The 72,089-nt window shown below is 35.9% G+C and overlaps 4 protein-coding genes across 9 annotated transcripts in view; 3 read left to right on the forward strand and 1 right to left on the reverse strand.

Annotated features, from left to right (window-relative positions):
* Positions 1–3,067: 3,067 nt before the first annotated feature.
* On the reverse strand, positions 3,068–28,075 carry LOC113111701 (kinesin-like protein KIF20B). Of its 4 annotated transcripts, XM_026276712.1 has the most exons (31): positions 27,964–28,075; positions 27,618–27,724; positions 27,437–27,526; positions 27,128–27,247; positions 26,878–27,016; positions 26,505–26,689; positions 26,321–26,378; positions 22,598–22,795; positions 21,264–21,375; positions 21,107–21,178; positions 20,884–21,033; positions 20,596–20,758; positions 20,242–20,502; positions 20,014–20,150; positions 19,696–19,825; positions 18,589–18,793; positions 18,451–18,512; positions 18,230–18,349; positions 14,574–15,610; positions 13,582–13,720; positions 13,370–13,492; positions 13,224–13,281; positions 12,997–13,119; positions 12,079–12,182; positions 7,071–7,241; positions 6,747–6,941; positions 6,334–6,408; positions 6,089–6,227; positions 5,840–5,976; positions 5,187–5,303; positions 3,068–3,543 (listed from the first exon to the last, which is right to left on the reverse strand). In XM_026276712.1, the coding sequence occupies exons 2-30, from the start codon at positions 27,717–27,719 to the stop codon at positions 5,199–5,201; spliced, it is 4,710 nt and encodes a 1,569-aa protein (XP_026132497.1). In that variant the 5' UTR covers positions 27,720–27,724; positions 27,964–28,075; the 3' UTR covers positions 3,068–3,543; positions 5,187–5,198. The 4 variants fall into 4 exon arrangements, with proteins under 4 accessions (XP_026132497.1, XP_026132499.1, XP_026132496.1 ...); XM_026276714.1 differs by lacking the exon at positions 3,068–3,543 and having other exon boundaries at positions 4,962–5,303; positions 6,747–6,938; XM_026276711.1 differs by lacking the exon at positions 3,068–3,543 and having other exon boundaries at positions 4,962–5,303.
* Positions 28,076–28,189: 114 nt separating this feature from the next.
* On the forward strand, positions 28,190–39,229 carry LOC113111702 (ribonuclease P protein subunit p30-like). 2 transcript variants are annotated; one of them, XM_026276715.1, is made up of 13 exons: positions 28,190–28,441; positions 29,420–29,475; positions 29,555–29,611; positions 29,692–29,757; positions 29,853–29,921; positions 30,044–30,133; positions 30,506–30,622; positions 30,701–30,730; positions 30,822–30,859; positions 30,956–31,035; positions 31,242–31,350; positions 32,496–32,594; positions 38,121–39,229. In XM_026276715.1, coding segments are annotated over exons 1-12 (783 nt in total). In that variant the 5' UTR covers positions 28,190–28,371; the 3' UTR covers positions 32,497–32,594; positions 38,121–39,229. The 2 variants fall into 2 exon arrangements, with proteins under 2 accessions (XP_026132500.1, XP_026132501.1); XM_026276716.1 differs by lacking the exon at positions 30,044–30,133.
* Positions 39,230–40,929: 1,700 nt separating this feature from the next.
* On the forward strand, positions 40,930–56,061 carry LOC113111703 (polycomb group RING finger protein 5-B-like). 2 transcript variants are annotated; one of them, XM_026276718.1, is made up of 9 exons: positions 40,930–41,094; positions 44,615–44,891; positions 47,489–47,585; positions 48,101–48,156; positions 48,248–48,307; positions 50,785–50,930; positions 51,465–51,563; positions 51,878–51,967; positions 54,274–56,061. In XM_026276718.1, the coding sequence occupies exons 2-9, from the start codon at positions 44,780–44,782 to the stop codon at positions 54,319–54,321; spliced, it is 708 nt and encodes a 235-aa protein (XP_026132503.1). In that variant the 5' UTR covers positions 40,930–41,094; positions 44,615–44,779; the 3' UTR covers positions 54,322–56,061. The 2 variants fall into 2 exon arrangements, with proteins under 2 accessions (XP_026132503.1, XP_026132502.1); XM_026276717.1 differs by lacking the exon at positions 54,274–56,061 and having other exon boundaries at positions 51,878–52,409.
* A 13,925-nt stretch (positions 56,062–69,986) lies between these two features.
* LOC113111704 (probable E3 ubiquitin-protein ligase HECTD2) overlaps positions 69,987–72,089 on the forward strand; it is a 3,615-nt gene continuing 1,512 nt past the window's right edge. The window contains exons 1-2 of the mRNA XM_026276719.1: positions 69,987–70,593; positions 71,710–71,798. Of these exons, the coding sequence (XP_026132504.1) occupies positions 70,530–70,593; positions 71,710–71,798 (153 nt within the window). The 5' untranslated portion in view covers positions 69,987–70,529. The remainder of the gene's footprint in view (positions 70,594–71,709; positions 71,799–72,089) is intronic.

A 72,089-nucleotide genomic window follows, 5' to 3' on the forward strand; every position in this document is an offset into this window, starting at 1 on the left:
GGTCGTCTGATCTGTGTGTGTTCATGCGTTCAGGGGGTGTGGCTTTGGACGGTGATTTGCAGGAAGGGTGGGACGTTCACTTTCAGTGCTATCAATCAAAAGGTAGAATTTTACAAGATCTCCTATTGCACCTTTAAAAATGAACGTTAATTTTGTTTTACTGACTGATTACCATTTTTTTTTATCTCTTTATTGAATAACTATAAGTAAATATTGTGATTTCAGAGAGATTGGACATGTCTAATTGAAGAAAACATGATATTAGCACATCACTGCTGAATGTAATGTTATCTTAGTTAAAGTCAAATAAATGTTATCCATTTTTAATGTCTGGAAAAGTAAAATTCACAATTTTAAAACCCAGTATTTGTTTTTAAGTGATTAAAAACAAATACTGTCATTGTTTTTAAGTGATTATAAGCGTAAATGCACATGCAGTTATAAAATGTATAATTCAATTTCATTTAATGTTCCTTATGGTGGTTAGATGTGCTCTGATTATATTTAATGATTAAACAATAGTTTAAAACAAGACATGGTTTGTAAAATTGATTATTGAGGTACACATTCGTCCATCTTCCATGCCGCTTACTCGACGGGACACAGGAGTGTTGGATGATTAATGACACACAGCAGCGGTATTCAGAGTAAAGAGGTTAGGAGAACATTCTGGGAACCTTCAGGGGAACTTTCTGGGAACCTTCTAGAAATGTAAATGGAACGTTCCCCTTAGGTTAGAGGAATGTTCTCCAATAATTGTTGTTCTATAGGTCTTCACGCCTGCACCTGGGGACCCAGTGTCCTGCAGAGTTCAATCATAATCAAACACCCAATCAAAGTCTTCAGGATCACCTGAAAAGTCAGGAAAAGTTTTGCAGGACAGTGGATTCCCAGGAGTAGGGTTGAAGACCTATGAGATAACTCACCTGTTTTTCCAACATTGCTTTTTTTCTTTCTCATAAGGCAGTTGCTGTTGTGATTTTACTGAAGCTGTGATCCAATTGGTCCTCTCTGCTGTGGTGGGCGTGGCCGGAGAGGTCATTCTGGTTTATGAATTCAGAACCAGAACAAGATCGTTGGGACAGTAGCGACAAACACAGATCCTTCAGATGTAGATTTCCTAAATTGACCTGCAGCCCTGCACATTCAAGTTACAAAGCATCTACACTTATGTTAAAAAAACAAAAAAAAAAACTTCTTCTGTTTTTTTTTTTTTGCTTTTCAGAGAATAATGCCTTGCAAAACCACTGCCATTAATCGGTCAATCTGTAAGCAGTATTAGAGTAAAATGTCATATGTCAAATTGTTTTAGAATTGTATGCATCTTTCTTTATTCATATGAAATAAACATGCTTTCATATAATTTAAAATTATTTGGACTCATTTCTGACCAATGAAAAAATAATATTTGCAAACAACACCATCATTCAGTTCGGTTCATTGTTAAAATTAGTTTAAAATATTTTGTCTGTTAGTCTCAATCATTGAAATTTGTTACATGAGTAATTATATAATATATAAAAAAAAAACAAATGGATATGGGCACAGATGGAACTAGACATAATGTGCGAGTGCTGGCTAATAAAGACCCACTGATGAGGCTGATGCTTAAATGAGATGAGGCTTAAATGCATCATGGATGTGGGTTTTCTGGTAAAAACACATCCTTCCTGATAAGATTCAGAATGAGACATGAGACCTGAGCAGTGCAATCATCAAAATAACTAAAAACTGCTGGGTTGAAAACAACCCAATTTGGGTTATTTTTGCAACCCAGCGCTGGGTCAAAAAGGGACGAACCCAACGCTGGGTTATTTTAACACAGAATACACATAAAAACCATTTAACATTGTTTTTACAAATTATACACTTACAGTTTGTTTCATAGTCCATGAATCCAGATCATGCTTCAATGTTAACTTTAATGATCTCTTTAGCATAACTGATATGTGGAGCTGTTAGGCTGGTGCAGTGACCCTTCTGATAAGAGGGTAATGAAGCTCAATATGGCACTCCTGAAAAGGCTAAGAAGGCTACTGGAAGAAGTATGGGATTTTCACTCTGAAACAAATGAAGCAGAAAATGAAAGCTGACATGCTTGCACCAATTTCAATATTTAATGGCACATTTCATAAGTCATTTTGCCTGCTGCTGTCTCTAAAATCGAGCACCCTGACAGTGTTTACATTAGGGCACCAATGTGCCTTGTACATGAAGGCACTGCGAGTCCAAAATACTGTTTACTACTGTCAGACTTAAAGATGTAGATGAGCTTTTAGTCCTAATAGTCAAAGCAATTTCTCTGAATGAATGTTTCCCCCTAATATTTATCACCCACAAAAAAAGATATAACACAACACCCAATGTTGCCTAAAATGACTGTCTTTGACTCAAATCCCCAGCAGTTACAAGGAGATCCACAATGACATTTTATCATTTAAATTAAATTAAATTAGGTCAGACTAGATTGAAATGAGCCAGCAGGCACTAAATGTATCCCTCAACCTTCAAACGACCATATTAGCACATGGCACCATGCTGCGTTGCCCCCTCTCGGTTCAGTAATACAGACAAAGAGTGGTCAAAAACATAAGCACATTCCCTTAACGGACCACTGCCTAGAGAGTAAGCTGATGAACTGCGATGACACAGTGAAGATGTCAATCAATTCATCACACTGTAGCAGGCGCAGAGACCAAAGCAAAGCCTGACCAATCAAAATCCATTTCTTGTGTGTGACAGTGTTAAACTTAATATACCATAGAGCATTGAAATGCATTTACACACACTAAAACTCATGTTGCAATGTAACTGAATTAAAGTTGCCGTGAAGGTTATTTTGTCAGATTTTTGCAGGTTATTGTAGTCATCCTATAAAATGGAGACATTTTTAAGAGATGGGACACCAAAAACCACGACCGTGCGGAAAATGGGAACAACTCAGAGGACATTTACTGAATGTGTGCTTGAGTACATTAAGGACACCATACTTTTACAACCCAGTTCCACAAATGAACTCGCAAATGCAAGCAACCATATTCCGCTATGATGATGACATGCAAACACACTCACTTAAAAAAGGTTTTTTCAATGTCACATTTATTTCACCTTGCAAAGTGAAGAGTGTATTAGTGCAGGTGTAACCTTTGTTTGTGTAGACTATGCAATGCTAGAGATCAAGAGGTGCAGGTAAAATGTATTACTTACTCTTCTCTGATGACAGCCACCCTCCATTTACTGACAGAGGAAATAAATGACTATCATACAATAAATTGACCCCAAACATTAATCTGGAACATTCTCTTCATACCATTCACCTTGATTGTTTGGAAATGCTTTCCTCACCAGAGGCTTTTTTTTAAGGATATAATAATGGCAAATTCAACATCAATGGAGACAGTAGTGCTTTGAGCCTATATTTCTAAGTATAAGAAATAGTGGTGGGCCGTTATCTGCGTTAACGTGCTGGGTTAACGGGAGACTCTTATCGGACACTGAACCGAGCTCTCTTCTGTGAAGTTCTCCTCGAAGTCCCTCCTGCACCTTAACGAACAAATACAAAACGCAGTTTGAACAAACAAAAAGATGTGAAAGAGCCCAATTCAGTACTCGCGGTGCTCTGGTGTTCAGGGCTCAAGCAGAGAGAGGCGTCTCAAAACGCTTGAACACCCAATTTGCTTATTTTTGCTTTTGTCCCAAGAAATATATACAAAATATGTCAAAATATCCACCTTGGAAATTATGCTCGAAAAAAACCTGTCAGTTATTTCTTAAGTGAATGTAAACAGTTGAGGAAAAAAATGGGATGTGCATTATATTGGATGTGTTCATCGTCTCTTAAAGTGACCTCGCCTAATTTAGCTACTGGCTGCTGTAATGTTAATCCAAGAAAATGAAAATGAAAAATCACTCACTGCTCTTGACTGAATTACTTTGTAGTTTTAACAGTTAAACTAAAAATTATTCAGACACCAGTTATAATTTTTGATATAGCAAAACTGTAATAATGTGAGAAATGTTGAAGGTGTCGGAATAAATGTAAGTTTGATTGTATATTTCATTTTTATATTGAAGACAATTCAGTGCTATTTTACATTTTATTATTTGGTTTCTGTACTTTGACACATACAAACTTGAAAAAAACTTAAACATTGTGTAAATATTGTGTGTTCCTGTAGCTCAATTGGTAGAGCATTGCACTATCACGCGCAAGGTTGGGGGTTCAATTCCCCAGGAACACACGATAGGTAAAAATTGATAGCCTGAATACAATGTAAGTCGCTTTGGATAAAAGCGTCTGTTAAATGCATACATTTTTAATTTAATTTTGTAAATTTTAAATAGCACAAATAAAGAAAAATAAACGAACATACAAATTAAACAATTTCAAACAAGGCCCACTGGTAAAAACCTTCTTCAGGCCCTGCTCACGCTTGTTTCACACATACTCCGTCTGCAGTGCGTATGCAGTCCGTGTGCGTTACGTATGTGGTGCAGCACGGACTCGATGTGCTTTCACACAGGACGCGTTTGCAGTCCGCTACTCGTACGTTAACGATCACTGCACTGCTGCAGACGCAACGGTCCTGGAATCCGTTAACATGGGTGCGTAAAAAAATATGCAACGCATACGCACTGCAAATAGAGTATGTGTGAAACAGGCGTAAGGTTGTTTGCACCTTGTGCAATGTGGAATTATTTTACAGCTTTTTCAAGCACTTTGTGATGCATTTTGGAAACAGGAGATGAGCCCCTTTTCTAATACACCACCTAGCTTGATAACCCCCTTCTCAAAGACTTACTATTTGTCAATATTATTTGGGTAGCATACATATTCTGAATGCCTTCGGCAGAATTCGAATGAGCCATTTTAATCTAGATTAATTTCAAGATCACAGTGAGATTAATCTAGATAAAAAAAATTAATCTATGTCCACCACTAAGAAATGCAACCCGAATAATGTTTTTAAGTTTTTTTTTTTTAATGAACAGCATTTTGTCACATTCTGTCATATAGTCACAGGAAATCAAAAGCCGAATTTAAAAAAGTGAATTTTTTAAAAATGGTTTTGAGTTACACAAAATATTTACAAACATTTCCAGTGTTGATGAAAAAAATACAAACACTTTAACAACATACAGATATTTAACAATTTATATTGAGAAAAAAAGAAAAACAATTATACTTGGCCATCAAATTAATGTTTGGACCATCTCTGGACAGTTCTTGTTCTGAGTTTTCTCTTGATTATGAGATGATCGCTCTCTTTATCAACATCATCATCATCACTGCCTCCAATGACCTGTAAAATGATTTAATTTAATACACATTCACCAGGCAGCATTGCTGCATCAATTTGTAGTCCTGAACAAAATACATTTTAAACTGTATCGCCGTACCACAATAAAACAAACACACACATCTCAAAATAAATAATGTATCACTGATTTATTTTACTCACATTCGACAAGGCTTTAGAACTTCAATTATTTCTAAAATATATTTCATAAATACATATTTATGGACTTTTTTTTCTCCAAAGTGTGACGATCTATTTCCTAGGTGTTCAGGTTACTCAAACAACAGATACCAATCAAATGTAATAGCTTACTGCTTAATTTACTCTGCATATTATGTTGGGATTGGAAACAAGTATTAAAAGTAACACTGAAATTAAAACAATCTTAAAAGCAGATTGACTATTAACCTTGTCTTTTTGAGGCTTAAATGTTATGTAAATAGTTGTCATGGTTACATTATCCTCTAACATATGATATGCTTTTCAATCATGCTTCTGATTCACTCTTATGTGTCTAACGCACAGGAAACACTACTTACAGGATGAGAGGGTATGTCCAGCGGGGAAGAAACCTGAGTCTTGAAGAGTTTTCGTTTGGATTTCTTGGGTTTGTTGTTTTCAGAAGGATTCAGCGGTTCGGGAGATTTAACATTCACCATGCTCATGATCTTTTTGGCTGAGGAGGGAGTTAAAAGTTGGGTCATGCTGAGATACAGTATGAAAGACTTTTGGCAGAGAGCTCCAATAAATGCCATTGACTGTGTGTAAAATTAAGAGGCAGAGCTGACCTTTGCTCCCAAAGAGGGTTGGAGAGCTCTGGATAAAGTCACCAATCTTCTGCAGGGCTCCGTCTTTTTTACCTTTCAGGCTGGCAGGAGAGTCTTTCTGCTTTAATTGACTTCTCTTTTTCCCCTGCACGGTGGGAGTCTGGTAAGGTGCAAAAATACAAAATTCAATTAGCTCAGTGTATTGTCGAATAAACATTACAGAGAAAGATGTGAGGTGTCACAGGTGTATTAATAAACAAAGTCACCTCAAGAGATTGTATGTTTTCCTTATTGTTCACCTTCAGCCGTAGTTTTTTTCGATTTTCTGACTCCACAGAGTTCTAGAATAGCAAACACATATAACAAAAGTTAGCATTATATGCATGTACGTTTACTGTGTGGAGACGAGCTGATATCGCGTTTGGTCTCATTCTGTATCACGTATCTTGTCGTTGTCTGCCCTTGTTTGGCCGTTTGTTGTGGAGAAAATAATGAAAGTGTGTTCAAGCACTAGCAGCAGCAGCAAATCTAAATAATTCAAATTGTGTACAGACCATAGAAATTTCCCTGACATTTCCAGATGTAAAAATGCACACTTTTGAAATTTCCTGACCTAGAAACTGGATTATTTTAAATTGTTTAGAAACCACAACAAAATGTTTAAATAGTGTCTGTTTACCTTCATCTCTGGGCTCTTTCTCTTTCTGGCTGTACGTCGGAGTTTTATTGTGACAGACTCTTCTTCTCCTGGTTTCCTGACATTCACTCGGTCAGGTTTAAGTGGTGTAAAGCTGATTTCTACCTCTGGTTTGGGGAAGCGCTCTTCTTGGAGACTCTTTGTGGACAGGATGGAGGAGTTGAGTACTGCCAACTGCTATGAGTGACAACCAACACATATTATATAACTACAGCAACCAATTATCATACAGACCAGAGCTATTTCCATCTTTGTACTGCTTTAAGGCTTCTTATTAGCTCTATACATTAACATCACTCTACTGACCTCTTGTGTTGGACTGAAAGGGTCGCCTTTATTCTCTGTCTTCACATTTGATGTCTGTTTGGAACTGCCAACTCTCTGGGTATCAGATTTATGAGAAGCAGCCAAATCTTTTCCCCTTTGCAAGTTCACAGTGGTATCCTTCTTCTCAGCCAGCTGATGCTTTAATATTCCCTGTAATCAGAATGCAGGGAAGTGAAAAAGAAAAAAAAAAAATTTAATTGTATTAAAATGTTTTAACATTATATTAACACCATAAAATAATATTACTAATGTAAAACATTTTAAAATCCTTTAGTTTCATCTCATTCGCAATGGCCTTATAATTCTACATCTTAACCACTAATAGGCTGCTACACTGATTAGGATGATCTATGAGGCTATATTTAGTTATTGTTTAGGCTATATTAGGTTTTGGGCAATAACATTTCTCAACTTGCTAAATAAAAATGTTTATTCCATTTAGTGTCAGTTCTAAAATACAAAATCTGGGTAGTGCAAATTGACAATTTTTGGTGGATTTTTAGCAAATACTGTATAAGAAGTATAATGAATTAATGATTGTCAAAAGAATTAAGAGGTTTGCACATTCTACATTTCTGCAGTGATATTAATGTCATTCCTCATGTTGGCAGGTCACTTGGACCACCCAAAGATATTAACTTGGAAACCTGCAGCGTAAATAAATTACTACTCAAGAGCTAAATCTTGCCCTAAAGCCAGTGAAAAAGAAAATAATGAGGCAGCGAGAGAGAGATGGAAAGACTGATCCTATTAAAAGCTGCAGTCTGTCCTGTTGGTAACCCTCTAGTCACCTTGCTACCTGAGCCACTTTCCATAAGGTATATCTCTCTTTACCTGATATATCTACTTGCTCCTCATTAGGTTGCTGAAACATCAAAATAAATCATTTTCTACTGCTCAGGGTTTCTGCAGGATTTTTAAGCTCAAATGTAAGACTTTAAGACCTTTTTTAAAGTAATGAATGAAGTTCATGAATTTAATGAACACATAAAATTAATACCATATGAGCGTAACAGGGCAATGTCTGTAGGACCATATAAAGTACCATAAAATTACTGTAAAAAGCATAATTTACAGTTCAGATACAAGTTTTATAAAATAATATACTTTACATTTCAGCCTTTAAAGTCAAAAATATTATTATATTAAACAATTATCAATAAATTATTATATCATTTAAATTAGATAAATTCGGTTTGTGTGATATTGATAAAAAACTAAAATTACAAATGCATGAATATTATTTTGATATTTTAAAAATAAAATATTGAAAATTGATGTTTGATATTATAAAACAAAAAATGAAAAGATACCTTAAATGTGAAATTAAAACTGCCAGTAGACAGCAGTAAGTCACTGTTAATAAGGGAGTCATTATGATTGAACCAAATCATTTAAAACAGTTGATTCCTTCGGGAACAAAACATTCTGTTGCTCAAAGATGCAAAACAGCACTGTGGCTATGTTTGAAATGATTTTACTTTGTTGGAGAAATGGAGCAAAAACAGGAAATATTGTGTCTAAAATGTAAGTCTCCTAATATTAACTACTTGTTTATTGAACTATTGTATAAAATAATTCTAAATGCATTTTAATAGACTGATTAATGCATGCAGTGAAAGAACGGACTCTAATCTTAACGTTAGCCTTTTGAAGTTTAATCTTCACATTGAGCAATATTGCAATTCAGGTCTTTCCGTCCCTAAACTTAAGACCTTTTTAGGGCTGGGACAACGTGTTGAGGTCATCGATAACGTCGACGCAAAAAAGACATAGATGCAAAATATGCGCATCGATTCGTCGACCTGTTTTTATTTCTCTAAAAAACGTTTGCAAAACGTTTACCTTATGTGCGCTGAATATACGTGATGGCCGGATAAACATTCTGTCCAACGTTATATAACCAATCCAGGGATTTTTCTGCATTGATCTTTTTTTCTGGCGGCTGTCAAAGCCTTATTTGATCGGTGAGTGATGTAGAATAGAATGACTGCTGAAACCGTCAGTATTTCGGGAGAAGTGGATGAATTCACGTGTTGTAAACATAGAGGTTGTAAATCCAACAGATCTGATTGTCTGTACTGCGTCTACGGCACAAACTAACACGGCGGCGCCCATCACGCATACAGCTCAACTAACGCGGTCGTTATAAAGGTGTTTAACCCCTTACTAGTAACCCCCCTTTTTTGGCATGGAGACCGAAATTACATACCCAAAATAAAAAGGTTTCTGCTCATGATTCTTTCTGACTAGATACATAATCAACCTTAGTTCACAAAGCTGACACTTTAAAGTTTACTGTACAGGAATCAGAATCACTCAGACTGTTATGATAATAGAGATATATAAGCTCAAACAAAAAAACAAAAATAAAAATATTAAAAACATATGTTTTAAATGTATTAAAAAAAATGTTGATGTAGGAAATGAGTTTGAAAACACAGTGTAGCTAAGGCCACAAGTCTTCCAAGACTTCATAAAACATTTCATAATCGAATCTGTAAAACTGTGAATTTTATGAAATATTTTCTAAGGCCATGTCATGTGTGTTTTTAGAGAAGGCTAATCAGATTGATTTATGGCCCTTGTCATCTCTGTAAGATCTCACATGTAAACATTCTTGTGCTCTTTGTGTATGTTTCACTGTTGAAAACTGCCCGAATCATGATTGTATTGTTCTCACCAAACGGTTCTTTCACACCTCCGCCAAGTATGACACATTATCCGCATTATTCTTTTATCATTATTCTTTTGTTTTTATTCCACCTTTATTAGCCTTGATTGTGGTTTTTCAGGCTTTACAAAGCAACAAAGCAGCGATCTCACTTCAGTCTCTCTTTGCATTTAGCCCTTATTTATCAAAAGTCTTACTATAAAAATACAACAAAACATTTTCTTACGACCTTACGTGAATTATTGAGACAAAAATGCATTATGAAGAAGAAAAGCACCTGCTATTAGTAGCATTGGTGCTAACGTTAGCATCAAGCTACATCTGACAATTTATGAAATTATTAGTACACTTTTACTCAAAACTCACTTTAAACCCCGATCGAGTGTTTATAATAACTTCCTTTAGCGATCATGGGTGGAATTTGGTCGTTTACTGTTGTAAAAATATGTTATTTGTAGCCTTTTTCATCGCTGCACAAGTTAGCATTTCCGATGTACATTTTCGATTTTTTTTATAAAAACGCCCCAGATCTCAAGAAATTCTCATACCAAGCTTTACTATCGTAATCGCGGGTTTATTATTCGGATATTTTGTGTGTACAGTGGTGTTTCAGTGTTGTTTTGGCCAGATAACTACCAGGAAGTGTGCAGGAAGCATGTGACACGATGGGGCGGTGTCCAGATATGAAACTCTAAGATTGATGTTTGAAAGACCCAATCAGAGTCTGAGTCACACACCGCACGAGCTGTGACTACTGCACGCACACACAGATCGCTGGGAGAGGCTGTTTATCATCTGATCGCGTAAATCCGTGGAAAATGAATAGAAATGACGATTCTGTCTGAAGAAATATGAAGTAAACATCAGTAAATATATCCATATATCTCCGCAGATATGCATCTTTGGTCTGTAAATCCTTATTGACGCTGTTCAGTGAGTCTATGTGAACACAAATAAACCGCTCTTGACGTGACTGAATATGAGTGAGTTGTGAATTTCTATTCAAAATGTGGCATAATACGGATTTATTATTTTGCACTCCTGACATAAATCACTAAATATCTGTCACTGCAACAATGTTTTATCAAAATATTGGTCAAATATCGAAGCTTGAGTCTTTAAACTTTCCATTGATGCACAGTTTGTCCAGATGAAGTAAGACAGTGATGTTTAATGTGCTGTGAAAGTGAAACAATAATAAACTGGGGCCGTCAGCGATGTTTGCACGCAAAGGGGTTAAACAACAATATACTTCCACTTGCATGTATTTGACAATCGGAATATCAGATATATCATGCCATAACTAACACATTTGTGAATATTCTGAATAAAAAAGGAAAAATGATATAAAAGCAGATCATCATTCATTCAGCGCTGTTGCTGCTGCGGTGTGTCACGTGACAAGCAATGACACGTCACCATGGAAACGCCGCCCCCCGCTCACAATATAGTTCCCACTTCCCTAGTGTGTGCGCGCTGGCTTTACCGATGCATTCAAGGGCACTCGTAAAACTGATGTTTGTTGTGACTGCCAGAGTTGTATGCAGGGCGAGCGCAGAGAAGGGAAATCTATATCATCTATTTCGTTGCTTTTTTCGATATTAATATCTTGAAAGTTCATATCTAGATATTGATACGATAACGATATATCGTTCAGCCCTACTTAAAACCCTCAAGTTTACATTGGTTTCTGTATTCTTTCAATTGCTCAAAACAAGTATTTTGGGTGACCTTTTTTATTGAATGCTACATATCAAGTTGTTGTTATTTTCATCTGAAAGAAGAACTTTTTTTCAGTAAGCTAGGCCCTATGTGTTCAGTAAGCTTGTTTCAGTAAGCTATGTTTTCAAGGCTTCAAGGTTTTATTGAATGCTATCTCTATACAAGTGCAAAGTAAAGCATTCTTAGTCAGTCTTTTACTCTCTAATTTTAAGAGCAATAAACATATATTGCAATGTTAAGGAATTCATGTTTTTTCATTCAGATATGTAAATCAACATGTATAAATTGTTAGTAGACAATTAATGGGGAGATAATCGAAATCGAATCTGTCTGGGAAAATTAATCGTTAGATTAATCGATGCGTCGAAAAAAAAAAAATTGCTAGATTAATCGTTTAAAAAAATAATCGTTTATCCCAGCCCTAGACCTTTTGGAATCATAATTAAGAGTTTCTTGTACAATTTAATACTTTCTAAGGCCTTAAATTTGATACAACTAAATGTAAGACTTTTTAAGATCCCACAGGACCCTGCTGCTGGAAAAACCCATTCATGGAAAAGTCGGAAGGATCAAAGATTTCCAACTTCTTACTTTTGTGTTTTCTGCAGGTCTGCAACCTCTCCGTTCTTCCTGCTGAGGTTCATCAGAGACACCAACACTTATTTTCTGATACATCTCCTGGAGTTTTGTATGATCTGAGAAGAAAATATGTCTGAGGTTAGCTTCAGTTACAGGTGAACAGTGTGACCTGGTACAGAAATTTTGTTAGATGACACCAATACCAGTAAAATTTTAGTCTTCAGTATCACATAACACTTCAGAAATCATTCTTATATGCTGATTTGGTGCTCAAGCAACATTTCTTATTATCAGTGTTGACAAATGTGTGTCACATTAATAATTTTGAGTATATTCAATTCTGTTACTTTTTTTCTTAGATGAATAGAAAGTTTTAAAGAACAGCATTTATCCGAAAATGAAATCTTTTGTACCATTATAAATGCATTTACTGTAACTTTATATCAATTTAATGCATCCTTGAGGAAAAGAAGTCTTATTTTCATCCAAATAAATAAATTAATAAATAAACAGAAAATAGTGGTCTATATTCAAAAATGTATATCAGGTACTTTAAGTAAACAGTAAGTGAAGAACAAAGAAATAATTTAAAAGCAGTTTATTTATTTTGCTTGTAAATACTGCTGTTTGATTAGCATTACATTTAGAAATAGAAGGTGTTCATATAATACATATAATAATGCATAATAAAAGAATTGAAATAGAAGACTAAAAAGTCAATATTGTTGTTCAATTAATATTAACACAGTAGAATAATGACTAATAAATGAATACTGCTAATATTGGAAAAAGCATATTTTCATTCTTGTATGTACTTGGTATTGAAGTAACTTCATGCTTTGAATTCCCTAAACTGAATCTTGCTGACTTCTCACAGTATGTTGTCTAGCAGAGATTTATATAAATTACAATTAGAATAGACTCAGCCACCTTCAGTTACAGATTCAATCTCATTCGGTCTGGCCTCCAGCAATTCCTCCTTGCCTGTCTGTTTGAAGTCTTTATTTAAGTTCACACACGTCTTCTCAATCAGCTTCTGTTCTGCCAAAAGATCTGCAAACCAAATCAATCTTACTGAGCCCATAACGTAAGCCGATTTTGTTAACACCAACTGGTACTGCAGAAAAAATGTTTAAATGAAAAGACATATAGGTTACCCTGACAGGTAGTTTGGAAAGCCTGAGTGCTTTCTTCTGTGGTATGGTTAGACTCCACCTGTGAGTGAAAAGATGTGGATTAATCCATCATTTAAGACCTGATAACATCACAAACTGAACAAAGCTGAGAGAAATACAGCACTCACAGTCTGCGGTGGCTCAATATTTTGCTCTGTACAGCTTAAACTGTGTCCAGCCTGATCCCTCATCTCATTTGCTTCACATAGCTTCTGCTGAAACATTTTCTTTTCCTCAATTAAGATCAAAATCTGAAGGAATAAATCATAAAAAAAAAAACACACACGTTCAAATCACTTTTACAACACTTACGAAAGATAAAGGCAGTAATTTTTCCAACCTGTTTCTCTAACTGTTCTTTCTGCATGTTAGCCTCCGATAACTGATCTCTGACATCAGATCGCTCTTTGTCCACCTTCTGCAAATCACAACTCATGGTCTTGATTTTATTAAGTCCATCGTTCACAAGTTCTCTCAACCTATAAAGAGACCAAAAGATCGGACCAGCTGTTCATCAAATCATTTTTCTCTGTTCCATGCTTATGCAACAATAAATAAATAGTTGAAGAGAATGAGGCCATCCTTAAAAATATTTTGGTTTGCAGTAACAGTAATAATAATAAAAAAAAAAAGGGTCGGTAGGTCGGTCTATATTTTTTTTTTCAAGTTTCAATGTAAAACAAAAAAAAAAGAAAATTTTTGTGATGGTGATGACGTAGGTATGAATTTAAACAAATAGCATATCCGTGCCTTCGGGCGCATCATTGCAAACCTAATTTTGATGCAGGCTTAATAGACCCGTATGACTTTGAACAGTGACCGTTAACATTTTGTTTACTGCAGCCGCAGCCATCATTACCAAGCGCGAACCGTTGACTCTGACAGTGAATGAGACGAAGCGAACGCACATGGCCATAATGTGACATCCGTTAACCAATAGTGTAAACATATATGACGTCACTGTTTTTTTTTATTAAAGAAGATAGCCTTCATTTGTATGTAGGCCTAGGCAATTTCTATATTTACAATCCTTACTTAAATATAATAGTATTTTATTGATTTTGTATTAGTTGTTTGAAGAGTAAAAAAAAAAAAATTGGTCGGTCTTAACTCAAATTTACAATCGGCAAGTCGGTCAGACTAAAAGCAAAATAAATAAATAAATTGAGTCGGTCCTAAATTGACAGGGTCGGTCGGTTTATGGCAAACAAGAATATTTTTAGGATGGCCTGAGGAGTACAATTTAGTGCATCCAAAAAAAGACTTACTCAACAGAAAAGAGGATGTACTCCTCAACTTATCAAAAAGTTTGGATGAGAAATAAGAACTTACTTTGAAATCTCTTGGGCCTTAGTCTCTAGTTTTGCATCTTTATGAGCCAGAGCTTCCTCAATCGCAGTTATTCTCCTCTTGGCCTCATCTCTTGCCTTAGAGATCTCATTCTCTACAATCGTTCTCACTATGTTCAGAACTTCCTCGTGCTGGTTCAGTTTGCTCAGCATTTGAATGAGTTTTTCCTGCAAAGTTTTCCAGCAATCATCTCTGGAGTCTTGCTCTTGTTCTTCTATCCTCCCCTGCTGCTGATTCAGAGCAGTCAGTTCTTCCAGGAGCTCAGAGCTGCTTTTTATCTGGGCCACAACAAACTTTTGAGCTTCATAATGGCGCAGTAGTCTCTGGTGCTCTTGTGCCTGGGCATCATGCTCATATTTAAGCTGACTGTAGAGCTCCTCAAGCTGGCACATGTTTGCTCTGGTCTGACTGGCCTCCTGCTCCAGGTCATTGATCTGTCGGCTCTTCTCATGCAATAACTCCACCAGCTTCTCACATTCAGCCTCCTTTTTGTCATGCGAGAGCTGACAGGCACCGAATTCCTGATGTAAATGATCTGCCTCTGTCATTAAGGATTCAACGGTTTTGGACTGACTGCTAGACTCTGCTTTGGCTGCATCAAGTTCTTCTGAAAGCTCATTGGCAATCTTTGTCTGAGTGTTCAATTCTGTCTGCAGAGTTTTGAGCTTTGAGCTCATCTCATTGACTGTCTGCTGAAGTTCATTTAGCTCACTGGCAAGAGTCTTGTTCTCATTTGTGACTTTGTTGACCTCTGCTCTCTCCATCACCACAATGGCTTCATGTGCATGAGTCAGCTCTGCCAGTCTATCAGAGAGATCACACACTTTTTTCTCAAGTGAACAACGCTCAAGTTTAAGTTCATTCAGCTGCTCCTCTTTCATTTTCAGTTTTTGCAAAAGCTGCTCACTTTCCCAACTTGTCATTTCCTCCCCTCTAGGTTCACCATCTTCTTTCAGCATACACTTACAGTTGTTTCTGAAATGTAGGATTTCTTCTTTGATATTATTAATTAAGGCCCTCTGTACATCGGGAATGAAAGAAAAAAAAAACATTACAGTCATTACAGTCCAAATGTATAACTAAATAAATGTGTACCACCTCATAAAAGTAAACTATTTATGTTCCCTCGAACACAAAGAACAATTCAAAAATTTTCAAAAGCTCCTTTGAATATAGTGATAGTTTATAGCAACAGACAGTTTCAATGGAGGGACTGAGAGCTCTCTGACTAAATCTAAAATATCTTAAACTGTGTTCCGAAGATAAATGGAGGTCTTACTGGTTTGGAACCACATGAGATTGAGTTATTAATAATTAATAACTGCATTAATAATTTTTGGGTGAACTATCCCTTTAATAACACATTGTTAAAATGTTAAGTTGCAACTATTATTTAATGAGTTAACATGAACTATGACTTGTATTTTTTTTTTTTTTTTTACAAAGACCAATAACTTCTGTAGCAAATGTAGCTATTGTGAATGTTAAAGGTTAACTAATGAGATTGTAAAGAGATACCTATGGGTCTTTATAGTTCTTTTGCACTTTAATCTGTGCAAAACTTTTAACTTTATATATTTTTCTTTATGGTTTTATTTAAATGTTCAGTTATTTTTGTATTTGTATTTTTATATTATACTATATTTTGAGCACTTTTTAAAACTAAATTTCAATAGCATGATAATATCGTTTACGGTGATAAAAGCATGAGCAAGCAGGAAAATTTGATACACTAAAATTAAGACACTAAAATAAACCTACTATGAGCTACTTTTATTGTGTTAAACTCTAGTTGGTTGTAAAGAGTTATGACAAGATACCTAAATTCACCATTTTAAATTAAGTAAAAGACAGAATGTTCATTTTCAGTCAGTCATACTTGTAGATCACCACTCAGATTCAGATTATTCCATAAAAACAAACCCTAACTGAACTGGAATCTGTCAACATGCACTACCACTCAAATATCTGGGGTTAGTATGAAATGTTACTTTTGAAAGAAATGTAATTTTTATTCATCAAGGATGGATTAACTTGACCAAAAGTGGCAGTAAAAACATTTGTCTCACAAAACATTAATTCAAATAAATTATATGATTGAGATCTATTTATTAAACAATGTGGAAAACAACATGATTTCTACAAAAATATTAAGTAAAACAACGGTTGTAAATAATGTTTTTGAGCAAAATCTCACCATATTAAAATTATTTCTGAAGTATCAGTTGAAACACAAATCTGGAATAATGGCTGCTGAAAATTCAGCTTAGCAATCACAAGAGTAAAATACATTTGATTATACAATAAAATGGAGAATAGTTATTTAAAATTTTAAAGGGGGGGGGTGAAATGCTATTTCATGCATACTGAGTTTTTTACACTGTTAAAGAGTTGGATTCCCATGCTAAACATGGACAAAGTTTCAAAAATTAAGTTGTACGTTTGAAGGAGTATTTCTGTTCCAAAAATACTCCTTCCGGTTTGTCACAAGTTTCGGAAAGTTTTTTTCGAGTATGGCTGTGTGTGACGTTAGATGGAGCGGAATTTCCTTATATGGGTGCTAAGGGCGCGTCTGCCGGAAGAGCGCGCGCTCCCGTATAGCAGAGCAGAGAGAGGCTGTGCACAGACAATCACTCATCACAGCGAGAGCGTCGCGAAATGTCACAAAAGGAGTGTGTTTTTGGTTGCCAGGGCAAGACAACCCTGCACAGATTACCAAAAGAGAAACAGCATTAAGGGACCAGTGGATGGAGTTTATTTTTACAGAGCATCAACGGAGTTGTGCAAGTGTTTGTGTTTGTTCCCCTGCATTTCGAAGATGCTTGTTTTACAAACAAAGCCCAGGTTGACGCTGGATTTGCACATCGTTTATTTCTTAAGGATAATGCAATCCCAATGAAAAAGGGTCACGATTGTGTGTTGGAACCGCAGGCGGTGAGTAAAACTGCTTCAAATATCTCTGTGTTGTTAACTTAGCTATCGGCGTGTGAGCACATCAAGTAAACAACATGCGATGTTGTCATCAAACTGCACGAGTAAAACTACTTCAAATATCTCTGTGTTGTTTACTTAGCTATCAGCGCGTAAGCACATCAAGTAAACAACATGCGATGTTGTTATCAAACTGCACTTTCCACATGTACAGCTTTAAAAAAAAAAAAAATAGACGACAAAGTGGAACTTAGTCATTTTCCAAAACCGCTAAGCAAATATATACAGTTTCAGTACATACCACATAGAGAAGCCTTTGCTGATGCTGCTCTTGTTAAATTTCAGCCTCTGGATCTGTGTCACAGCTTCCAGACGCGCTCAACACAAAATCCTACTGGCGCTCGTGATTCTTTAGCTCCGCCCACACGTCACGCCTCTAGGCGCTCGTGTTTTTCCGGGAAAAATCGGTACAGACTATCTTTCTCTTATGAATATAATAAAACTAAAGACTTTTTGGAGTTATGAAGGATGCAGTACTACTCTATAGGTACTCAAGATTAACAGGATATTGAGTGAAAACGAGCATTTCACCCCCCCTTTAATAACATTTTACAATATCCCTGTTTTACTGCTTTTTTTTATCATGAAAATAAAGCCTTGGTGAGCATAGGAAACTACTTTTGAACAGTAGTGTATTATAAACTTACATCTTTAGTAGCTGCCTCTACATTTTGGTCCAAAGCAGTCTGTAATTTAGAGACCATGTCATCTTTCTCCTGGCAGATTGACATAAGTTCCTGACATCTCAGTTTCTGGTTTTCATAATTCTAAAAAAGACAAACAAACATCAACACAACACAATAGTCCATGTAAACAATCTATTAACAATAATCTTAGATGTTTAAAAGAAAACTTTAGTTCAAATTACTCTATTTGCTTGGTGAAGCTGGTCATTTGATTCCTGCATTTGAACACACATTGCTTCAAACTCTGAAATTAGAAAATATAATTAGACTTATGTCATAAAACACAGAGCTTTCCCGCCTTCATGGTAACAGAAACAAACCTTTAGTTTTAAGACTGAGATGTTGTTGGCTTTTGAACAGCTCCTCTCTCATCTCCTCCAGCTGTGTCCTAAGATGAATAATTGTTCTGGGTGATTCAGGGACTTTTGTCAAGCAATTTTGTACTGCCTCTGCATCCCCTTTTATCTTAGCTAAATCATCTCGCATTGCCTCGATCATACTGTCCAAAAGCTCGATCTTAGCCTCCTAGAATGATAGAGAAAAAAATACAAAATTTCCAGTGACATTTCAATGTCAAATTTGCGCCATGATACAGATACAGATTATAGAATTACCATATTTTCCAGACTACAAGTCACACTTTTTTTCATAGTGTGGCTGGTCCTGCGACTTATTTATCAAAATTAATTTGACATGAACCGAGAGACAACATTACCGTCTACAGCCGTGAGAGGGCAGTCTATGCTGCTCATTGCTCCTGTAGCCTATACTGAGCAGCATTAAGCGCTCTCTCCCTGCTGTAGACGGTAATGTTTTCTCTTGGTTCTTGGTTCTAAATACCGTATTTTCCGGACTATAACTCGCACTTTTTTTTCATAGTTTGGCTGGTCCTGCGATTTATAGTCAGGTGCGACTTATTTATCAAAATTAATTTTAAATGAACCAAGAGAAAACATTACCATCTACAGCCGAGAGAGGGCGCTCTATACTGCTCATTGCTCCTGTAGCCTACACTGAGCAGCATAGAGCGCCCCCTTGCGGCTGTAGAAGGTAATGTTTTCTCTTGGTTCTTGGTTCTAAATAAATGCAACAATGTGACATATGTTTTTTTCTTGACGTATTTTTGGACTGATGCGACTTATAGTCCAGTGCCACTTACATATGGTTTTTTTCCCTCGTCATGACGTATTTTTGGACTGATGCGACTTATACTTAGGTGCAACATATAGTCCGAAAAATACGGTAGCTATTTTTCCGTTGTGCCTACAAAATGCATCAATATTTATATAGATCAGTCTAAAGTCATAAAATCATTATGAATACAATAAAATTAAAATTGTCACTGAACCAAAAAAGCAGAAATAACAGCTATATTCACATAGGTTTTTACAGTGGACATAAATGCCTCCACCCCCCTCTGCAATTACCTTTGCCGCATTCTCATCACTGCTAACAGCGGCAATTTCACCAACAGTTCTGTTGACCAGATTCTTCAGTATCTCAAGCCTCCTTTCTGCTCTTTCCTCAACAATTTCTTTCTCTCTTTGAAGACGTTCACTGAAACATTGAAAAAAAGCAACATACATTAATGCATCTTCAGAGAAATTCATAAAAATGAATTGCACCCACTGACTACGGTGCTAGTGTCAGATTCACTAAAAGAATTAAAAGAGTGTCACAAAAACGGTCCAAAACAAATCTGTGCTGAACACAGTTTAAATTAATAAATGTAATGTTTGACTTACTTGTAGTCTTTTTCCATGTTAGAAAACAGCTCCATAAACTCTGCAGTGACTTCCTCACGAATACGAGATTCCATAGTTAATTTTTCAGACTCTTCTTTGGACAGCTTCTCTTGGAGCTCTTCAATTTTCAACTGAAGCTGTGTCATATTAGCATATCATATAGTCTAAAATAACATTGAAAACTGAAACACGAGTATTGAAACTGAAAAAAAAAAACACCTTGAATACCTCACACAGCTCTTGACTTTCTGTAACCTCTAAGACAGTGTTGTCCTCCATGCTCTCAATGTCACTCTCCTCATCGTCATCCTCACCCATTTCTTCATCATCCTCATCCTCCTGCACATCCTCTAGGCTCATTTCCCAGCCCATGAGGGAGCTTCTCCTGGTCCAATCCTTCTTGTCAGCATTATTGATTATCATGGATACATCTCTGGCAGATCTCTTGAGTGCAAAGCTAGGAGCTGGTTTAGGGTTGAGGACCACCACCTATGAGGGCAAAAAGTAAAACAACAAAATGAATAAATAGCAAGAGAGTAAAAATGCAGTATAATTCAATGTCAAATTAAGGTTCCTGCAAACCTTCTGAGCCACTGCGGAGAACTTGAGGACATTCAGGGTTTCATCATATACTGAGGCACACTGGTTTATGTTGATGATCATGCAGGCTTTTCCACGGCCACAGAAAAAACCCTGCAAATAATGTGTGAGTTTGCTCTCTCTGAAGGGGATGTGCTGATGAAACCTGTGCAAAAAGACATATTAGTTGAGTTTCTAAGCCCAGGAAATTCAAAAGACTAATGAAACAGAATACAAATGCATCTAATGCAGCCTTCAAATTAGCTGTTTTAAAAGTAGCCATTTTCTCACTTGGTTTGTGTTTGGTTGAGCCTCAGAGCACTGATGCATTTCCCTAGCGTTAGCAAGGAAGTATTGATGTTTCCAGCTTCTTTTAAACGTTCTCCTCTGTTCTGAGTCTTTGCACATCGCTCAGATCCAGCCAAATCACATAATGACAGCCTTTAAAAAGAAGCTAATTAATGAATAAATCAATGATTCCATGTTAAAGCATTTTGCTATTGAGGTCACCTACTCGCTAATTGTCTGAACCCGGGGAACACCAACATCTTCAATACGCAAGATCCGAATGGAAAAAATACTGTGGCTATGGAGAAAATGTTATATCATTTCAAAACATAATACAATGATCAAGTTAAATATGAATACTATTGCAATTCAAAATGAAGCACCTTCTGCTAGAGACATTGTTGAGTTTGGTGGATGAAAAACTTTGATTTTTTCTTCCGATTTTCACAACTTTTAATGCTTCCTCTGCACTATTAACTTGAACCCATTTTAGATCTGGAGGAAAAACAAATTATTCAGACGAAATCAAATAATCAAAAACATCAAAAATGTACTTATAAAATTTATAAAATATTTAAACCCCTTAACTGTCACCCGAATACGGGACGCCTACGTTGACTATACTATATCAGACATCCCAAGTCTCCCGGAAGTTCCGGGAGTCTCCCGCATATTGAAAGCGGCTCCCTGAGACCCGCAAGTTTGTTAAAATCTCTCGGAATCTAGACAGAGCGAGCAAAAGCACGCATGCGAAACAGATACTGTGTTTCAAACCGTGTAGCGCGCACGGCAGAGAGGGAAAGGGAGCAAGAGACCTTGCGTGTGTGTGCTAATGTGCGTGTGTGCGAAACGCATGTAAGACAGAGAGCATCCTGATTGGCCTGTTTCTGCAAATCAACCAATCAATTGTCAGTGTGGGCGGGCTTTTATCTCTTCTCCCGAACAAAATTAATCAGTTATGTCTATCTAGAAACAGGAGCACCATGGCAGAGGGAGAGTGCCAAAAAAACAACACATTTTACGGCAGACTACACCAAAGTGTGTGTACCCCTGTCTTATAGATGTAAAACATAATGACAGTCTTGCTCAAGCATTGCCCATGGCGGGTTAAATGATTGCAAAAGGCATGTTGAGGTGAGTTGACAAGTTTCACTTCATCTGCATATTATTCCTGCATATCTTCGGGATACCTCCCTGAAATGACTTTTTGCAGGTCGGGATGTCTGCTATATTACAATCAAATCTAATCTTGACAAACTACATATCGTTGGAAAGGTCTAAGACTCCCAAATATATATTTTACCAATATTTAAATAATAGGAAAAGTAATAGATTAATTTATGACAAGAGTGCACCCTCAGAAATCTACATTACAAAATGAGTTTTGACCTTTGTTTAAAAAAAAAAAAAAAAAGACTTCCTCGTTGCCTTTTTCTCTATCACATTTTGGAAATCATCAGAAGTTATATATCACTTGAAAACATAAAATCTCCAAATTCATCCTTTTAAAACCCATTTTAAAATCAGACATTGCATTACCATGTAAATGGCACATCAACATCATGTTACAAAATGTTTTCAGTCATGAATTATAAAAATTTTGGTTTGTATCATGCACATTCAAGTCTATCTTCAAAAACGTGAGTGACAGTTAACAGGTTAAATGCAAACATTTATTTAATTATAATTATTTTCAAGCCAGAAAACTGTTGGTTACCTTTGACAAAAGCATTGCCTTTAACATCTTGGGCTAGCCGCAAAACATTCCTTCTGTGAGAGCCATTTGGAACAACATCAAGCAGATCGTGGATGTTTTCATTGTAGATTTCACAAAAGGAGACCCACACAGAGAATTTAACATAAGAGGTCTCATCCAAACAGACACTGTCCCCATTCGAGTCACTAGAGGTGGAGCCTGAAAATAAAAAAATAAGAAACATATCCAATGTAAAGTGTTTGTCAGTGGTTAAAGCAAAACAAATAAAAATAAATAAAAATAATATTAATAATAATAATAAAAAATTCCTCAGCCTGAACTTTTTTTCGGGGGCAGGGGACGGTGCAGCATATGCAAAGCATACATGACTGTGGCACCTTTAACATTTGAAAGGATACTATGGCAAAGTTAATCCTTTCCTTTTTTTTCCTCATGAATATATATAAGACCTGAAAGATCAGGTCATAGGGTATTTTAAAGTGTCTTAATATTGTGTTGGAGTTCCCTACAACAGGTTTAAATGCATCTAAGGTCAGAAAACATTGTCATTTTCCTAGAATATACATTTAATATTAGAGTCATTTGCCAATGATCCCAAAATGATTCATTCGCAGCAAGTTCTGAGCAAACCCCTCCCTTCCATAAGCCTACTCTGCTCTCATTGGTCAGCTTGCCAAGCCTGTTGTGGTTGTGAGAAGTCCTTGAGCCAGTTTGCCAGCGCTACCATTGAAAAAGCACCTTTACATAAAACAATAATACAGTGTGCCAATCCATTCTTATAATAATGACAAAATACAAAAACACTTACGCAAGTGAATCAATAATGGTGGGTACGTTACATGCACACAACAAAAGGTTTGAATTGCATTTCTGTGGTATCTTTGAACACAGCGTCTTCACAGACTTATAGTGTAAAATGTTTGTTGGCAGGTCAGACTCTATTTTGCGGGCAGGCATGGATTATGCAAATGTGTTACCCAGTGACATACAATGGTAGCAGGCAAAAGATTCTAAAATATATTGACTTGTTAAGGCGACTGATTCGACTCTCTCTTTTGAGAGACAATAGCTTTATTTATCATGCACTTTTTTGATTAACAACTTTGCAGATTGTTTTTAGTTAAGGATAGCTATGTTATAAACTGCAAAATAGATATTTTTTCAAAAACCCATATGACCTGCTCTTGAAGAATGAAAGCAATATCAAACACTTCGAAACTAGGGGTGTGATAATAAACTTAGCTCACAAGATGAGACAAAAAACAGATACTAAGTTCACTAGAATGAGACAGTATTTTAATAGAATATTTAAGAGATTTTCAATAACTACATACTTGTTTTTAAATTACAAAAAGTAAACTATGTCGTTGTATTTTGAAATATTTTAACTAACCTAGGGCTGTAACTAATGATTAATTTGTTAATTAATTATTCTACTGATTATTCTGACAACAGAGTAATTTAATAATTTTTTGTAACACAAATAGACCCAAGTGAAAACCAGCCTTTAGTATGAATATTTTTTTATATAAACCAACGATGAGACAATAATAATTGGTTCAAATACAATATCAAAACCAAGTAATTATATGGTTTTATTGAATAACACTTTTAGAATACATAATGTAATATGCCTCTGTATAATATGGACATAAATACCTGCAGAGGGCGCCAACGGCCTGGAGAAGTTACACTTTACAGCGTGAATAAATGATCCATTAAATTGTAATATTTGGCCTTAAACTTTTATTTTGAAATTGCAAAATACAATAAATGGCATATTTAAAAATAGGTTGATGTATTCTCCTGTGTTGGAAAAAGTGTATAAATTATTTATGTTGCAAATCTAGTGAGATAATGCACACTGTTTTCCCAGATAAATGTTAAGAAACACCCCTTTCACACATACAGTATTTACTGGTAAATTACCGGTAATTTATCATTAAGATATCACGTGTGAACAGGACCTTTTCAAAAATCCCCATAAATTTGTTCTGGCAATTGTGTCATTCTTATAAGGGTTGACATGACTACACTGAGCTGTTTACAAAGCTCTACTGCTTTTTAATTTGTTTTTCTATGTAAATATGCACTAGATGTACATCTTTAACCATTGCACCTTGCAGCTTTTTCAACGAGTCGCACTTCTCCATTCATCAGGGCTACACCGCTTGCACGTCTTTTTTTATAAGAGTAAAAAATTCTGATTGGCTAGTAATTTTAGTTTGGTTTGGTTGAGAGTGAAGCTGTGCTCCTCTCATACCATCGGTATGCAAACTCATGCACTCAAAAGTGATATCAAAACACAGATCTGTAACAGAGAACTGGATTGCTCATGTCATGAAAGTGAAGCCGCCGCACCGCCATATCGGTAATCCCTAGTGTAAACGTTCTATTGAATTAATAGGAAACGATATGATTTTAATGAGAAAACATAACATTACAAGTAACCTTTTCTAAATCTGAAGTATCTATATACATTCTTATAATGAAACCACCCTAGGCATGTAAACTGTTATTTTGTTTAATGTCTGGAATTTCCCCTTCTTATTAAAAAGCTAGTTTCAATACAGCAGTGAACATCATTGACATGATAAACATCAGACAGAAATGACCTCAACATATATAACAAATGACAAAGTGCTCATCCTGAAATCTGAAGAAAGATTTATGATATGTATAGCTTTATTTGCCTTGTACAGTTATTCATTATTTATATAATTTTGTTTTTATTCGTATAATTTTGTTTTTATTCATAATTCAGCGCTAAGTGCAAATGTTTCAACAATGATTTCATTAACAGGATTCATATGGAAGCAGGTAATGATTTAAACAGTGGTTAAATTAATTATTAATTTAGCTTACAACATTTTACATGGAAACATTAATACTAGTAAACATATCTGTGCGATCTTGGAGAGTCTGAAATAGATGTTTCTCAATCAGGACATTAAAAATATACACATCATAATTTATTCAGAGAAATAACTGACTTGGCTACTTACAGTACGGGTTTAAAGACTCTTTATTTCCAAGATAGTAAGTTAAGCTTTTCGTTGTAGTATAAAAGCAATATAGTAACTGAGGCTATTGTATTATTCATTGTAATATATTCATATCCATTTCTGATACCAATAGGTTCATGTTTAATAATTCCTGAAAAATTATGTTACGTACATAATATATATATATATATATATATATATATATATATATATATATATATATATATATATATATATTAACTGTGTTGGATCTGTTACCTGTGTCAGCAGTGAGCAACAGGCACACCCACCTAAACGGTTTAAATATATCGCTTATCCAGCACAAAAAGACTATAAACCTTGCAGATAACATCTGAAGTAAAAATGAATTTACATACACATAACATAAAAAAATAATTCTGCTTGACTGATCGGTTCAAATCGGGGTATTTTAGGTCAGGAGTTTGCATGTGACTCAATGGTGCTCTCTGCCGGTAGGTAATAGTAAGATGGCGGATTAAACACTTCCAGTGGATTCACTGCCTGTTGGCAGTTTAGAACGCGATGAGCGATCCAGTCATATATAGATCAGTGTATCAACAAGTATTTTTTTTTTTTTTGTTAAATGTAGTTTTTTTTTTTTTTTTCTGGTTTATGCTCCTATTTATTGACAGAATGCTGAAAACTATTTTTTTTTCAAATGCAGAGTAAAAGACATAAAACATTCAATAATACTTACTTTCAAATGATGAACAGCTGGAGCTGGACATGCTAGACAGGGTTTTCTGGGGGTCAATCTGATAAACAAAGAAACAGTCAAGAGGCAAGTATTAGTATTTACTTTTCTGTGCTAAAAAAACTGTACAATAAAAAATATATATAATAAATAAATAAAAGGTAATATATATATAAAAATAATTCACATCTTTAAATCGGCGAAGAAGGTTTCTCTTATTTGTAGCTTCCTCATCCTGCTGCTCTTTGGTGAGTCTTATAAAGTCGACACATCTGTGAGGCTTGATGTTATTTTGAAAATAATTTCTGCCTTCTATGCTGTTAAAGATCACATTTAATGACCTGGGCAGAATTCCACCATCTGAATCAGGGCCTAAAACATAAAATAGACTTAAATGTATGCATGTTTAGACAGCTGAGAGTAAAGTGACATCCGGAAAGTAACGTACAATCCCTGCCAGACCTGAAACTCGAACTCACAACTTTCGGGTTACAAGTCTGACCCTCTAACCATTAGGCCATGACTGCCTCACAAACAAACAGCTCATACAAAATTCTTACCAAAAAAAGTAAACGTCTTCCCAGCATTAGTAACTCCATATGTAAAGATCAAGGAATTCCCTCCATCCAAGACATCTTTCACAAGGCTTTTGGTTGTTCCATCAAATATATCTCTTTGTGTCGCTTCTGGACCGTAAACCTAAAACATGAATTCATCGAACATATTACAGCAGAAACATGCTTGATAACATCACTGAAGACTGTTTGCAATAAATGGCAATGCCAAAGGTGACTGTGGATGCCCTCATACCTGTGAGAACTGAAATCGTTGTGCCAGCTGTGACCCAAATCTCTCACTGTGTCTGGCTGTCAGAGATGCTCTAGGTGCCTTCAGAATCACGGAATCTGGAGGCTCAATTGAGATGCACTCCTGTTTGTAGAGAATACAATAACAACACTTTTTTTTATTGCATTAAGCACATTAAAAGTTCACCTCAAAATGAAAATTCATCATTCACTTTTCATCCTCATGTTGTTTCAAACCCATATCCACATAATATGGGTTTGAAAATTGTTTTTTTATAAAAATCTATGAAAATTGTCAGAATTTTGCTGGCACCTGTGATTCTCCTTCTGTTCTCTCTGCAGTAGTGAATGGGCGGACACGGAGAAAGACCTGCAGATGCTCTTTTTCCAGCAATACTGAATCCTGTTGAAAACAAATATGAAATACTACTTTACAGCCTTAATTCGAGGGCTTTAAAACATGAAATATGATTGATAAAAATAAGTAAAGTTACCCTTGATAATTTAGAAAACTCGACGAAAAGATCTTTCCTGAGGTCCTCAGCCGTTATAGAGCCAACTCTCCCGGGCTTATGACTTAAACACGATTCCATCATCAAGCCTATCAATACGTTTAGCTAAAAATGTTATCATGAGATAATGCAATTTATGTGGCTAAGAACAAACAACAACAACAAAAAAAAAAAAACAATAACGCATCGTGAAACAACAATAACGCATCGACTATTGAACGAGCTAACGTTTATTGCCTGAGATTGTTTCCAATTCGATAAAGCAACAGCTTTGGACACTATGTAAAAATATCAACAGTGTGTTTTCATTCTCGCCGATTTCACTTACTTTTCGCTCTATTGATATATAACTGTATCCGTTTACATCGAGAACATGCTTCTTTTCTGCCTGCCGTTCTTTCTGTTCAAATCGCCGTTCCCTCTGTTCAAATCGGACCAATCGGAGAGTTCGCTACGACGTAGCTTCGCACTCAAAGCGGAAGTAAATTGTACTGTAGTTCTAGTTGACTGACACGATAGGCGAAACCAACGCAAAAATGGCAGATGCGAACTACATTACCCATAAAACACAACTAACTCACGTGGACCATGCTTCTAGTTGAAACTTTAAAGTGGAATGTGTTTGTGTGCATGTGGGTCTCAGTACAATCGTTGAATTGGTTTAGATTTATGTGATAAGAAATAAATTTTATATAGATTTGCGTTTGTAAAAACAGTTGAAAAAATAACTGTGTTTATGGATCTAAACATCATCAGCAATAATGATAAAAACAGACTCAAAAGCATCATAGAGACAGCGGCTCACCGTAAGTAGCAGTAATAGTAGTTATATTTGCTGAAATTATGGTTAAAACCAGTAGGTTAACTATCTACTATTGGTCCGATTTTCACCAAAATTGAATGGTATCATCTTCAGACTGAGCCACCTAAAAGATATGGATTTCGTGTCGACATACAAAACGATTTTCATTTAGCGCATCAACGAATTTGCTGGAAGGATGCCAACATGCATTTGAGTCTGTATCTCAGCAAAGCTTTGACATTTTTGCAATAGTATGTGTCATTGTCACCTCACACTGACCATTCCAAACTAATTTGGTAACAGCGCCACCTATTGGTTACACGTGATAAGCCAATAAATCGTTTTGTTGTGTTTATTGTTTTCAAGCCATTTTGCCTAAAATAATCTTAAAACGGTTTTAATTACTCATTCCTGCCATTCGTCTGAAGCTTGCTTCTGTAGTGCTTGGCCCCGTTATTGCTGCTTGCAGCTATATTTTTTATTCTATCTGTTTTCTTTTTATTTATTATATTATTTAAAATCCCATGCTACGTGTACTGTGTTAACCTAACTGAGACTTGTTATAGCACTTATATATCATTGCTCTTTTTGTTGTTTTTGATTGCTTCCACTGTCTTCATCTGTAAGTCGCTTTGGATAAAAGCGTCTGCTAAATGAATAAATGTAAATGTAAGATGTTCTTTAATATTGCATTTTGATTGTGAAGGCTTAATCCATACCTTGCCAAACTAGTTAATGTTTTTGGAAATTCTGTAATTCTGTTTTGGCTGGGGTCTAAGATGGTAATTAGCTGGTTGTTAGTTTGTGTGAGCTTGCACTGGCAACAAAACAGCTACCAGTCCAGTTGGTCAAACCAGGTCTGCTACCTCATGACCAGCTTGGCCCAACTTTGATCAACTAGAAGCAGGGTAAACCAATGCATATATCTGATGTACTATTGACAAACAGTTAATTTAGTTAACTTTCACTCTTTATATTTTAGTTGGCTACTCAACAGTCGCAATAAACTATGTGGTTGAACCACAACAGAAGAAACAGGTATGATATAAAGTAGTTAGACTAGCCTGTGCACTTTAAGAAGTTCATTTGATGATGCTCTTCTTTTCTTGTATTATAGGAAATTCCTAAGCCACAGAGTGTGTCAGACATATTTGATAAATTCCCAATAGTACAGGTAAATTACTTTAGCATGTTTCTAGATCATACTTAACCATAATGGATACTGTTAATGAATATTGTGTGCTTTTTTTATAGGGCAAATCTTCTTCCATCAAAGTACTGAATCGATTGACCATCATAGCCTCTGATGCTTCTCATTTTGTAAGTTGCAAGTTTATAATGAAAAAACTGTAAGACATTTGCTAATGTTTTGTTTATATAATTATTGTTATTTTTTTAAATGTAATTTTCTTCAGAGACCAACCAATGAATACAAAAGCTTCGACCTTGTTGCAGTGTACCCCAAGACAGAAAAACTATTTCATGTAAGTGAAATTAAAATTCTGAATTAGCTTAATTTTATTCTATTTAGTATTATTTATTTTCTGATGAAAACCAACTGCTGTGATGATAACGTTTCTGTATATATTTTTTTTGTCTGTGTCAGGCAGCCTGCATGACTTTTGATGTGGACATTATCTGCATTGCAGTTGCTGAAAAACAGCCCTTCCATTTTAAAAAGGCTCCAGTTAATGGGGTGAGTTATGGTATTTTATATTCATACCTAACAGCATACAAGGTGAATTTAAGCGGCACTGCTGCATTTATAGAACTTGGTAATAAAATAAGTAAAATTACAAAGTTTTGAATTTAAGTTCCTAAAGGAATATAAAATTAATGTCCTTGCAAAATGTTGAGTTGCATGGACCACTTTAATGATACTTTCATGGTGTTTTACATAATTTCCTAATCTTGACAGAACAAGTATTCCACTTTTTACTATATATTTAAAATGTCACTTTTTAATACAGGTTTGAAACAACATGATGGTTGATAAATGATGGTAATTTAAGGATGAATTATCCCTTTAAATTATGTATCATCACTGTTATATTGTTGGTCACTTCAGGCTATTGACAGGGGGGGTTTCTTTGAGACCTGTTATGCAGCAGCCATTAGAGACACCACTATGAGGAGATACACCATCGCCAATGCCATCAGCCTTATGGAAGTCTGTAAAGGAAAAGTGTGTTGTCCCTTTTTTACAAATAAACACCTTTAAAATGTTTTAAGCTATTTCTGAAATATTTTTTTTTTCTCACAGAATATCATAGTGTCCAGTGGAGCAGAAAAGGTAAAAAGTATTTTGTAAATTGATATATAATTTTAGTGTTACTGTATTGTGTAGTCAGTATGACATTGTTGTCTTTTGTTTTTTTCCTTAGCCTCTTGAATTGAGGGGTCCGTATGACATTGCCAATTTGTATCCTTTTGTGTATGAATAAATCATATTAACATATCATGTTACTTCTAAAAGGCACTGTATCTATGTTGATATGTTCCTTCATTGAGATTTCAGAGGGCTTGTGTTCAGCCTGTCTGAAGGAGATGCCAAAGCTGCTGTTTCTACTAATTGTCGAGCTGTCTTGCTTCATGGAGGTAAATAACTGGAAAGAGCTCAACTATTTCCCATTTGTCCAGTACAGGCTTAATTCTATGCCACGTGGTCTTGTTGGTTGTAAGATTGCTAGTTGACTTGCTGAGTATGCATTTATACTGATGGGCATTTCCGTCCGTCTCTTTGATATTAGTTGTAAAGTGTTATGTGAATGTTCATTGTTAATTTTCATGATTCTTTATAACAGAGACGAGAGCCACTGCATCTGGTGTTGTTTACACCATGAAGAAACCAAAAACTCCCCAGAAACAAGAAGAATCTCCAGTATCTAAAAAGGCCAAAACTGAATTTTCATAGTCAGTATTTCAGAATTCATGTGTATTAATTTTTTTTAATTGAAGATTAGTATTCCTTGAATCCTTTTTTCTCAAAATATTGCAATACACTTTAAATTGAAATATATTTAAAAAATTACCTTTTAATCAAGCTTTAAAAGAATTGCAAACAAAATGTACAGATAAATTTAACTAGTACAAAATTGCTAATTTCACATTAAGTGCATTCTGTTATAAAATCAGATTTTTAATATCAGAAGTCCATCAATCATGCTCAAATCTTATCTTAGCAGTAGATCTATTTCACGCAATGCATTTCCATGTGAAGAGGAAGCTCTATGTTCCATTAAGTTTCTCATTCCTTTCTGCCTTATCCATGTGCTTCAATTTCCAAAACACTTGTGTGCTTCAATTTCCAAAACTCTTGTCAAACGTTGGATAACTTTTCCTTTTGCAAAACCCAATAATCTCATGCAGTGCTCAATAATATACTTTCCTTTGATATCAGATTGTAATATGCAGGCAATTTAAAAATGCAGGTTTTTGAGTGCATTATGCCCAAAGCACACCTAAGGTGGTCAAGTATTGCATCTACTTTTTTTAATCCTTAAAGTTGTCAAATATGTTTTTAGCTCCATTCTGCCACTCAGAAACATTGTCCATTGGTGCCTTTCCATCCTGGTGAAGACAAAGCAATGATAACCAAGCAATATTGATCCTAAGCCTTTACAAAAAACATCTTGGCTGCTAAAAATAATTTTAGAGGGCTGTTTCCACACTAGCAAAAGTGATAAGCATTGCAAGTACCAGAACATTGAACTGTGCACAGCTTAAATAAGCATCTTAGTGAATTGATTTCCTACATGTTACCATTTATTAGTATCTGATAGCATTCCAATTAATAATCAACAAGATAAAAGCATATATAGGATAAGCATTACATTTAAGAATACTTACACGATTCTTGAGTTTTAAGTCACCTCCGTGCAACAGAAGAAGCTGGATAAGCTTGAAGCGATTCAGTCTGACCGCATCATGTAGTGGTGTGTCACCCTCCTGATGCAGAATAACATTTAAAGTTACCATTAAAGTGTTAATTAACTTTATTTACTGACTGTGTTGCCATATTTCTTACTATGTCTTTTGCATTGATGTCTGCGCCACAGAGTATGAGATGTTCAGCACATTCATGGTGTCCTGTCCTGACTGCTACATGAAGGGGGGTGCTGCGAAGCTGAGGACGTCAAGTGTAACCGATAGAGACAGTATGTCAGACCACACCAGCTGTATTATTAAAATAGAATTGCTGTTAAATAACTTCTTTTACCTTGTCCCTGGAATCCAGTTTTGCCCCATGATTAAGTAGTGCTTCCAGCACAGGCAAACTGCCACCACGACAAGCCCAGTGAACTTCAGTTGCTTGAAGCTAATTAAGTACATCCAAAATAATAAGATGATCCATTCATATTATGCAAATTAGAGGAATAGAATAGATGTACAGAATCAATCACGGAACTGCTCATTTTGCTTATTTAAATATACATCCAAAGTAAAAATAACACCTAAAATATCACCTCTTCCATAAAAACTAATAGGTTTAGTATAATCTTTTATCATCCATTTTGTTAAAATATAAAAACAAAGCAAAACTGAGGTGCAACCAACATGTGATAGTAAGATCGATAAGGGTAAAAAATATATATTTATGAATTAATTCATAATATTGTTGAAATAATTTTAAATGTATTTTTAAACAGTATGAAATTATAATGTTAATTAAAGATGTATATATTCACTTGTACTCAAGGATTAAGAACATTTTCACTACTTTTTGCTTAATGGTTACACCAGTTGCAGTTTTAGTCATTAAATTGTAACTTTTCTTGAAGATTTTATAAAATTGTATATTACTGTATTAGATATTTGCACATGAATTTGAAGTTTAGGTTTAACATATTTTCTAATTCTTGATCTTGTACACTCAAGTATTAATGTGTGTTTGTATTCATAGAAATAAGTAGTTCATAGTCAACGAAATGCACAATTATACTTAAGTATTAAGTAAATTATTCAATACCTTGTCTTTATTTTCAATTGAAGCACCGGCCTCCAGCAGTGTTTGCACAATCTCCACATTTCCTTGTGAGCAAGCTCTGTGCAAAGCTGTTCGGTTGAACTAGTTAAAAAAATGTATTTAAAATAGTCAAAGGGTGGGACAATTTTACCTGCTCTCATAACCGAAGTAACGCATGTGATGAAACCTAGGAAAGAAAATAGCCTAATAAACCAAGACAACTCCCTTAATATCTTAATAGAGACAGTCAAAGCTGATTATAATGTTATACGTCTTCATATCACTTCATAAACAATTCCTGTATATTTGTGTGTGATGTGGAGTGATGCTGTGTTTTGTGTCTTGGGCTTCATAGCTGTAAGTCATCCTTGGATAGACGGGGCTCTATGCCAGCACATGAACTTGCCCAGGGTTTAATTTATATATATATATTTAGATTAAAGTGCTGTCAGGCGCCTTTTATTCAATGTGTTGGGTAAACACTTACATTATCACAGGCGTTTGGGTCTGCACCTCTGGCGAGGTAACTTTTGATCATTGGCAATTTGTTATCCAGTGCTGCCTTCAGAAATTCATCCTCATCAACAAAATCATTCTGTTGGACAATGAGATGATTACTTGAGTAGCTGAAATCTCAATAATATTTGCTTTGAAGTATGCTTACCACTATCTCTTGTTTAGGCTGTGTTTTGTAGACCGGTGTACTTGTTTTTATCTTCTGACTTTCTTTAATCTCGTGGAGGTCATTAGTACTGTTGTCAGTCTGCAAAATCATTCAGATATGGCAAAGAAAATGCACTTCTAATAACATATGCTACATGAGGTATACAAATGAATGCTTAAGAAACCTATATCTTACATTAAAACCATTTAAAATGACTTCACTGTCACACTGAAGATTACTGGCTTTCAGATTATGTTCAACAGAGCTTTTGGATTCTTCAGAAGGATGCTGTGCCAGAGTGTCATCCTGCTCTTTGTTTCCACTTGTGATATCTGGATCCTAAAATAACAAATTTAGATCAAAGAAATAACCACTCGAAGGGATAGTTCACCTAAAAATCATATTCATCTTCATGCCATTCCAACCCTTTATGACTGACTTTCTTTTATGGTACACAAAAGAACAAATTCATTGAATGATCATCAGAAAAAAGCAGGTTTGGAATGACATGAGATTTTTGGGCGAATTATCCCTAAAACAGCAAACATTTTGTATAAATAGCCCAAACAGGTTATCTATGTATATACAGTCTATCTCTATTCAAATTTATTTAGCAATTGAAGTAGTTTGAAGAGGATGTTGTTTTTAAATATTTCAAATAATACAAGTATAAGTATCATAAGTAAGGCCTGCTATTATCAGTTTTTAAAGTTAAGGAGCCCAGTACCTAAAATTCCAAGATGCACAAAATAAACTGAAGTCTTGAGACAAAATAATTAAATGAAACTATTTAAAATGCTTAACGGAAATCACTAAAACTGCTTTTTAAAATAGACATTTAGAAATAGACATATAAGCCATTACCAGCTCATCGTCCTGTAGGATTCCCATGACTTTCCTTGAAAATTTCTTGTGACAAATGTAAAGCATCCAAGCCAAGCATCACTTATATATGCATTGGTGACAGTTGGAGGACATCATGCTACTGTTGTTCAACTGACTCCTCCCACCTGAGAAGTTTCCACGTCACTGTGATGTCAGATGCATTTCGAAGGGGGCTGAGGGTGAAAAAAACATTTTCAGAAGTCAGATGCTTTGGGAACATTTTAAGGAATGGAAATTAAACCTGGGACAGCTTGATGCGCCGCCATAGAGCCTCGTCTATCCAAGGATGACTTACAGCAGACCACGAAGCCTAAGACACAGAACACCACTCCACATCCCACACAAAGATACAGGAATTAGTTATGAAGTGAAATGAAGACTTATAACATCATAATCAGCTTTGACTGTCTCATATATTAAGGTAGTTGTCTTGGTTTATGAGGCTATTTTCCTCTTAGGTTTCATCACTTGCTTTACTTCTGTTACGAGAGCAGGTAACACTTTCGCACCCTGTCACTATTTTTAATTGAGCAGCCCATGAATCACTTACAGTAATAAGTCACATGTGTGGTTGTCTTGCATGGCAGCTGCTATTTTACTAGTTTCCCACATGTCCAGGGCCTATAAAACTATGATATAAGGCAGTAAAGATGTGAAGAATTTATCTATTAAAAATTAATATTGGTAGCATTGTATCATGTCTAATTGAGTGTCATTTTCAAGGTTTTCTTAAGTGCTATGAGAGGTTACATACAACATATTTTAACAAGCAGAATGTTAAAATGGTGTTAGACAGAGAGATATTTCCTTCTATAAAAAATAATATTTGTTTGAACCAAAGATGAAAAAATATTGCCAGTGGTATAACATGCAACATTAGGGTGTATTTGTTAATGCATTATTTGGAACTTCAAGAAATCAAGACACTGGAAGAAGTTAGCAGTGTTGCATATGGATTACAAAAATAAACATTCTCTCATTAGCATTTCAAATTTAAAAAAAAAAAAAAAAAAAAATTGAGATATATACACATCAAAATGTTTGTGAGATGGCTTTCAATCTGGGGGCATCAGTAGGGTTCTTAAGAAAATTTGAAAAAATAAAATAAAATTATAATGAGCATTATAATTGCTGTCAATTATATTGCTGCCAAAGGCTGTAAAACTGCTCTGAAATTTTGGATTTTGCACTCAATACAAAATGTAACTTGATGTTTACTCAAAAAAGAGGGTTGATAATTTAGTAATCTTGTAAGTACATTTATAAGAATGCATAATGAAGACATTAATCAAAATCAGTTCATTAATGAATCAAATACAATTTTCCTAAGCAAAAGTTGATGAATTGTGAACCACCTGTATTATTAGCATGGTCTGGAATCCAAGAATCTACAGACCTTCAATTCTGTCATTTATGATTCATGGAAACTGCATTTTAAACAGTTTAATCATAATATGTGCATTGCATCTAATATGGGAATTATTCCAGTGAGATAATAATGAGATTTTCTGTATTGCAATATCTTGTAAATGGTATTTAGACCATAGGTCAGTAGGAAATCTGATATGTGAAGCTTCCATGTTGAGTTTTATCTGTCCTCTTGTAAAGATGATCTTTAACTAAACACATTGCTTTAATATTTATCAACCATTTCTGAAGCTTGTAACAGCCTCTACCTGCTCTTTTTAGACCTCAGGTCTGGTAGTCACATGTAACGTTTTGTTGTTGTTGTTGTTTTTTTTTTTTTTTTTTTTTTTTTTTTTGTAAAGACATCTTGAACTTATCTATGGCTTAAAAAATGTAATCAGTATTTTTGTTTGTCAAATATCTAAACAATTAATATGAAAATATGTTTTAAAACAAAACCTTATTTTAAACATAAATTATTTTTGCAGTGTTGAGTGTGCCTCTAATCTGAAGGTATGTATCACATGTTCATGCTTTGAGTTTCAGTCAGGTGGTACTGTGACTGATTTATCTACTATTTGGCACGTGTGTGTTGAACTTGTCACCACAAAGCTCTGGTACAGCATACCGCGAGCAATATTAATATGCAATATGAAATACTAACCTTGTGCTGACACATTTTTATGCACTAGGGCACATCAAAGATGTGCGAGGCGAGTTTTCAAACCTTTCATCACACTGAGTGATAATATCATATGAAAATATTACTCAGTGTTGGTGCATGAAAGCTTAGCAGTCATGTTACAGAATAAAAAAAATTTAATTAAGCATTGAAATAACTGGCAGTGCAATTCATCTGCAAGCATTCAGTGACCTTAATATTTACTATGATCACTTAACAGAGTGATAATATTTTTATGGCTAAGGCTACTTTTTATCACATTTTATCCTAAATACATAAATACAGATAAATATTATTTCACTATTTTTGTATAATTTTCAGTATTTTCATTTTGCTTCGTTTTTGAATATGTAAGTATGAAATTCATTTTCACACAATAATAAATAAAACTGTGACCCTGGACCACAAATCCAATCATGAAAGTAAATTTGCAATATTGAGATTTATACACTGTCTAAAAGCTGAATAAACAAGCTTTAGCTTTCCATTGAAATATTGATTGTTAAGATATGACAATATTTAGCAATACATATTAATAATAAAATATAAGTTTTGTTATATTTACAGTAGGAAATTTACTTTAATATCCTAAGGACTTTTGAAATAAAAGAACAAATCTATATTTTTTTACTTATACTCATATTTATACATATTGTTGTCTATTGCTACAAATATACCCATGCTACTTACAGTGGTCCAGAGTCACAATTGTGTTTTTGGCCTGTCCCACCATAGAGGCCTTGACCTTCTCGACTGTTTTCAGCAATTAAAATCATACCACAACGGTATTCATATTTTCATACATGAATATGTTCATATTTAGCTGTGTCCCACATTTTTCAGGCAACCATTTTACAACATTTATTTATTTGTTTCCTATCATTCACTCCTTCATTCATTCATTCTTTTGAACCATATTTATGGAAAGTGCCCTGTAGTTCTTTTATAATAATATGTACAAGAAATGTTGCATTGTATAATGTGTCTCAAATTTCTCATGTAAACCAGCTTTTCTATGTTTTATGTAACACGTATGTATATATTCATGCTATCCAATGGATGTAATTGTGTTTTCGCAGTGTGATTGGTGTGACTGATTTGAGGAGGTGCTGAGTGAGCAGACAGCAGTGGGACTGGAATCTGTGGGTGCCTCCTAATGAGCTGAGCCACTGAGAACCCAATATATCTGAACCTTCTCCACAGACTGCCAACAAGTTAGTTAGGTAGAAGAGTAGAACATATGCTCATTTTTCTTTAATCTATACTGAAAATGTTCATCATTTCTAACTGTTCAGATCCTGAGTTTTGATTATAGTTAATATTTAACATTCATTTGCATGAAATTGATAATTCATCACTACAGCTATTTTATTAAGTACTATACATTGCTCATCATAGTTGTAAATAGTAATAATCAGTGTATTTTACATGTAATTGTAAAACTGTTTTAACTTATTTGAAGGAATTTGATTCATTCTCACATTTGTATCTCCATTATGTATTTGTTTTATGCATTCATATAGATTAAGCTGCTTCTTGTCTAATTCTTGTGAATTCATATCTGTTGTCTATTAGAAGTGGGACAAAATTGGCAAGTCATTAAGTTCAAGCACTGACTGTAGTTTTTATAAACTATTTATGTATATATGCAACATGTTGTTACAAATGTAACATCTGAGAATATGATGAGCACAATGAACATAAATGTATATGGTTAGATGGGTGTAGAAGCCCCCTTAAGAACAATGCAGATTTAATTTTAAATTTAAATATTAAAAGAGGGACAGGTTTACACCCCCGTCTCATTGTGTGGCCTTCTTGGGCATCATTATACATGTTTTCACCATTTGTAATAGCTATGCATGAGTTCCTCAGTGTCAAAATATGGATTTTGGAAAGGGTTCAAATATGCAGAAGATGCTGGAAAACCAAATGTTTAGGAGATTAAGGAATTTCCTGAAGAACAGCAGGCAGTTGAACTGCTCAGGACAAACAAGGGACTCATGAACAACTATCACAAAATATAAAACCAGTCATGGACCATCCAGGAAATGACACATAGTATTAAGATTCAAGGGTATGTAAACATTTTAATGGAGTCATTTTTATAAATTCGGTTATTATTTTGTCTTGTGGAGTATATGTAAACATCTGTTATGTGAAATAGCTTATTCAGGACAGTACTAAATAAAAAATAACATGCAATTTTCATGATCCCTCTTATTTTCTTTTAATTATTAACATTTTGCACATTCTGTAAGGGTTATGTAAATGTATAAACACAACTATATATATTCACACACACACACACACACGTTTGTTTTTGTGAAAATTGGGGACATCGCATAGGCATAATGGTTTTTATACTGTACAAACTGTATATTCTGTGGCCCTACACCTAACCTTAACCCTCACAGGAAACTTTGTGCATTTTAACTTTCTCAAAAAAACGTCTGTATGATTTATAAGCGTTTTTTTAAATTTCTGAAAGTTACAGCAGTCAAAAGTGCCTATGGCTCGCTATGGCTGCTGTTGGAGGGTTTCTGTCACTTTAGAAAGGATCATCATCTTGCAAGGTGAAAACTGGAGAGTTAGACTGCCTGTTAAATAGGGTTTGTAAGATAATAAAGGAAATGACCACTGGGTGCCAGATTATCACCAAAAACTGGAGGTATCTGAACGTACTCTCTAAATTTGATAAGTGATTTTTTTCAAATATCTAATTTAAGTTTTTTTGTCCTGTGCTTCGGAATATACTTAACTCATGAAATATGCTTAAAAATGGCACTTTATACTCCTGTGATAAGAGCTTCAAATAGGACTAAGCGGTGACCTCGAAATTTAGGAAAATTGTAGGTTATTCTCTAAATTTGATCTTCACTGTATATATTTGTATACTATTCTATTTTACATTTTATTTTAACAAAATATTAAATAATAACCCCATGTATTATAATTAGTATTACATTTTATAATAACAACATGCCACTTGGGTCATTCTGTGCCAATTGAGCTAATCTTATACTACAAGGGTCTTTTTTCCCCACAAATTTTTACTTCACATATCTAAAAACACTGATGTGCCAGACACCAAAATGTTTGGTATTGAACATAATAAAATGTTATAAGCCACCATTTTCCAGAGACACCAGATTCGATGGTTTGACCAAATCTCACAAATGTTGATATTCAGATGAAATGACAAAATTAAAATAGCATAGCCATTCATCAAAAATGCTGACATGGGATTTTGTGCAAACTATGGTTAAGAGAAAAAAATTAGGTTGGGGCGTAATCTTGCCCCAGGCGGCATCTTAACCCATCTTGACCTATTTCCATGTTTATATATATATATATATATATATATATATATATATATATATATATATATATATATATATATATATATATATATATATATATATATATATATATATATATAATTTTTTTGTATATTAAAATTTTACTAGCATTAATATTGTTTATTTAAAACTTTAAAATAAATGTAAAACAACAACCCCATTATTCTAAACATATGCTTATTTTTCTGGGGTTTTCTACATAACATATAACATAGGCTACTGATTGGTCATTTGAGGGAAGATGTTTGTGTATAAGTTTTTATTTATTTATTTTTTTAGGCTAAGTATAACATAATCATTCATGCCGCTCCTTGTCTGAAATAAACTGCAAGTCACATGTTAACGGCAGGTACCTTTCTTGAATAAGTTCATAATAACGAACAGGGCTGACTGCCACATTTGTATCTTCATTGGTAAACTGGTTCTAAACTGTTACTGGACTAGTTGGTAATTGAAAGTTGCGCCCTAGTTTGTGTCCAATCAGAGACAACCTGCCATGCAATGAATAAAACAGCAATGCGTAAACAAGAACTGGAAAGTCCTCCGCCCCCTTCCCCATATAATATCAAATGAAAGCAGTTCCGTATTCTGTGGCGCTACTACAACCATCACTTTCAACAGCCCAAATTCGTTCAAGCCTGATTGTAAAAATCAATGCGCACCATCATCATGGACCCATGATGTGTAGAAGGTAAGAGATGTGTGTCGTTTTCACGCTCTCCCCTCATCGTAAAGTTTCGGGTGGGATGGGAATGTAGTCTCGTGTCATATATCAAGTTCGTCAGCATGTCCGTGTCTCTGTAGGATACTAGTTGTCAGGTTACAGCTGGTTATTTAGTGTGCACTGGTGAGCGATAAAACACTCGACTCTCGTTTACGGAAAGTGACACTTGTACAAATGGCAGCAAGTTAAAACGAGTGCGGCACTGATCGCACGTTATTCGTTATTGAGGTATACGCTTTACTGTCTATGGGTATACGCAGCGCATGGTTTTACAGGAAGATGACGCACAGAATGACACAGACGATGGCCAAGTAGGGATAAACCGACAATTTTGACTTAATATATATATATATATATATATATATATATATATATATATATATATATATATATATATATATATATATATATATATATATATATAAGGTTTCACGATAAGTGACGTAGCTGACGAGGACCAACTACATTTAGAGTATAGATCATATATAACAAAGCCAAGTTGGAGCTGTTTGACAGCACTTTTCACTTAAGTCTGATCTCAACATAAGATAAGGGACATTTTAAAACAAATAAAAATACTGCTCACAGGCCCAAATTTTATGTCGGTTGATACTTATTAAACCAAACAATACAAGTCTCCCCCCACCACACAAATACATAACTTTTTTTTTTTTTTTTTGTAAGGAAGTAGTTACACATTTATTGAATGAGTTATATATGTCATTTTCGAAGCTGCGGTACTTTAACCCAATGGTTTCGTTTTACAGATCGTGGGCGGGGCTTAACGCTTATGTGTCATGGTGCACCTGTAGATAAATTCAAGTTTCTGAAACATTAAAGGTACACTCAGTAAATATATTTAATGGTAAAATATTAACTTTCACATTAAACATAAAAGCATCTAAAGCAGCCAAGACGATATGTGACCCCGGACCATAAAACCATAAGTATACAACAAAATATGTCAATTTCATCTCCCTACATCTGACACACCCGCTTCATGAGCTGATGAGTTGAATCAGATGTGATAATTGAGGGAGACATACAAAATATGCAGGTCAGGGGGTACTCCAGGACAAGTTTGATAACCATTGGTCCAGAGCATTGATCAGTATATGTACAACAGGGATCCTCAAATCTGGCCCTCATCCACTTTCTGGGGTGTATTCCAGTAAGCACAGTTAACTTACCATCAGCTAAACCCTGAACTTTCGGTTTTACCCCAAACCTTGCTTACTTACATAAACCTTGTTGTAGTGTTTTATAATTTATACAGATAACTGTTATATATTCCAATAAAATAAATATAATAGCCATATTAGAACAATATATTACCTTATTACTTATATTAGCGCTTCACCATTAAGATATAATAAGGTATATTACATATTGTAATATTATATAATCTTGTGCGATATATGTCACACCCACTGAAGGCTCGTCAGTAGATCACATGTGTGCCGATATTATATTATATTATATTATATTATATTATATTATATTATATTATATTATATTATATTATATTATATTATATTATATTATATTATCATCTCACACATAGATCGGCATTTTCTATAATGTTTAAATTATAAATCAAAATACATATCTGATATGACTTAATATATAATAAGCATCAAACAAGCAATATAATTAATATAATTAATATAATTAATACATTCCTGATGTACAATGAACCAACATAAAGACAATGAGCATAAATTAAAAAAAAGAAAAGTCCAAACAAACAGGTTATGCCACAGATCAAGGATAACATTTACAGTAGTCACCTACCGTGTACTAGCACAAACCACCAAATCCTGTAATGACCATTATATGTGTCATATAAGTAGTAGTAGTAGTAGTAGTAGTAGAAAAATATACCTGAAATTAAAATGAACAGCTTCACTGTGCTTTTATAAAAAAAATAAAAAACTTAATTAGGCCAGTAGGTGTCGGTATAAAATCCAAAATCACTGGGTGCGTTTACATGGACACTTTTTGCTTCCATTGGAATTAATTCATTCTTAATTCATACATCATTACGCTATTTCTACGTCACTGCGCATGCGAAGTACTTTCCAATTTCGGTTTTCAATCCGATCAAGTGTTTACATGTCCTCTCGCTCGGATTACAAAAGGAATAAACCATGCCTCTCAATCCGATCAAAATTTTTGTCAGATCTGGCCAATTGACGTGTTTACATGTGACTTTTTTATTCTGATTGTGCTTCTAGTCCTATTATGATCGGATTAGTAGGGTCCATGTAAACACAGCTACTGATATTTTTGGCATGAATAAGGGTGAGCATAAACAACAGCTACTACTTTCTGCGGTGCATAATTAAACCTGCACTAAAAGTATCATGGGAGCAAAGTGTTCATCAATTGTACACTTGGAAATCCTTCATTCCGAGAGGCCCTTTAAAGTGGCCAGTTTTAGTACTTTAGAATGACCCTTCAATATGGAGGCCATGATTGTTCTTACTCCAAAGTACCCTTGACTATGGTTAAGGCTAAAACGGATACAGCAAAAGCTACTGACCTGCACACATCAATACAGTGTGATTTTTTTTTCACACTCTACAACAATACAGTAACTACAGTTATTGCATTTTTGTAAGGGGTGGGTTTAGAGTTGGGTGTAGGTGTAGACGTTAATAAAACAATCTAATAGGTAGAAAATTTAACTTCTTGTTAGCTTCTGATTTTTGCTGAATCCCTTCTAGCCACAACCCTTGACTATTGCTGAAGGTCACAAGACTGTGATAATGACAACATGGTGAATATTCATATAGGACAGTCCCCAGTACGGTCTGGTGACTCAACACTCTGCACTTTTATGTCTGTCTAAAACACACCTGCTACAGACCATCAGCTTGTTAGACATTTCTATGTGTGTTCCCTCTCTCATCTTTTCTTTAAACCCTGCCGTTCACATTTAACCAACACATCTACTATTAACTACTAATAAACATATTTCTTACTTATGAAACTTATTTAAACTTAATATGAATTTTGTGTCATATATCATAACAAAACACCTAGAATTATTCTGTTCATACCTTAACCCAAACTCTCCCACCACATCTAGCTTAAAAATCATGAAGATACCACCTCTTGGTCAAATGACCATAAATTATAGTGTTTGAGTAGTTCACTTTCATTTTGGGACGCCCTAACAAATGGCATTCCCTTCCAAAAGTGTTCTTCAAGCATGCAATAGCATTTGGAATTTGCCTTGTGTCAGCTAGAACTGGAATTGAGAACCACTGATTTTTTTATGGTGACTAAATAAAAAAAATTCTTACTGAAAGAGTACGATTTCAAATGCAGTCTAACTCATGCACTTTTAACAAACAAAGATTATAGGCTAATGTTACACAGAAAGATATAATATTCAGAAAGCAATAAAAGTGAAACTTTTCCCCAACAACTTTCATTGATTTTATAATTTTGATAAAAAGCATAATTGTTTTATCCACAGGTCTGTCTTAAGGGCATGTTTAATTTTCCATGATGTCATGAAGGAAGAGAAGGCCTGGGGCCCTTCAGCAGAATACTGCAGTTGAGCCACAGAGTGACTGAAGCTGCATTCCACTTCATCCTTACACCGTCTGTTTTCCTTCATCCATCCTTTGGTAACTTGACAATGACATCACATAGGAAACACCTTGTGAGGGACTTCAACTTTTTCATCACCTGTTATATTTGTAAAGGGTACTTGATTAAGCCCACCACTGTGACAGAGTGCCTGCACACCTGTAAGTATCTACAGTCTCTATGAGAATTTAATGAAAAATGAAAATGATGATTTAGCAGTGGTTTTCAGCCGGTGGGCTCTGACACCAAAAATGATCTGTTCTAATAGTTTCACGGACAGCACAAGGAAAACCATTTCCATACAAAGTTAGGATAGAATAAGGAAATAACTTTACATATCTGTAATTGTTATAAGTTTAATATATGAATCAATGTGTCCAACCAAACTATTGTACTTTAGTGTAGAACCACCTTTTTCACCGAATACAGTATAATTGTTATAAGTTTAATATATGAATCAATGTGTCCAACCAAACTATTGTACTTTAGTGTAGAACCACCTTTTTCACCGAATACAGTATAATTGTTATAAGTTTAATATATGAATCAATGTGTCCAACCAAACTATTGTACTTTAGTGTAGAACCACCTTTTTTTCACAGAATACAGTATTTAGACCAGTGTTTGTTGCATGTATTTAAGCTGATAAATCCCTCTCCTGCTGTTGTTAATGATTTTAGGGACAATTAATTTTATAATGCTTGATTAGGCACATATGTTTTTCCACAGAGAGTATGTGAACATCAGGATTTAGTGTTAATTAATTTTCAGAGTGTTTTAATGTAAATTAATTTCACCGTCAGGTGTAAGTGACTTCCTTTTTGCATTATATTGGTACGGCAAACCAGATGTGAAATCTCCCTAATTTTTAAGATACATGGCCAATACACTTTCTTTGTCATCTGCAGATCAGTCACCATGACAACATATATTCTCCACAAGCATAAGCTATTTTCACACAAAATATTTTCTTGATGGAATTAGTTTGTAATTTGTGCTTTATTGTTTGATTGTAAAGTAAACCATTAGAAAGTTAGAGACTAAAATGTATTAATATTTATATTATTTGGTATTTACTTTAATAATTTCTTTGCTTATATTTAATGTTAATTAATGCCATAAAAGTAATTTCATATCTTGAATGTACTAGGCATTTGTTTTAGAATAAACTGTATTTTAGCCACCTGCCCAACTTACACTATTATTACACACAGTGATGACCTGATTGTGTCGTGACTTGTGTATCAATGTCAGTGTGTAATATGCGTTGGCAGTGGCTATTTTTTTCCCCACTCACTCATGAGGTAAAGCAGTTTGATACAGTTTGTGTGTTGATAGCTTTGTATGTGTGTTATAACAGAGCAATAAGGTAATGAGTGTTGCTACAATTTTACTGGTGGAAAATGATATGTGTTTTACTGGCCAAGCAAGCTTTATCTAAATTCCAGTTTGTAAGACTTGGTTTTAATTGTAGTCTGTGGTCATTCTTGCAGGGAATTTCAACTGTGAAGTTTAACATTAAAAAAAATGTAATTTTAACAATAAGAAACTGTAAAAATTAACAGTAAAATGTAATTGGTAAATGGGAAGTTATCTGACCATATACTGTATGGTGAAAATCTGTAATAGATATAATAGGACATTAAATACGGTAAAGCAATGTAAAATATATACTTTTTAGAAGTAAAAAAATAACATTTTATTACTTATAGCAGTGGTTCCAACCCTGGTCCTGGAGGCACCCCAACACTGCGTGTTTTGCTTGTCTCCTTAATCAGAACACCAGATTCAGGCCATCAGCTCAATATTATAGACTCCAAGACCTGAAATTGGTGTGTCAGAGTTTGCGTTTACACTTGGCATTAACATGCGACCTGTATCCACAGATGTTGTTTACATACACATTGAAAAGACAAGTGTACACATGCTTCTGATCGGAATGTTATCCGATCAGAGTGTCCTGGTCCAGAGGTAGATGAGGACGCATTGTGATTGGTTTCAGTGTAATGGAAACGCAATCCAGCCATCATGTCTGCATTCGCAGGTCGACATCATGAAAAACCCTGCCCCCTCTCTCCCAAACGGTCAGTAACCCCTCACTGCGAAACACAAGATCCAGGGGGCATGGTTGGATCCACATCTACAGGTGGAGACTGGTAGGTTTAGGGGTCGAGATGGGTGGGTTTAGAGATCAGGGGGTAGAGACGGGTAGGTTTAGGTATATGTCAAGTGGGAGGAGTTGGATCTGCATCCAACTATGCCTCCTGGATTTGTGGTCTGCAGTGAGGACCATCTGTAAAATGTTGCATGACTGAAAATGCTTTTCAACAGAAAGCCCGAAACTTCTGGTTGACTTTGCACTGGTCTATTCTCTGCATACTTATTTAAATATTGCGCTGGAAATACAGATCTGAATGGATATCCAGATAGAGATGTCAGCTGTTGCTGCCAAGTGTAAACTTGCCATGTTCTGATTGACTGATTGATCGATTTGCTTAATCAGATCATGGTGATTGCATATTAATACACAACACAACCAGAGAAAGGAGACATGCAAAATGTGCAGAATTGGGGTGCCTCCAGGACCAGGGTTGGAAACAACTGACTTATAGGATGATGAAATCATAGTCATCTTACACAAATATTGTTACTGTATTTTTACAGTGAAGTTGCCACTGTTGCATTTTTTTTTACTGCAAATTTAACAGAATTTTACTGTTATTTAAGTATAATTTTCTTTTTTTCTGCTTTTATATAGTTTGTAAAAGCTGTATAGTCCAGCATTTTGAGGACAGCAATGATTGCCCAAAATGTGGTATCCAGGTTCATGAAACAAATCCCTTGGAGATGTTAAGGTAAACTACACTGGTCCATAATATCCTACTACTAATTCAAAACCCCTTAAGCAGATCCACTTCAAGTGGTCTGGATCAGACTCAGTGTTGCATTGTAGAGCACACAACAATACAAGCCATGATGAGGATTAATGAGATTAATCTATTTGATTTTGAAGAAATCTGGAACAAAATCTAGCTTTCCTTTAAAAGGTCTGAAATATTTGTTACCCACAGATGCCTGGTTTTGGATGTGGGGTCATAAAGTGGCATTGAATTTGATATTGGTTGGGAGGCATTCCAAGCAATAGCCAGACTATGTTCTGGAGCCAGGGTGTCAGCTGTGAGACTAACCCTGCACAGTATTGCCTCTCCACACCAGTGATACATGTCCACCCCAACACCAGACAGAATGATAACATGATAACAAGAGCACAGGGCAGCATTAACCTGAACCTGTTAACAGACGTGACAGCGACATTAGCATGGCTGGTGTTCTGGTAGCTCACATTTCTGTGTATTTCTTTTCTCCAAAGGCTGGACAACACTCTAGAAGAAGTAATTTTCAAACTTGTGCCTGGTCTTAGAAAAAGTATGCATTTTCCCATTTTAAGTAACTCTTGTGTCATTTATAGATACCATATTTCAACTGACATTTAGTTAACTTTTTAATTTTCTTCCAGAGGAACAGCTGCAAGAGATTGAATTCTGGAGAAGAAACAAATCGAAAGAAAGTCCTGATGGTAAATGACTCAAACCATTTTTCACCATTTTAAAGGAATAGTTCACCTGAAAATGAAAATTGTGTCATTCATGTACTGTGTTTACTTCACACCTGAAAGAAAAGTGAGAGAATTTTAGAAGAATGTTGTCTCTGCTGTTTTCCATATGAAAGTGAATAGAGACCATGAACTGTGAAAATTCTGAAAATGACAAAAAGCATGAAAGTTCTGAAAATGACAAAAAGCATGGTAAAAATATTCCAAATAGGATAGGGATAGTGCACACAGGTTATATTATACTATTGTTATGGTACATTTATGCTGTCTTTTTTCCTGCTTTAAAGCTGTTCAAAATTAATATTCTTTGTATAGAAAAAAAGAACAGCGAGAAAATTTGGTCTAACATCTTTTGCGGTTTACAGAAGAAAGAAATATGGGTTTGGAATAGCAGAAGACTCAGTAAATAATGAGAGACGTTTCGGTTTTGGCTGAATCCCACACATTAGGCTCTTCGTGGCTATGACTCCTATGGGCCAGGTTACTCTGCTGTATCACCATTTGAACTTCTTTTATCATCTTTTGGTATCACTTTTGTTCCTTATCAAGTAATGTCTTCACAGCTCAAATGAATCTACCATACTCTGTTCCAGTGACCTTGACTCAGAGGTGGTGGGTATAAGTTGTGAATCATGAGTACAGATATATCTGTCACTTTGCTCCCTTGACTCCAAAGAGAGCTATAACAGAGTCAGTCTGTACAACTGTTTTATACAACTGTAAAGATAAACACTGAAATTTTAAAACTGATTGACTGGTTATATGGCTTTGTAGAAAGCTTGACTCGTATGACCAAATTTAGACATCATGTGAGTGACGTGACATTCAGCCAAGTATCGTGACCCATACTCAGAATTCGTGCTCTGCATTTAACCCCTCCGAAGTGCACACACACAGAGCAGTGTACACACACACACACACACACACACACACACACACACACACTGTGAACACACACCCGGAGCAGTGTGCAGCCATTTATGCTGCAGCACCCGGCGAGCAGTTGGGGGTTCGATGCCTTGCTCAAGGGCACCTAAGTCGTGGTATTGAGGTTGGAGAGAGCACTGTACATGCACTCCCCCCACCTACAATTCCTGCCGGCCCGAGACTCGAACTCGCAACCCTACAATTGCGAGTCCGACTTTTTAACCATTAGACCACGACTTCCCCTTGTGGTGTTTTAGACAAACACCTTATTTACAATAAAACAATCTAAATAAAATGTAAACAATTGTGCTATATAAATAATTGTAAGATAAAGGCAACTATCTAGTTAAAATATATATTTTATTTTATTATAAAGATTTAAAATCTGCCATGGTAGAATAAATATATTTCTTTTTCCTTTTTTTTCCTTTTTTTTTTTTTACCATCAGTCAACCTTAAACACCTATTCTAAGCATTACTGCATTTTCTTCAGAGTAACATCAAACTAATTTTATTAAGTAACACACTGGCCAGCATGTTATAATTTTCTGTCATGAGGATTTATTCTACATGATGACTTAATTTATGCCTTAAGACTATATTGAATTATGTGAAGACACACAAGAACATGCTGTTCATTTGTTTTTCTACATCATATCAGTAGTAATATTACATGGCCCTATTTGTTTGGGATGCCCCATTTAGTTAAATGATGTTTTGTGTGATTTGTTGGAATGGATGAGTTTTTTTGTTTGTGTATTCTACATAAATCTTCTTAATCTGTGGCTCTTATGCTCAATTTATGAACCAAAATGAATGAGTTTCATAATACTTGGAGTTTCCAAGGCAACTTGTAAGTGTTTGCAGCTGTAAGCAGTTCTTTACAATGAGATAATTACCACATTTATGATTTTCCCAAGAGCATAGTTTTGAATGTTATCTTTTTCATATGAAAGAAAGCCTGAGAAAAGATGCAGATGCTATTTTGCATTAGCATATCTATGAGTCTGAAATGCTTATCTTTTTTCCCCTGCATTGTCAGGGGAACACATAATGTGGCACATATTTATTTATTTTATTTTATTTTTAATGAAGTGTATAAAATTTTCACATAAAATCCAAATAATATTATTTTCACATGTAGATTGATACACATGCAGGGATTTAGCATTTTAAACATTTTAGGGAGTCAGAAAAATGTAAAAATAAATAAATAAATAATAATAATAATAATAATAATAATAATAATAATAAAAAATAAATAAAAAGCAAGTAATATTTATTTATATAGTGCTTTATATGATACAAATTGTGTCAAAGCAGTTTATCACAGCAATAAACAAGAAATTAACACATTAAATAACACATTAACACAATACTGAATAATTTATCAGTTATGTAATAAATTGTATTTCAGCTGTAAAGAAGCTTTATAGAAAATGATAGTGTTATTATTTAGCTCAATTTATATGACAATCCTTTAACGTGAGCGGCTATGTTTTGTCTTTTTCCAGAGGATGGGCCTATATGTAAGAAGGCCAGATTGGATGAAGATGATGATGTTAGATGTGATAGAGACTACCACAGGAGTGATCCGCAGATAGCCATCTGTCTAGACTGCTTGCGTAACAATGGACAGATGGGAGAGAACATTGTTAAGGTTACCCATCTTGAATTATGTTTCCTTTTCCTATACTTTATGCATGCCATTCCATGTCTTCTTCTTCTTCTTCTTCTTCTTCTTTGGTCTTCTTTCTTTATTGGCCTTGCCCCCTTATTCCTTCTAAATGAAAGGTGATCAAGGATCAGATGTTTACCCTCAACATCAGTTTGTTTGATATTTTAAAATTAAAGTCGAGGCTGATCCTTATTCTTTTCTAAAGCCTGGTATCAATCAGTGTCAATCATGTCCAAAGCTCAATCCTTTCTATCAGCTCCCGCATTGCCTGTATCTCCCTTTTTGCAAATAGTTATCTTTTACTTTCATTCTTTTCAGTAATATAATGAAACGTTCTTACAATTAAAAAATGTCGGTTTAAATGTATTTTAAAGTGTCATTTATTTCTGTGATGGCAAAGCTGAATTTTAAGCACCCACTATTCCAGTCTTCAGTGTCACACAAATCAGTCTAATATTTTGATTGAGTCACATTTTGGAAATTTGTTCAAAGTTGTCTTTTTGCCTTTTTGTCCAGGGCTTATTGAAAAAATTTATTCGCTGCTCAACAAGAGTGACTGTTGGAACAATCAAGAAGTTTTTAAGTCTGAAGTTAAAGCTTCCCAGTTCTTATGAGGTAACACCTGAATATCTTTACTATTTTTTCTGTAAGCAAAAAAAAAAAAAAAAAAAAAAAAAATATTATATTTATATTTCACGTCTATGTTTTTATGCATTTTGAAGACACATTTATACTAAGCTTAAAGTATATAGTGTGATAAAACCTATATCTTTATGTCTTTTACTTCATTGCATGTGTTTCAGCAATTAACCACCACCTCATGTTTATCATATTTCTGCTGTTTATGTTTTTCTTGTTTCATGTTTGCTTGGCTATTTTGGTCTACCATACAATTAAATTTCTCTGATGGTCACTAACTTTTTCTGCAGCTAGATGTTCTATGCAATGGTGAGATCATGGGTAAAGACCACACCATGGAATTTATCTACATGACCCGCTGGAGGCTTCGGGGAGAAAATGTAAGCTATGAGAATACCAGTTTCTCATTCTCTCCTCTCTTCTCATGGGTGATATCTAAATCCTCTCATCTTTTACACTGTGAAGAGCAGTGTGGCAGACTCAAAGCAGGTTCATAGCAAGTTGTGTGACTTCGCATTGTATTTACAATTTAAAGCAATAAATTTAAGACAACCATAAAACTTTACTTCATAGGGTAATGCCCATCTTAATAAGGGTCCCTGTATACCGTGTTGATAAGTGTATGACTTTCCATCTGTGTGTAAAAGCCACCGCTTAGGCTCTATTTTAGTCAAAGTACAGCTCATTTCACCATGATTTACTATAAAATCTGAAAGACTTCCCTTATAGCTTTCCTAGATCTTGGGAAATGGATTTTAAATAAAATCAGATTTCAGAAAGGATACACGTAATCAGGTTTGGGAATCTGCCATAAAAAAGTCACATTTTTTTTTTTTTCTGACAAGCTCCCGAGGATATAAAAGCTGCATGAGGTAAAAAATGAAAACCCTTGTAATTTGAAGTGGGTCACAAAGAGCTGGCACCTCATCTCCTATTTTTCTGGAATAATACAGAAAACTCCTTCCCTTGCTTTCTATAAACAGGTTTCTGAGAGTGTTGTTTGAGTGTACTTGAGAAATAGGATGTGTGTGTTAGAGTTTTTCATGTAACCCATGAGTACTGCTGTGAAGGTGTTCTTGCATTCTGAGTACAGATAGAAAATGTCTTAATATTTGTTTGGAACACAAAAGTTGTGGCTTTCTTGAAAAGAATAACTCAAAATATGATAAGATTACAACCATTACAATAGAGTGCTGCAATAGATTTCCATTATCAGAAATTCAGATATTTTTGAAGCATTCTGAGATCTCTCTGACCCTCCAATAGAAAGCAAGGATCCTTACATGATCAAAGCTCAAAATAACGTAGCAAGGATATCAAAAAATAGTCCCTATGTCATCAGTGGTTCAACCATAATTTTACGATGCTACGAGAATACTTTTTGTGCTCAAATAAACAAAAATAAGAGAGTATCAAATACATAAACAACATATGCTGTTCTGTGTCAGCAGCACCAGATGTGGATATGCTTACGTTGTTCATGCTTTTATTGAATGTAAACAACGTACCCACGTACATACTAGGGTTGTGCCGATAGACGATAGTATCGTGTATCAACGATAGTCAGAGATATCGATGTAAGCAGATGTCTCTGTCGATATTATGATATTATGCGCATTCTCCTATTGATGTATTACATAATAATAATTATTATTATTATTATTTTTATTTTAATTGGGACGGCTTATTATAATTCGGCTATCAAACTTTCCAGTTATTTCACATTTCACACACACACACACACACACACTCACACACACCACGCACAAATGAGGATTAGAGCCCGTTGCCGGTGAAGAAGTCTCAATCCACAGACAGACATCGTCGGTACATCGTCTGCAGATGGTATCGTCTGGTAAGGTATTTTATTGCACTTTAACAAGGAATCTGAACGGCCTATATATGTGCAATATTTAAACGAGCCCTCACTAACTTAGTTTAATGCCACAGTTATGTTAGAACACATCTCATTCTCATTTCTGTGGCATTGCGTCGGTCTCATCATGAGGCACGTGGTCCAGGGCGCTGTATGACTGAAGCATCAGTTCATTTCAACTTATTCCAAATATATAAACTTACCTGTTTTAAGTACTTTATATTTAACGTGTTCATTTATGTCCAATGTTAGTGTTAAACTGTTGGAGTTTAAATTAAATCTACTATTGATTTTCACAGTTGACTGATTTTGCAGAACATTTAGACTGATAACTTCCATGCGCAGATGCAGATTTGTCACAGGACACCCTATTAAACAGTTGCGTCCAACTATATATGAACTAGCTGTTTTAAATACAGTATTTTTATATATAACGTTAGTTTATCAGTATGTTTGAAAGTATATTTTTTAGATTATTGGTGATTCCATAGGCTCTTTCTCACGCACCTGCGCGGTTTAAAACACCAAATAGTTATGCTATGACAAGAACAAAGAGTCTCTCTCTTGCTCCACCCATGCAAGATAATATGATGTATCGTTGATCTCATGGGCTGACGATATGACGATTTGAAAAATGACCAAATCGCCAAACACTAGTACATACGTTGCATACATGGTTTACGCATGTTATACTTTCCAAAATGCCGCTAGCAATTAATGACAGATTTTTCATATTTGGGTGGACTATCCCTTTAAGAGGAACATTCAAGAACAATTGCATACTCATCTACATCATGTCTCTTTCTCCAGGCCTACCCAATGGTACTTGAATATCGACCCCGCATTGACTTTGGCTAGGTTGAAATGTCCTGCACTAATTTCAGTCTATCAACAGACAGCGAATTGAATGGACATGTGCAGTTCTGAAGATATACTCTACCTGTCTCTTCTGTTTAATTACTTTGGCTCACTTTATAGGGATCAGTTAGTGCATAGAAACTTGTGACACTTATTGTGTGCAACAGAGATTTGTGTGTTGTGGTTCATTTACCTAAGTGACACAAAAGTCATGTTTATGGGCCTTTACCAATTTGCATATGATGGTATCTCCTTTTAAAAAAAAGTCACAATATAAAAGTATATGCGGCAGTGCCATCTTATAAAGAGCTGTGGACAGATGTTTTGTAAAAAAGAAAGAAAAAGAGGTGTTTTTGAAGATTTTTTTCCTTTTGTGTTCTACAGAAAGAACAAAGTCATACAGGTTTTGAAAAACACGAGTGTGAGTAAATGATGACAGAATGTTCATATTTAGTGGTTTAATATTATAAGTCTCCTGATGTTTAAAGTGTTAACATCCTCCTAGAGTTTTGAACTGGTCTGTTTTTGATTTTGCCCACTTAAGGGATTTTATTTATTATAGGCCATACCTCTGTGCTCACACAAATGCCATTTTTTTTTAGGGTTTTGGGACATCTCTGCCTCATTTTTTATTTTTTTTTATTAAATGTGAAATTAACTTAGCTAAACATGTTAAGTAGAGGTTTTACAATGTCTGGCATCCTAATTGAGAAAAGAGTTGAGATTTACTGTCATTTGTCATTATTTTGGCTTATGGTTGACAGGCAATGAGTTAAAAACTTTCTCACAATTTGTAGTAGTCTACCCCCCCCCCCACCCCAATTATAGAAACGTGTATAATGTGTATAATTGCTATTTTGAATATTGATCCATGCCTGTCTGTTTTATGTCACAATACAATTTTATGTCGGTAAATCCTACATCAAAAAAATACAAAGTAAAGGAAGTAGTTTAATTAAAGCATTTACTTGATCACATACACAGGCTTCATTACAGTGTATTAGTCTAGTTGTATTACACAAAAGACACTATACATCATGACCACATGGGATACATGCTAAAAACTTTTTGTCTTACCTACAGCTACACTTACAAACAGAGGCAATGTGGCAAAACTAAACTTGAATATCTGTGCAAATTAGCATACCTAATTTCTCAAACACAATTCAGAATGTTTTCCCCCCAGTTTTTTTGTCTTATTTATGTCTTCACAAATCTCCCAAAAATGTAATTATGTAGAATCACACGAATTCTGTTTGGAAGAAATCTTAAGCAACAATCAAGTTCCTTAAAAAAAGAAAAAGAGAAGAAAAAGCAAATATTATTTTACTATTGTTTTCACTTTAAAGAAGTGAAAATGAAAAGAAGTGACTTTGAAGTATACAATAATATGTTTAAGTGGAAGCCGAATAATATGTGTTTATAATAGGCTCTTGAATGTCTTTGTGCTGCAATGATCAATATGTATTTTTATAGAGAGCCCTTGTAGATATTAAAACAATGGAAATGTATGTTATATGTTTAACAAACATCAAATGCTGCTTAGAATAATCTATTCTATTATTCAGTGTAAAGTCCCTTAGGTGATTCCTAGAGAGATTAGAAATGTGACAGTTATTGTATTTCTGTGTCTTTGTTCAGAAGAAAAATACACTCATGATTATTGATGTTGTTGGGTGTGTGATTTTTGATTTCATACTTATGTTTTGGCAATTAAAACTGATAATATGACAAAACACATCGATTATTATATTGCATGTGTTCAATTCTTTCTCCTTCCTGAAAATTGTCTCATTGTACTGTGGTGGGTGCGGCAGCACAGCCTCATATTTTCTCTGTGATTTCATCTAAGGTTCATCTGCCAAGGATGGAATTTCTCTATACAGACAGATTAAGTGATTCGATTTTCATTATTCTCTCTCTCTCTCTCTCTCTCTCTCTCTCTCTCTCTCTCTCTCTCTCACACACACACACACACGCACACACACACACACGCACACACACACACACACACACACACTTGTATCTATGGTTTATTGGGGACTCCCCATACGAATAACTCTATTTTCTATCCTCTAACACTAACCCTACCCCTCACACTGACATTTTCTGAATTAAAAACAAAAAACATGATGTTTTTTAAGACATTTGGTTTACAATGGTAAACTTTGGTAAACCATGTTTATATTGTACATTTTGTCCTCATAAACCATGTATCAACTGCATGCACACATTTTATTTAGAAGGTTTTTGAGGGAATGTGTTTGTGTGTCCATCACTCTTCACTCTCTCAAATTTAAATGTCATAGTCATAGAGCATACACAAAGGTCCACCAGACTCTGGCTTAGCTTTGCTTTCTGGGAGTTACAGTTTTTTTCAATCGCTAACAAGCGCTTAACCATACTTCAGATACTTTTTCTAAACTCTTAACACAGACTAACACCTACAAAACACAATTGGCCAAATGGATAATTTTCTTCTCAAAAACACATTTTGTTAAATATATACTAAATCTTCATTTCAAAACAGAACACATCTTTCTCTGCACACACCAACTTTACCAAAACACTGGAAATCTGACTCAAAATTAAATTATTCTGTCAAAGAATAACACTTGTTTTCACCTCACAAGATACATGCAGTCAATCAAAGTACACCAGGTTTCAAAATACTGGCTATTGTTGACATTACAAAAACTGCATAGACTTTTCAGTCTCAGTTTTGCAGGTATTTGCATGCAGAACATGCAATTCACTGTTTTCCACTAAATGTCTTGGTTAGGAACTGTATGTCCAAATGTACAGTAATGTTCACATTCAAAAGCATTCCAGTAAAAAAGTTATTTTTTTCCTTTACTGTTTACTGCAGGAGGTACAGTAGAAACACAGTATGATAGAACAGAAAAGGTTTGACAGTATTGCCTACAGTGAACAAAATATCCATGAAACACATAAGAGCATTCTGAACAAAAAAACAACAACAGAAAAAAGCCCAGATAAAAAAGGAGGGGGGGGGGGGGTAAAATAAAAACAATCTCTCACTGCTCCTGTCACTGCTCCTGCTCCTCTCACTGCTCCTCTCACTGCTCCTCTCACTGCTCCTGCTCCTCTCACTGCTCCTCTCACTGCTCCTCTCACTGCTCCTGCTCCTCTCACTGCTCCTCTCACTGCTCCTCTCACTGCTCCTCTCACTGCTCCTGCTCCTCTCACTGCTCCTCTCACTGCTCCTGCTCCTCTCACTGCTCCTCTCACTGCTCCTCTCACTGCTCCTCTCACTGCTCCTGCATCTCTCACTGCTCCTCTCACTGCTCCTGCTCCTCTCACTGCTCCTCTCACTTCTCACTGCTCCTCTCACTTCTCACTGCTCCTCTCACTGCATCTCTCACTGCTCCTCTCACTGCTCCTCTCACTGCTCCTCTCACTGCTCCTCTCACTGCTCCTGCTCCTCTCACTGCTCCTCTCACTGCTCCTGCATCTCTCACTGCTCCTCTCACTGCTCCTGCTCCTCTCACTGCTCCTCTCACTGCTCCTCTCACTGCTCCTGCATCTCTCACTGCTCCTCTCACTGCTCCTGCTCCTCTCACTGCTCCTCTCACTGCTCCTCTCACTGCTCCTGCATCTCTCACTGATCCTGCACCTCTCACTGCATCTCTCACTGCTCCTGCATCTCTCACTGCTCCTCTCACTGTTCTTGCTCCTCTCACTGCTCCTCTCACTGCTCCTTCTCCTCTCACTGCTCCTCTCACTGCTCCTGCATTTCTCACTGCTCCTCTCACTGCTCCTGCTCCTCTCACTGCTCCTGCTCCTCTCACTGCTCCTCTCACTGCTCCTCTCACTGCTCCTGCATCTCTCACTGCTCCTCTCACTGCTCCTGCTCCTCTCACTGCTCCTCTCACTGCTCCTCTCACTGCTCCTGCATCTCTCACTGCTCCTCTCACTGCTCCTGCTCCTCTCACTGCTCCTCTCACTGCTCCTCTCACTGCTCCTGCATCTCTCACTGATCCTGCACCTCTCACTGCATCTCTCACTGCTCCTGCATCTCTCACTGCTCCTCTCACTGTTCTTGCTCCTCTCACTGCTCCTCTCACTGCTCCTTCTCCTCTCACTGCTCCTCTCACTGCTCCTGCATTTCTCACTGCTCCTCTCACTGCTCCTGCTCCTCTCACTGCTCCTGCTCCTCTCACTGCTACTGCTCCTCTCACTGTTCACTGCTACTGCTCCTCTCACTGCATCTCTCAATGCTCCTGCTCCTCTCACTGCTCCTGCTCCTCTCACTGCTCCTCTCACTGTTCCTGCTCCTCTCACTGCATCTCTCAATGCTCCTGCTTCTCTCACTGCTTCTGCTCCTCTCACTGCTCCTGCATCTCTCACTGCTCCTGCTCCTCTCACTGGGCCTGCTCTTCTCCCTGGGCCCCTTGCTCTTACTCTTCCTCGTCCATACATTAGTGTTTGTCTTTTTCTGTTTATGTTTCCAAAAACATCACTCTTCAAAGTCCTCCTTTTATTGTATAAGTGTCAATGTAATAGAAAAAAATAACCCCTGCCATTGAGTCTAAGCCAGATTGGAATCAGCTGTGGTTGGCCCAATTTACACAAAATAAATCAGCTAAGATATATTGTTTTTGAACTGATATCATTGCAGAAGCAGAGGTTTTTATACTGTATCTAAGGTTTGGAACATTGTTTTTGCTATTGTGGGATGTTGTGTGTTAACATTTGTAAATACTACAAAAACGATCCATAATTTTGTTGGGAGGTATAGCTTGTCTGTTCAGAAAATGTAAGTATTGTGGAAATGTGTTCAATGACTCCATATTGTGTGAAAACGACATGAAATGTGTGAATGGTATGGCCACAATAGACAGATGCTGTGCTAATTGTGTTTAGAGTTTTGAAAATGTGACAACTGATTGGACAAATGCTTGTTAGCGACTGAAAAAAACTGTAATACTCTGGAAGATGCACCTTTCTGCAGAGAGACAATGTCTGGGCTCTGCACTCAAGAAACTGGATTTTTACCACTTTCTCCAACAGGTCAGTGACAACACTTCTGGATTTACACTCTGTGCTATAGCCAGCCATTCAGTTTTTCCAAAAGCACTCTCTTCTGTCTAGGAAAGTGTATGTCTCTTCACCTGTGCCAAATGCGTTCTACATCTGCACAATGGAGGATTATTACTCTTCTTGTAATAACCTAGAACACTGTCTAAGACTTGATGGTTGCTCTGTCAATTCTTCGTCATCAGTTAGGAACCTAGGTGTGCTACTTGATCACAATCTTTCCTTAGAAAGCCATGTTTCTAGCATTTGTAAAACTGCATTTTTCCATCTCAAAAATATATCTAAATTACGGCCTATGCTTTCAATGTCAAATGCAGAAATGTTAATCCATGCATTTACGACTTCAAGGTTAGACTATTGTAATGCTTTATTGGGTGGTTGTTCTGCACGCTTAGTAAACAAAGTCCAAAATGCAGCAGCAAGAGTTCTTACTAGAACCAGGAAGTATGACCATATTAGCCCGGTCCTGTCCACACTGCACTGGCTCCCTATCAAACATCGTATAGATTTTAAAATATTGCTTATTACTTATAAAGCCCTGAATGGTTTAGCACCTCAGTATTTGAATGAGCTCCTTTTACATTATACTCCTCTACGTCCGCTACGTTCTTAAAACTCAGGCAATTTGATAATACCTAGAATATCAAAATCAACTGTGGGCGGCAGGTCCTTTTCCTATTTGGCGCCTAAACTCTGTAATAACCTACCTAACATTGTTCGGGAGGCAGACACACTCTTGCAGTTTAAATCTAGATTAAAGACCCATCTCTTTATCCTGGCATACACATAACATACTAATATGCTTTTAATATCCAAATCCGTTAAAGGATTTTTAGGCTGCATTAATTAGGTAAACCGGAACCGGAAACACTTCACATAACACCCGATGTACTTGCTACATCATTAGAAGAATGGCATCTACGCTAATATTTGTCTGTTTCTCTCTTGTTCCGAGGTCACCGTGGCCACCAGATCCAGTCTGTATCCAGATCAGAGGGTCACTGCAGTCGCCCGGATCCAGTACGTATACAGACCAGATGGTGGATCAGCACCTAGAAAAGACCTCTACATCCCTGAAACACAGCGGAGACCAGGACAACTAGAGCCCCAGATACAGATCCCCTGTAAAGACCTTGTCTCAGAGGAGCACCAGGACAAGACCACAGGAAACAGATGATTCTTCTGCACAATCTGACTTTGCTGCAGCCTGGAATTGAACTACTGGTTTCGTCTGGTCAGAGGAGAACTGGCCCCCGAACTGAGCCTGGTTTCTCCCAAGGTTTTTTTCTCCATTCTGTCACCGATGGAGTTTCGGTTCCTTGCCGCTGTCGCCTCTGGCTTGCTTAGTTGGGGTCACTTCATCTACAGCTAAATCATTGACTTGATTGCAAATAAATTCACAGACACTATTTAAACTGAACAGAGATGACATACCTGAATTCAATGATGAACTGCCTTAACTATCATTTTGCATTATTGAGACACTGTTTTCCAAATGAATGTTGTTCAGTGCTTTGACGCAATGTATTTTGTTTAAAGCACTATATAAATAAAGGTGATTGATTGATTGATTGATTGGAAACTTTGCGTACCTTTCTCTCTTTTTCGAGAACCGGGCTTAAATTATGAATGCGAAGATGGGAAATGCAAAAATTTTGTGGTGACTGGGGCTTTTATCTCGTTTTTTTTTTTTTTTTTTTTTTTTTAGAAAATAAGAGCTTAAATACACAGAACCTAATGAAATAGCTAAATGTCAGGTGTTTAGAATAGTCAAGTCATGTCACCTTTATTTATATAGCGCTTTAAACAAAAAAGAATACGTCAAAGCAACTGAACAACATTAATTAGGGAAACAGTGTCAATAATGCAAAATGACAGTTAAGGCAGTTCATCATTGAATTCAGTGATATCATCATCTCAGTTCAGTTTAAATAATATCTGTGCAATCATTTGCAATCAAGTCAACGATACCGCTGTAAATAATAAGCAATTAAATAGACAGAAATTAAGTCAAATGATAAAAAAAGAAAGACAGAACCAGAAGGACACAATTTTATTGCTTATCAGTAAATGTAAATCACAAAGCATTTGTTTAAATGTTATTTTGTAAATGACAGAGTGATGCATGGTGGGTGTTCATGGATCAAACCACTTTGGAGAACACAAATGGAATGGACTGACAAACAAGCTGCCAATAATTTATTTTTTATTTCTTTGTTTTTAATCAAAGGTATTATGTCATTCCAGTCAATTGCACCCTTTCAATTGAGGTTATTTTCAGTGTTTGACTGTATTAAATAAACATTTAGGAACACTGCTCAAGGTGAAACTGAGCTGAAAACGATCAAGAGCCAAATATATTACACACTATAGTCAATCTTTAGTATTCAGTATTAAGTCCCTCAGTTTTTATATAGCAACTGATACTAGCATATATTTGTGTTAGTGGCTTGACGTTTTTTCCAGTCAAACATTCAGGATGATGCAGATCCAGATTCTAACCCACTGGCATGTTTATGTTTGGACTTTTTTATAACTTCATTCATCCCCTCAGTGCTCAAACTTTATTGTGATGGACAGATGTTAAATTAGATGTCATCAGCTGTTTAGTCCATCAATAGAACAGGTGGCAGGCCCATGAGACACAAATAAATGGAAGTGTTTGTGCAATCTTTCATCTGCACAAACTTTTGGTTGAGCCCCCTGTGAGCCATAATTAACTTTTTATCATGTAATAAAAATAATTGTGCTTTCTCCAAAGCGTGCCTCAGTTAATTATAGTGTATTTGCCAATGGATTTTTAGAAATACAGCATATCTTACTTGTTTTGGCACAGACGAGCAGAGGATCGGATGAAGAGTACATTTTGTACTGTCCCTTATTTTATCGGGAGGTGAAAATTCTACACAAGTAGTCAGCCGAGTTTGTTTTTCACAGCTGCTATTAACATGCATCTCCTGTGACCACTTGTGGTTGGATTTAATTGATGGGAGGCCTCTGATGTTAATATATCAATTACTAAGTCAGTATGTCACTGCATGTTGATAGTAAGGCGCAAACAAGCACCAAAAATCACAGCACCTTTTCCAACCAAAATACTGTATACTTTCATTTTCAATATCAGCTGAACAAATCAGACTGGAATTCACAAAGCAATTTTGGTCAAGCAGGTAACTCAACTTCAAATATATTTCACATGATCTGTATTTTGTGAATATTTGTTGTGACTTTTATCTCAATAAACTCTCATTTAAAAAGAATTTGCTGCTTATTAATAGTTATACACAATATGAGTGTCGTAGTCAGCTTGAGAATCGGTATATTCTTAAGTTTGCTGATGATACAGTTATTGTGAGTTTGTTGGTTGGTGAGGAGAGGGAACATGGACCAATTGTTAATTATTTTGCAAATTGGTGTCGTGAGGCTGGTCTACGTATGAATGCTGAGAAAACCAAGGACATGTGTATTGACCTGCGGCGAAATCAGGCAGCAGTTCCAGGTACTTTTGTTGATAATCAGATGATTGAATTGGTATAGTTATAAGTACCTAGGTACTATCATCGATAACAAATTAAATTTTGCAGAGAATACTAATAGATTGAGCATGATGAGCCAACAAAGACTTTATTGTTTACGGAAATTGGCGAAATTTAATATTGATAGGACACTGATGATTGCTTTTTATAAGGCATATATTGAATCGATTTTAACTTTCTCAATGATTTGTTGGTTTGCCTCTTTAAAGGTCAAACAGAAAAAACTTCTATTAAAGGTTGTAAAAAATTGCAGTAAGGTATTGGGTGTGAAATTGCCTGAGTTGTCAGATTTGTTTGATATTCAGGTGATAAAGAAAGTGCGTTACATTATATCTGATGCATCTCACCGTCTCTACAATTCATTTCAGACCCTCCCTTCAGGATCTTTGTACAGGGTCCCTTTAGCCAAGACTAACAGATTCAAATTTTCGTTTGTTCCATATGCGATTAAGGTGCTTAATTTAAATAGGAAGAGGTAGAAATATAAGTTTTATAACTTTCCAATGTGCTATTAATGTTGTGTATGTGTTTGTCTTGTATGTGGTGATATCACGCTGCAGAACAAATTGCCCCTATGGGGGACAATAAAAGTTTTTACAATTTACAATTACAATTTACAATTTACAATTTATTAATAGTTAGTTAGTTGTTAAGTTTAAGTATGGAGTAGGATCAAGGGATTTTAAATACTGCAATGCAGCATAACACATTAATATGTGCTTGATAAGAACTAATAATCATCCAATATGATAGTATTATGCATGCTAATAAGTAACTAGTTATTATTAGTGGATATTGGTCCCTAAAGTGTCCCTGTATAAAATACTGTAAGAATTATTTATTTATTAATTACAGGTGTTATGCATAAAAAAGAGGACTAATACCAACACATAAAAAATAAAAAATATTATGCTTTATTTTTTTAAGAAAGAAAGAAATACTTTTATTCAGCAAGGATGCATTAAACTGCATTAAAAATACGGAGTTTAGGAGGACCATGTTCAGGTAATCCAACCAGTCAGTGCAAGAAGAGGCCTTTATTTATAGTTGTCCCTTTCCACTGTCCTGTAACAGCTTTGAGCAATGGCTGCTGAAAATTCTGCTATGCCATAATAAATTACATTTTTTAAACATATTTAAAATTTTAAATATAAAACAGCTATTTTAATTTGTTTTAATTTTTCACATCATTACTGTTGTATCAAATAAATGCAACCTAGATGCGCAAAATATACGTTTGTTTTTTATACCTTTGAACAGTATATTGTAGATGTTCAAATTGGCCTGTTACAGAATGTACACCTGATTTACTTTAAATAAAAAATGATTTAACATGGTTTAAAATGTTGTGTTTGCATTTGTGCAAGGATGTTTGGAGACGAGGAGAAGGACATAAACGAAGGCAGTGGTTTTTCTCAGTACTATAATCAAAGACCTCCATTCTGCAGCACTCAGCTGCTTGCACTGTGAGAGCTGAGAATGAGCCAAGACTCCATACACATCACACACAGAGACAGACACACACACACACACACACACACACACACACACACACACACACAATCACTTCCAAACCCAAGATGCAGTGTGTGAAATGTGCCTTGACAATGACTAACATGTCCAAATTATGATTTAGTACAGCTGAGGTGCTAAAAATATGAATCTAAGGCTACTTTGAGAAACGTTTCTCACAGCATTGTTACTTGCAGATTTTTAGAGGAAACAAATGGCTTCTGTGACTATAGATAATCTTGTACAACATGACTGCATGAGTGAAATGTTGTGTCCTGCCATGCAAAATTGGCCAAATTTAAACTGTGTATCAAAAGAGTTATTTCTTGTTTAGTTTTTTGTTTTTTCCCAGAAATTCATGAGCAGCTTGGCCATAATATAACAACCTTCAGGCAACTGATAGCGGTCAGGATGTGTTGAGGACAAGAGCCTCTTGCTGGGTCTGGCTCACTTCACCAGGGTCCAACATAACTCTGGAATGGCATGCAGCCAACAAGATACAGATGAAAGTTTAGCACGCTCATCCACGGTGTGAGATTCCTCATGTGATGCAGTCAATGAGGTCACTTTCAGGACCCTCATGACACGCTCATTGTGTCATGTTAATGATGTGTTCACAGGGACTGTGTAAAACAGCTGTGATGCATTACGTCCTCTTGCTGTTTTCATGCACATATTTGTTCATTTTAACAACAGATCCAAAAAGAAACTGCATGGACATCTTAGAACAGCAAGTTCTGGTGTTAATGAATCTGAGATGATCTCTATGTTCTTTTCCGGTAACACTTTAGAATAAGGTTCCATTAGTTAATGTTAGTTAATGTATTAATTAACATAAACAAACAATGAATAATACATTTATTACTGTATTTATTCATTTTCGTTAATGTTAGTTAATGAAAATACAGTTATTCATTGTTAGTTCATGGTAATTCACAGTGCATTAACTAATGTTAACAAGCACAACTTTTGATTTAAATAATGCATTAGTATATGTTGAAATTAACATGAACTAAAACATAAATGCTGTAGAAGGATTGTTCTTGCTTAGTTCATGTTAACGAAAGTAGTTAACTAACATTAACTAATGGAACCTTATTCTAAAGTGTTACCTCTTTTCCTTCCATCACATCGATTACTGAAACAGGTATATGGGAGGTGTTGCCGTGAAAGATGTTTCTCAGGATGGCACATGAAACCGAAGACGTCTGGGACAAACAAGAGTAAATCATCACCTTATGCATGTTATATCACAGCGGTGAATCATACTGCCATACAGACTTGATCACTAAGGTCATTATCAGAAATGAACAAAATAATAAATATAATAAATATATTTTATTATCGGTGCCCTGGTCAGTCAGTAGCAGTAGCCCTGCCATGGGGTGTGCGTGGACCACCCTTCGGGGAAACGGCGGCGCTCTCTCCCCAACCTCCCGGTGTTGGGTGGCCTCCGCCAGCTCGATGGCCTTCACCAGCTCGTCCACGTTTGCTGGGTTCCGCATGCCGGCTGCCTGCGTAGCGGGCGAGGAAGGGCCCGCAGGAGGCGATCCACGATGACACGCTCCGCTATCTGGTGTGCGTTGGGACCCTCGGCCAGTAACCAGTGCTGCGCGAGATGGGAGAGATTGGCTGCTTGAGTTCGGGCCGGCTGCCGTGGGTCAAAGGCCCACTTATTGAAGAGCTAGGCGGCGCTGATTGGTGAGAGCCCCATCCGGCCCAGGATTTCCTTTTTCAACTCCTCATATGACTCGTTGAGCTCTGGGGGAAGCGTGAAGTAAGCCCGTTGGGCAACTCCCATCAGCAGCGGGGCGATGATCCAGGCCCATGCCTCCCGGGTGGCCACGGTCTCAAACATCTGGAGGTACGTGGTAACGTCATAATGGGAGATCATCCTCGGCAGCAGCTGCGTGGCCTGGACACGGGGGTCAGGCAGCGGAGTACGTGTGCCGGCAGTCAACCCGTTCGGTTTCCCCTTGCCGGGAGGCCATGTGCTCCATAATTTGTTGCTGGCGGATGCTCACCTCGGTGAGGGGCTTCAGGAGTTCTTCCATCGCCGGGGGAGGAGCGCCACCTGGGGAAACCAGAGAAGACACGTGAGCCAACAGGGCGTGTGGCAAAAGCAAAACCAAAAAAAACAATCAAACCAGTCCAGCTGGGGAAACACCGCGGGGGAAGGGATCGTCGGTGTCTTCTTCACTGTCCTGCCCGCATTCTCCACCAGTGTGGCGGGGTGAAGAAGGACACGATGAGTAGGTACAGGTGAGTTCCCCGAAGGGTGGATTTTATTGGTAGATAATGGGGTAGAAGGTGGTGAGGTGAGGAGGTCTGGTGCTGGGTGCTCGGCTTCCTCTTTGATCTGCGTGCTTTGGCGGTGTGGGTCCGTTGTGCTCTCCCATGTGCAGTGGGGCTGGCGGTCACACACTGCTCTCTGTATGCAAGACAGATAGTAGGATTAGATAGGAGACATCTCTCACCTCTGTGTTCATTTGCTGTGCTTAAGTAGGCAGCTCCTGATGGTGCACAGGTGTGGCCGCTCATCCCGTGACGAGCTGGAGCAGATGTGACTGCTCGGTTTCCAGGGCGACGCTGATGAGAGCTCGGGACACGTGTCACAATATATTTTAAGAATACAATACATATAAGAACAGTTTGGTGTTACCTATTGGTGTACAGGTTTGACAATGCTTGTGAGGTCCAAAATGTCCTCTCTTTCAAAAATGTCCACTATTTTAGAAAAAGCGCATTGAACACAGATTAGTGAGCGGAACATCACTTGTTAAAAGGATTAACTGTCAAATCATGTTTCTATTTAAATCTAGAGTTTTGTACAGATTTCTTATGTTTAGTATAGGCTCACGTAAGGCAATAGAAAACGAACAGCTTTGCCCTCAAAAAGAGTGTGTTTCAATATTTCAGTGATAACATTCAAGACTCTCTGGAATACAAAAAGGATGGACATGCTTACTGGGATCTAAATCAGTTAGGTAGGAAAGGCAAACTCCCAAACGTCTTTCTTCGGTTCATATATTGGATGTATTAATGGAAAGCTTGTACAAACTGTTTTGTTAATTAAGATGTTATGATCTGGTTTCAATGTCTGATCCATCAATAAAGAAGAGCCTTTTCAAATGCGGTAATTTGAATACATAAACAAATCAAGCAGTAAAGGATGGTGTTAGTCTCATGCCGACAGGATCAGTTGTACGACAGGGTGTCTATCCAGTTCTAAGAGCTGTTAATGGCACCTGAGCCATATTAGTCGATGCCAACCACAGAACCCAAGTCGTGTACTCAAACACTCAGGTTACTATATAGGAATGTCCGTTTGACTGGTGGGAGGCAGTGAAGGCGGGTTCCTGATATGGTCAAAACAAGTGGTGAACATATATCAAATATAGAAATCTAGTAATGGTTTAGTGTAAGTTAATAATGTGTGGTTTGAATAATGAAATATTAACTATTTTTACTTTATAAAGAGTGTTCCACGGAGGAAATAAATTATGTCAGGTGAACGTTATTTATGTCATTCTGAGAGTTATATTTTAGTTCTGCATAATGTGTTCTCTGCAGTTCTCCAACAACAAAAATCTATTTTGTCTTCAACTGGATAATTTTAAAATCCTGTTGAGTTTCACTGAAAAAACATGTAAATCTATTTCAGTTTTGAGTTATAAGATCTATATAAATCTATATAGCTCATTGCATCAAAAATACACTTTGAAGTATACTTTTGCTGTAATGTACATGTCAAGACATATATAGACCAAATCTCAAGACATATGCAGCCAAATTTATATTTACATTTTCCAAAGACAGAGCTCTCCCTTCACCTACTGGCCAAGTGTTTCACCAGGAGCACAGTATGTTGAGAAATAAGATTAGATTAGATTAGATCCAATTTTAGATTAGATCCAAGCAGTAAGTACAGAATATACAAGGTCTACAATATGTTACAAATATACAATAAATGTACAGATAAGGCTTTGGACATAATTTACAGATTTTTTTAAATACCATCAGCATGATATACAGATAGGTGTACTATGAACATACTATACAGATGGATTATGTAAAAGTGTATGTACACTAGGCAGGCAGAAACTGAACATCATTTACACTAGTGCAATGGACAGTAAAGTGCATAGAAAATATTTCTGTGTGAAAATGGATTACTCTGTGTTTTGGATGAACAGACAGCAGTGCAAGTAATAACAAGTTTACTGTTTTTAGTTTGTTTGCAAATAAATCAGATGTGGTGATGAGGAGGGGTGAGGAGTCCGTGTGTGTGGTGTGGGGGTGTTGGGGAGTGTAAGGGCAGAGTTAAGTAAGGAGACAGCTCTTCCTGAATCTGCTGGTCCTAGTCCAGAAGCTCCTGAAGTGTGTGTGTATATATATATATATAATCTATCTATCTATCTATCTATCTATCTATCTATCTATCTATCTATCTATCTATCTATCTATCTATCTATCTATCTATCTATCTATCTATCTATCTATCTATCTATCAGTGATGCGCGGGTTGATCCAAAATGAGCGAGTCGCCCGCGGTTATGAGTCATTCAAAAATATTTGTAATGTTATTCGGGTCGCGGTCGGCCGGGTCCTAGTACTAGACACCTTTTTGAAATACATAGGCCTACACTTAAATAACTGGCATGAAGACTAAGCCTGATCAATCACTGATGGATTGGCGATAGGGATGAGTGTGCCATCCACCAGGATGTAATCCCCGGCATGGCGCAGAAGGGCGTTGGTGACAGTGTGAATGCACCTCCACACAGAGGTCTTGATTAAGCCGTAGCCCTCTCCCACGACCTCGATGAATCTCTCTGTAGCAAAAAACAATAACAAAAAACATAGAGCTGGACTTCAGGGCATAAAGCAAAATTCCGCTGCGTTTGCCTTGCAAGCGCGGGTCTGAGAAGGTCCAGCAGCTCCATAATGAGTTGTCTTGGGAGGCAATTTTTCTTTTGATATAGTCACGTCAGGCAAAATGTCAAAAGGGCTTAAATTTTGCCTAATAAAAAACGAGATGGACTAAAGGGCTCCGCGTCCGGCTCCGTCTTTGATTCAATACAAGGACACGTTGGATCGCTGCTATAGTTGGTCGTTACTGGACACCACCATGCTTACCCATTTATAGAGCTTAGCCATTTAGAGCCAAATTGTTTGCCAGATTTTAATTATCAAAAAATTGATTGCCAATTCGCTTTAATTACATTACGAAAAAGCCTAGGCTAATTACCACAATATTAGTTCTGATGCCACATAAAGTCAACTTCATAAATAGGCCTGTATCCATTGCGAACATAATTTATTATTAGTCTTAAAAAATAACAAAAAATCATTGTTGAGCCACAACATTGTCAACATACCATAGTTTGACTTGTACTGCGCTGCGCTGATTTCTAAAGACTGCTGTACAGTAGCGTTTTGAGCTCAAATAACGCTAAGAGAGAGCTTACGAATGGTCCAGACCAACCTTACGAAAGTGTGACTTACAGAAGATATACTTAGCGTATAAATGTGTCGGGAATCGTGCCACAAGGTTAAGAGAGAGGTTAAGGAATAGGTTAAGAACTACTTAGCAATAAGAACGTTTTGGGGAACCGGGCCCTGTTTGTTGACTGACAAATGCATCCCTTTCTATGTCCAATGCAGCAAACCCTTGTTGACAAGGTTTGTCGCAGGCAGAGGGTGGATATGAGTCTGCTGTTTCTCAACATTAAAGTTAGACGTCTGCAGCTGGTCAGTGACTCACTGGATGAGGTAATACTGCTCGCTCCAAATTTGTAAACGTAGAATAACGTCTGTTCCTGTAGATGTTACCAAGAGCTCCCTTGAACCTCTGAAAACGATTTAGCTGTAAAGGAGGAAATACTTATGTATGAGAGCTGTAGACGACTTTCCTAGGCTAAGAGGACTTTCAGCCAAACAGCATGTACATTATGTTTTGGAAAGTTCTAAGTTCTAAGACTTAATTTAGAAAAATGGCACCACCATAAATATGTTCCTTTTTTAATAGCTTTCGGAAAGCGAACAGACCTGAAGAAAAAACTGAAAGTGACGTTTGTTGCGGAAGCAGGGTTGGACATGGGGGGACTCACAAAAGAGTGGTTTCTTCTCCTGATTCGACAGATTTTTCACACAGACTATGGTAAGACAGTCAGGACTAACAGTCAGACTTTGTCATATATACAGAAGGTATCCCTTACGAAAGGAAAATATATTTACCAATATATTTCTTAAAATATATTGTGATATATTGTAATATATTATTTTCCCTTTTTATTTTCTAATATTTTATATTTTTGAATACATTTAATAATATATTGCTGATGCATATATTATATAATATATTGCAAAATATACAAATGATTGCCGCTTTCAATAAATATATATAAGAATATATGCCTAATATATTACATGATATTTTCCAATATACTGCAATATATTTTTGTTTCGTAAGGGATAACCACTGAAAAAAAAATTTTCTAAGCATATTTTTCTTGAGAGGCAAAATAGCTAAATTTGTTAAGACCATTTAAATGTTTACTCTCAACATCTTAATAAAGATGTCTCCCCAGTAACAAAATTGAATGAGGTTTATTAAAAAAAAAAGAATAAAAAAAAGTAGTTGAACTTAATATTCAAAACCATGATCAGCAATGCAGATATTGTGTGTGTGTGTGTGTGTGTGTTTGTATTTGTAGTAATAAATTATGTAATTTTCATACTCATAATACATTGATATTTAATGAGAGCTATCAAAGAAATTGCATAATTCTTAACAGTGTCTGACAAAAAACACATCTTAGAAAGTAATGTAAAGATCGTGGACCTTATGGGAGTAAAGAAACAGTAAAGAAACCAAAATAAAGAAAAAGTAAAAGTGATATAGTTAGATGAATTTACAGTACATAATTAAATAAAAACTAACTGCAGAGCAATTGTGCAGTTGTATAAACTAAAGCTCTCTGTAGAAGCCTCCATTCTTATGTAACTCAGAAACAGCAAAAGTACATTCAGGTAATAACACTGCAATGATAAGGGGAAAAAAATGAAGTAAAAATAATAAAATGCAGTGCATTTAAATGCAGTGCACTCTAGTAAGAAAGTATCTTCAAGACTTCAAGTGTCAGACTTGAGTCGCCAGTCCTTATTTGCATAATTTATTTAGACGGTGTAAATAAATAACACAATCAGTGGTTGCTGCTTTTTTCTTAGTGAATAGTAATTGTTCTTCTCTGCATCTTTTTGTGTCATATTGCAGGCATGTTCACGTATGTGAAGGAGTCCCAGTGTCATTGGTTCAGCAGCTGGAAATGTGACAACTACTCTGAGTTCCGACTGGTTGGAATCGTATCCTCTCATTTCCCTGCAGTTTATACAGTATAGGTGGCACGTGTGGGTGTGACAAACTTAAAATAGCACATAAATACAGAGTCAGCTTCCATTTTGCACATACATTTGACGTTCATTCTAGTCCTTCTGTTTTCTGGTGGGAAATATATTTTCTGCCACCAATCTGTGCTGTGATGATGTGAAAATGGAGCTGTTTTTATGCTATGTGATTTGTAAATGTCAATAACACAAGGTTATAATGCAATATGATGCTAATGACAGACGCACAGATATAGTTATGATTATGAA

This window comes from Carassius auratus, chromosome 12 (genome assembly GCF_003368295.1).
Source record: "Carassius auratus strain Wakin chromosome 12, ASM336829v1, whole genome shotgun sequence".
Taxonomy (NCBI): domain Eukaryota; kingdom Metazoa; phylum Chordata; class Actinopteri; order Cypriniformes; family Cyprinidae; genus Carassius; species Carassius auratus.

What these genes read in the sequence shown, in the direction of transcription:
- LOC113111702 (XM_026276715.1), top strand. Translation starts at nt 28,372, where the DNA reads ATGGATCTAAACATCATCAGCAATAATGATAAAAACAGACTCAAAAGC. An exon ending in CATAGAGACAGCGGCTCACC is followed by an intron (nt 28,442 to 29,419) that starts GTAAGTAGCAGT and finishes TTTATATTTTAG; the next exon opens with TTGGCTACTCAACAGTCGCA. An exon ending in AGACAGAAAAACTATTTCAT is followed by an intron (nt 29,922 to 30,043) that starts GTAAGTGAAATT and finishes TGTCTGTGTCAG; the next exon opens with GCAGCCTGCATGACTTTTGA.
- LOC113111703 (XM_026276717.1), top strand. Translation starts at nt 44,780, where the DNA reads ATGACATCACATAGGAAACACCTTGTGAGGGACTTCAACTTTTTCATC. An exon ending in GACAGAGTGCCTGCACACCT is followed by an intron (nt 44,892 to 47,488) that starts GTAAGTATCTAC and finishes GCTTTTATATAG; the next exon opens with TTTGTAAAAGCTGTATAGTC. An exon ending in AGCTTCCCAGTTCTTATGAG is followed by an intron (nt 51,564 to 51,877) that starts GTAACACCTGAA and finishes CTTTTTCTGCAG; the next exon opens with CTAGATGTTCTATGCAATGG.
- LOC113111701 (XM_026276712.1), bottom strand. Translation starts at nt 27,719, where the DNA reads ATGATGGAATCGTGTTTAAGTCATAAGCCCGGGAGAGTTGGCTCTATA. An exon ending in AGTTTTCTAAATTATCAAGG is followed by an intron (nt 27,527 to 27,617) that starts GTAACTTTACTT and finishes TGTTTTCAACAG; the next exon opens with GATTCAGTATTGCTGGAAAA. An exon ending in GAAGACGTTTACTTTTTTTG is followed by an intron (nt 26,690 to 26,877) that starts GTAAGAATTTTG and finishes TTTATGTTTTAG; the next exon opens with GCCCTGATTCAGATGGTGGA.